Genomic DNA, 60,133 nt, shown 5'->3' with positions numbered 1-60,133 from the left:
GATGAGGATGTCACTGAAGGTAGTAATGGTGATTTTGGAGCTGATCCCCTCTTACTAACTCCTTCTAAATGTTGAATTTGAGGAATTTGATCACGATGAGACGGCTGGGAGACATGGTGATCTATTCGACATGAGATGACCAACCCTTCCCCCTCCCCTCCACTAATTCCTCAACCTGACATACGTAATGTGCAATGTATAATGCGTGAGAAGGGTATGAGTAAGAGGCATCTCAAACATGCATAGAAACATACAAAATCCTCATGAAGAAACATGAAAAGCAAGTATTATAGAGTTATACATGAGGAACAATCAGAAGTCACGAGTATTTGATAAACTTAACGAGCATGGTTCGTCAGATGGGTGACAAACTATTAGAAGTTTGCAAGCTCTGTGTCTAGTATTTATACAAGGTAATAATTGTGTGTTGGGTTATTGCTAAACTATCATTTAGTTTTGTCTAAATGATAGCTTAGTTTTGCCTAAATGATGTTATACTTGATCATCTAGTGTTTATTACACGATCGTCTAGGATTTCAATACTTGATCACTTAGCTAATTTTTATGTTGATTTGTTTGTTTCTACAGGATGACATTGAAAAGAAACAATGATGACCCCAGTGATGAAGATATGGGCAACAATGATATGGGTAATAATGGAGGGACCTGTCATGATTGTGGCCAGTATAAAGGGGAAGATCAAGAGGGGGGGCAAAATAGCTGATGGTGTGGCTGAATGTGGGGAACATCAAGCGGTTGATCAGGAATATCATGAAGTGGGATCGATGAGGTGATATTGGATGAACCCCTTCCATGAGCAACCCATACCTCATAATGATGTGTCAGTTGAGGAATCATCACAACTGTAGCATTTGCTGGACACAACGGTTGATGAACATAAATAACTGAACGTAGTTGTTGAGGGTCAAACTGTCAATGAAGGCATTGAAATGGAGAGCAGACTGGCCATAGCTGTCGAAAACCCAATGACTGAAGAACGAACCTTCGATGAAGGACAACTGCGACTGAATCTTGTGCATCTATGAATTTGTCGTGGCTCCTCCCCATCATAAGGTATGTGAATTGTCTGACGTCGATCAACACTTGGTACCTTCTGTGGTGGTAAAATTTTGAAGCCGTTAAAGTCCGATCGTTGCTTCTATTCTTGTGACCAACTGGGTAAATCAATTCTGCATACGTACCAAGTATACATTCAACAACAAACCACTTTGTGCACATAGTTTGAACACTTATATTCTGTAGTGCAACTGCAACAATTGCATGCCAACAAGAAATCTCTAAACAATTAAATTCCATGCAACTACACGTACGTGCATGAAGATCAACCCCCCCCCCCCCAAATGTCCATCATCTACATTTAATTACATGCATGTTAACCAGGGACGATACATTCTAAAATTTAATTCCCCAGTCTTCAGAATATCAACTACATAGTCAGAAACGATGTTTGTGCATGCAATTGCGTCTGATGAATGTAAAACCTACCCTGTAGTCATTTGCGTATATGCTCCTACAATTGTGTGATAGGAAGTTTCCAGGCATCCTTTAACACTTCATTAAGGCATTTTGCATGTTTTTGTGGTCATCTTGTCATACCCACAATGGATTTCATAGATTCTTGCCCATCGTTGTACTCCAATTTCTTCAAGATATCTCGTCACACTAGAATACTATTGGAGCTTGGCCCAATATATTTCAAACTCGAACACCTATATGCTTTGGCCGCAAGATAGAAATGTGAGATTATATTTGTTGGGAATGTCCTAAAACTCGCAATTTGTAAACATCAAACATATTCTATTCACGATAAAGGTATTATCGAGACTTCATTTAATAAAAGTGTTATTGAACTGCATTTATTTATTAATCAAATAAACAAACCCATTACTATAATATGAATACTTAAACTTTATGTAGAGACATAAAAGATGATCAAATTTTAAGTATATAGCCAAAATAGTCTATAAGTATATGGATAAGGGTTAGGTACCTTATCCTGGGAACACTATAGGATGCGACCCTCTTTGTATATTGATACAAACAATGTGATCAAAAAGTTGTTCATGTAGAGAAATATGAGTGGAAGCATCTTATGCAAAAGATGTTTGCATAAGACTGAACTGCGAAATAACTACTTTTTTTTTTTTTATAATGACCGTTTACTGTTAAAATTGACTATTTCAAATTGATGACCTAAGGTAACTCGATCTTAATCATAAGATAACTATGGACTCATATTTATTCAAAATTATCCTTTAATTTGCATAGGTAAGAGTGATTCATCATCACTACTCAATAAGCCTCCCATTTTAGGGGTAAGACCGAATAGATAGTTGAGAACATAGTCTTGCAAGACGGAATTCACTCATACTTGTCCTACGGTTAGCAGATAGGTTGTTCCCTTAAGTACTGACTTCTGGTCTTGAACAAAGGGGTCCCACTCTCTTATGGTAGAGAGGGATTTGGTTTATTGGTTGGATCATAAACCAATTGTTCAATAAAGGATTAATGGAGAATTAAGGAGTAAGATGTATTATAAGGGTAAAACGGTAGTTTTGACCTAGCTGTAAATATGAAGGACATGTGAAGAATCAACTTATTGATTATGGTTAAATCAAATGGTTAAAAATATGTCTACGATGAGGAGAGTGAAACTACTGAGTTATAGTGGTATGTCTTGGTAGTTAATGAATATTGCTCAATTCGATTTAAAGAGTTTAGCTAATTAATCTTAAATCGTTGGAGCTCATGATCCGTAGGCCCATTAGGTCCTTCTACTAGCTTATAAAAGGATTAAACCTTAGATTAGAACATTGAGTAAATTTGAAATGTGCAAATTTGAATTAGGGTTTGGATAATTATATTTGATATAATTAACGTTTATTTTTTGAAATTAAATGTATTTGGAGAGTTCAATATATGAATAGGGATTTGTGTTTGAATTGAATGTTTTGTTAATTGAATGTCTGATATTGAATTACTATTATTATTTATTTAATTAAATTTGTTGAATTAAGTATTTAATAAATTAATTTCAATTTTGCTTTGAAAATTAAATTTTAGAAATTGAATTTATTTTATATTTGATTTTATTTTAATTGAAAATTAAAATTAAATATAATTAAAATTGAAAAAATTGTTTTTCAATTAAATTAAAATTGGAAATTGCATTTTAAATCCATAGTAGATTATTCCCAAAAAAATGAAATCCATAGTGAATTTATCCAAAATTAAACACCTAGCCCACTAATTTAGTGCTATTTGAAGTGTCAGATAGTTAACTAATTAGTTTTTACATGTTTAATTTGATTAAACACCTAATTTTTCATCAAAATTAGGTGCATGCATTTGAAATTTTGAGATTTACTGAAAACTAACCCTCCATACCAATATAAATCCCTTTTCAATTGGAGTTCCACCACTCAATCAAAGGCTGAGATTAGTAGAGAAAATTTTCTTAGTGGTCTACCACAAGAATTGAATGTCAATTTCATGGAGATTGCAAGGAACAAGTGGAAATCATCAAAGGTATTCAAACTGAAACCCTATTGTTGGAAACTTTGAGTTTGCATGCTTGTTACTCAAATTAATTGAATTAGAGTGCTTAATGATTTTATCTGCTTCCATGTTATGCATGTTTACTCTATCAATATCCTTATTTTTTAATCGGGTCATCAAATTATTTCATATGTGATATATGCATAGGGCATGAAATTCCACAGGAAATACATATGAGATCGTTTTTCTGATTGAGATATGGCAGTCAATATAACGACTAATCCTGGAATTTCTCCGATCGAAGCCTTCAAATTAGTCATGGATCAGTTCCAAGTGCATCATTCTTACTGTCCATGATACTAAATGTGATTAGATAGATGTTGTTACCATCGATGTGCATTACTATTAACAACATACCTTTGTATTTCTCATGCAAGTGGGTCCCATCAATGATAATGACAAGATGAACGCAGTTCAAGAATTCCCTAATGCACGGTCTGAATTTAAAGTATTGTTCATCTTCTATTTCAACCTGAAAAAATAGTACCTGGATTTGTAAGTTTAAGTGCTTCGTCGTATGTGTTTAACAAAGGCATATGATCCTTCTGGCGACCCTCGTGCATATACCAATGCATATTCTCTTGCATAGTAAGCCCATTCGTAGCTAATATTCACCCTATAATCTATTTGGACGTCTTTAATTATACCCCTTGGGTGATATGATCGATTGATTTAATCGTATTTAAACTTGATTAAGTGTCCAATAACCAACTCTTAGCCTCTTGATGATCATCACTCCTTATTTCAAGTGTGCATGTATGTATGCTTGGATACTTCGTCACTTTAAAGGAATCACTTCCTACCAATTTGTTTGCACGAACCCGCCACTTATATGAAGGATCCAATTAAGGGTCATTGAGCGGAAGAGATGGATCGTCCCAATTCCCAAAATTTCACATAATATAATTTTACAAAATAAGAGAATAAAATTATGCAATTCACTAAATTATAGCATTGGATAATATACCAAGAAAAATAAAAAGGGTTGGAAAACCCTTACCTTTTGAAAAACGATTATTCAATTGGAAAAACCCTTGATCTCCAAATGGGCACCACAGTGTCCTCGGTATTCTCTGAATGAGAATCCATGAGGGCGCGAGGCTCTGGCTATTTTGGATTTGTGAGAGACAAAAAAGATTGAGAGATGATGAATCAAGCAGCAAAAACTATTTTTTTTTCTTAGGAAAAAGGAGATAGAAGACAGGTCATCCACTTCTATACGTTGTGGAGAGAATTAGGGGGAGGGAGTTATTTTTTTTATTTTAAAAAAATTGATTTTAATAAAAAAAAAACTTAATATATATATATATGATAACTACTTTATCATATAATATATATTAAACTATACGTTATATCAAGTATAACATATAACCTATAGTTTGATATTGTATTCCATACAATATAACCTATAATTTAATTCACTCAACAATGATATTTAGTATAAATCTCATTTATATTAAATTGAATTATATGAATCAAATTCACATAATTAATATTTGAATCATATTCAAATATTTAATTTCTCTCAATTAAAATACTTAATATTATAATGTATCAATTACATTATAGTAATTATATCATATATAATTAAAATTTAATTAATAATATCACATATAATTAATTCCCCAGTTAATTTGAACAATTCAAATTAATCGAAAAACTGATTTTCATTAAATCTTATTAAGTTACCGATGGGACCTTATAGACTTGTAGCTTAAAGCTTCAACGGTATGTGAATAATTAACTAAACTATTTAATTAAATTATTCACCATCCATTAACTGTCGGGCACTCCACTAAAGACCGACAACTACAATCTTCGTACTACAAATATATTTTTGTGTCAATTGGATATAACCAAATCAATAGTACAATGACCATTCACAAATTGCTCGTAAGTACAGATGGGCCAAAATTACCGTTTTGCCCCTATAGTTATGTCTAACTCCTTAAGTGCCACTGGCCCCTCTGATGAACAATAAATCATAGTATAACTATGACCAAACCCCTTTCGGGCCAGGAGAGGGTGTGGCGCCACATTATTCAAGCCCCATAATCAATCCTTGAGGGAGCAGTTTATCTACTTGCCTCAACATCAAGGAATGAGTGAATTCATTCTCGTGTAGCTGTGCTCCCAGCTCCCCAATCAGACGAATCCTCAAAATGGTAGGCTTGTTGAGTGTGCGATCTGGCCACTCTCACCCATACAAATCAAAGGATCACCTTCATAGGTAAGAGTTCACGACTTACTCAGGATTCAGGTCATGTCACTTATGGTCATCATGGTGAAATGTAAGTCTCTATTATGAACGATGTTATATAATGAGACTAGTCATTTCGTGGTCCGATCTTATACAAACTCCTCTGTATATAATATCCCTACTCACATGTCTCCACATGAATGATTATAATCGAATAATTTGTAGTACTTTACAATAATTGTAACATCTACAAAGTGGGTCATACTTGTAGTGTCACCAGGATAAGGTATCCAACCTTATTCATCTACTACAGACCATTTAGGTATCACTTAAACATGATCCACCTGTATATCTCTACATACATGTTTAAGCTACTAGATAACATTATATGTTAGTTTATTGGTTTGTGGTTAATGCAACTAATTTTGAAAGAAAACATCATATATTTTATTACATAAATAAAATGTTTGTACAATACAATTACAAACTATAGGACCTTATGAGATTTAGGGCATCAACCCCAACATTATATTCCTCCACTAAACACCACACAGTTAGTTATATCCCTTGGGCAATATGATCGATCGACTTGATTGTATTTAGATTTGATTGAGTGTCCAATAACCCAACTTTTAGCTTGTCAATGATCACCACCCCCTATTTCAAGTGCATATGTATGTATACTTAGATACTTCGTCACCTTGAAGGAATCACATCTTACCATTTTTTTTTTGTACAGACCCACCACTTATATTCCTTCATTTAACATTGCATGGTTAACAAGCTCTTTGTCGACTTCTTTACAAGGTAGTTAAAATTCTTTCTTATCACAAGCGTTGACAGTTTAACAAATAAATCATACTTGGAAAAGAAAACCTAACCAACTTTTATATCTTCGTCATTCAAACAGCCGTGAGGTAATGAGATAAGTTCATCATGTTGGGGTTGATACCCTAAATCTCGTACAGACCTATAGTTTGTAAACATTGTATGAACAAACTCTTATGTGATTAATAATATATGATATTTTATTCACTTTGTCTATAAAATATGTGATATTTTAGTTGCATTAACCATAAACCAATAAACTAACATCCAATGTTATCGTTGTAACTTAAACATGTATGTGGAGACATACAGATGGATCATGTTTAAGTGATAACCTAAATGGTCTGTAGTATATGGATTAGGTTGGGTGCCTTATCTTGGTGACACTACGAGTATGACCCACTTTGTAGGTGTTACAATTGTTGTAAAGTGCTATAAATGATCTGATCCTGATCATTTATGTATTAGACATGCGAACGAGGATATTCTATACAAAGGAGTTTGTATAAGACTGGACCATGGAATTTTTAGTCTCATTATATAACACCTTTCATAGTAGAGACTTACATTTCACCGGGATGACATAGGTAACATGACATGAATCCTAAGTAAGTTGTGAGCTACTGCCTATGAAAGCGGTCCTTTGATTTATATGAGTGAGAGTGGCCAGATCATGAACTTAACAAGTCTACCATTTTGGGGATTCGTCTGATTGGGGAGCTGGGAACACAACTACACAAGATGGACCTCACTTCTTCTTCGAAGTAGTGGTAAGTAGATAAATTGCTCCCTTAAGGACTGATTTCGGGTCTTGAACAATGTGACGTCACACTATCTTCTGGCCCGATGGAGGTTTAATCATAGTAGGACTATGATTTATTGTTCATTAGAGGAATCAGTGGTACTTAAGAAGTTAAATGTAACTACAAGGGCAAAACGGTAGTTTGGTTCAACTGTACTTACGAGCAATTTGTGAAGGGTTATTGTACTATTGATTGGTTATATCCAATGGACACAGAAATATATTTGTAGTGCAAAGAGTGCAGCTGTAAGTCTTTAGTGGAGTGCTCGACAGTTAACGGATGGTGGATAATGTAATTAAAGAGTTTAATTAATTATTCATGTACCATTGGAGCTTCAAGCTATAGGTCCATAAGGTCTCCTTAGTAGCTCAAAAGGATTTAGTTGAGAATCAATTTTTTGGTTTATTTGAATTGTTCAAATTAATAAGAGGGAATTTAATTCTATATGATATAATTAAATTGATTGAATAATATATGATATAATTAAATTGATTGAATAATATATGATATAATTAAATTGATTCAATTATATATGATATAATCGTTATAATGTATTTGATACATTATAGTTTGATTGGAGGATATAAATATTTAGATGAGATTCAAATATATTTTCTATGAATGTGATTCGTAGTTGTTAAATTTAATATAAATATGATTTATATTAAATGCCATAAAATAGAAAAAAATAAATTATAGTTTATATGGTATGTGATACAATATTAAAACTACAAGTTATATGTTATATTTGATATAACATATAGTTTAATATAAATATAATACTGTAAGTTAATTATCATATTTATTTATTATTATTTTGAATAATAACTTCCCCTTTTCTCTCCAACCACCTTAGTGGGGTGGTCATTGTCTTTGTGGCAAGTGGAATAAAAGAAAATTTGTTTTCTCTTCTTCTTCAACGAATTGACTGAACAATTGTTTTTACAGAAAAGTTCTATGTGTTTCAATCTTCTTCTTCCTCCAAACTCAAACAATCTTTCCTAACCAAAATAATCAAAGTTCACCACTCCTAGACTCTCACACTAAGAATATCAAAGGCTTATTGTGGTTGTATCTTTGTTTGGTTTGAGAATATCTTGAAGAAGGTCTTCAAGAGTTGATAAGTTCGTGACTGTTCGAGGGAATCACACGAAGAAAGGTTCTTCAAAGGTGATATCTCTTGAACCTTTTTCTTGTAAAAAGCATGTTGTAGTTTATTGTGAATGAATATCTTGTATATCTAATGTAAATTTAGATTTCAATAATTAATAGAATTTGGACGATCCGCTTCTGCTCAAGGATCTCCTTTAATACGAGTTCCTTCACATCATAAGATGGGCCATCAGATGCTCTAACAACTATGAATGGCATGAATATTTGGTTGTATTGGATTAGGGGCATCATCATTGGTGGGATCATAACAGGTGGGGTTGGAACACGAATGAAAGGTGTTAGGCAGGTTATGGACCTAGAGGCTATCCGTATCCATAGTCAGTATAAGTCTATGAGGTGCATCTCATTTGGACATTGTGACCCATCCAAGTTTCATTTCCATCATCTTCGAGTTACACGACTCGATGTTCTCATTGGTGAAGACATAGTGGGAATGTTATGTCTTATTGGATTTGGAGTGCCAAAGTTTTGACTAGTTGGAATGTTTGGGATGGTTGGAATGGTCGGATTGCCCTGATTGTACATGTTTTAGTATATGTTCCATGAATATCATGCGGTGTGACTGATACGAACAAAGGCATCGGGGATGCTTCACTGCCTTCCAAAAAAAAAAAACTAAAGTTTTCATCATCGACTATATTGGAGGAGCTTGGACCAATAGATAGTAACAACATTTCATGTGTATGTCAAATCTATCTGAATCGATATTCAGTCGTTGGTGTAGAAGACTCACTGCTTCACTACACGATAAATCGTGCCTAATCTTTAGACTTTTCATGTGACCACCAACATAGTTACTTCTAGTCTGGTCCCATTCCCTACCATATTATACAAAGATGTGAAGTAATGTCATTGATCTGCAATCCGCCAGTTATAATAATCAATCAAACCTTGAAATTACGAAAACAAAAATATGTGTGGTAAACGATCGCCTACAAAAGGGTATACGATCGTATATACAATGGTGCATGATCTAATATCTAATTATTCATGACCGTATATGTAGTGGTCCACGATCGTGTATCAAATGATATATGATCATATATACAGTGGTACACGATCACATATATAATGGTATAAGATTGCATAAATAATAGTGAACAAACTTCTACAAGACATATCGAATAACAAAGACTTCAAGGAAATTGGTAGAGCAATGGGGAAAATATTCGTTTTGACTGAATAAATGATCAACCAAATGTATGAGTAACGAAAATATATGGATAAGTTAGGTTTACGTGCAAGCATACACTGTCGAATAAGTAATAATATTGGAGTATTCCAAGCATCGAACCCACATGACTAACTGCTAATTTATTTTATTACAATTGTAACTAGATGTGACCAAAGGTAACAAGTGGCAAATTGGATAGTGAATAGTTGAGAATTTAGATTAAAAACAGTAAACAATTATAATCGAACATGAGTTAACAATGCTTCGACCTTTCAGACTCTATGTCAAAGGTGATGCGACCAACCCTCCTATGCTTATGCTCTTGGTCCCATATCCGCTATTCTTAAGGTAAATGACCCTCCTATGCCTAGACTCTTGGTCTCATATCTCTTTGTGACCTTCGTTTACACCCTCGCTTTCACAGCACCAGAGCTCCACTAGATTGTTAAGTTAAGTGGCTAATTTAATTTATCAATGGTAGCTTTAAATTCAACAAAGAAAATGCATAAAATCAAGTAGGTGTGAAGTGCAACATTAATTAAGCCAGGGCATCCACATTGCCAAACCCGTATAGAGATTTAGCTTATGATAATTGATGAAATAATGAACTTTATTAAATCAAGAATCATAACTACAAAATGGAGTTCAATTGAGAGAAGGAAAATAAAATAAGTGCAATAATTAAATGGAAAATAAAATTTGGAAAAATATAACTCAAATGAAGATTTAGGATGAATCCTCAAGCCTAAAGTCTTTCCCTAGGTAGATCCCCCCTCTTTCAAGATGAAATTGCCCCTCAATACCTACTTTCGTGAGATGAGACAATCTAGAGCCACTACGCCTCAGAGGAACTTCCATTCTTAAGACTATTGACTTGAAGCATCGAGACCTAATGAACTGCTGTAAAAATGGTAGAAACTGTGAAAGATGGTGATGATTTTGGCTATGGCGAGTTGATGCCGTCAAAATAAAGGCTTCCATCCCTTTTATAGGCCCCAAAATAGTTAAAAAGGACCAAATTCCGTGCTCTAAACATTTTTTAAAGAAAAAACATAGTTGTCCAACTGATTAAATCGTGAAAATTGCAACTGCTTTTGATTAGTTTGAATTCTGGGAATTTAGGGCTGTGCATCAGATAGAAAGTCAGCAAAAACAGTTAAAAAACTTGCCAAAATTCACCAGATTAGCACCAAATCAGCACATAACATCTTTTAAGCATAATTATCCCCCTAGTGAGCTCAGTTTAAATAGATTATGAGTAAAATTAAAGGGAAACACATGCATGAATTTGTTTTTTCATAGTAAAAGTGCACAAATAGAAGCTTAAAATCATGCATTTTATGGCATGAATCAATAAAAAATATTTACAGTATTTGTTTTTGGGTATGTAGAATGATCTTCTTTGAATATTGTTCGCACTAGTCCCACAAACTGAAGTTGAAAATGATATGTGTTCGATTGAAATTGATAGAGCAATAGGGAAAGTAATAGTGTTCGATTGAAACTAAGGAGTTGAATAGGATATTCCATTACTCGTCCCATAGTTAAGATCCAGTAGCATTGAATTGGGACAATGTTGGTTGAGAATAAATGGTTGCATTCAACTATAGGTTCGATCATTGGAAGAAAAGATCAAAGGATGAAGACGAGTAAATGAGTTAAGTAAGTTTCCAAACGAGGGTATTTGAGGAATTTCACATGGTAAAAAGGTTACAAGTAATTAAGTTTTTAGGAATGGGCCAGTCATAGAAAAGTTGTAGGTTATTGGGTCATTTTTTACGATTTTCCTAGATTATTCAGGTTGATCTTAATTTAGATCTGGTGTCTCACTGAGCTGGATAAAGTGAGCCAACCTCACGGTTTCTTAAATCCATGCCCATGTTTGGCCCATGTATTGGGTTAAGAGCTCTTTTGTTTTGTGTTTTTTCTTAGTTGCAAATATAGCAATCAAGTCAAAAGTATTATCGGATATAGTAAAATGTAAATAATTTTACAAATATAACTAAATCTAGATTCAACTCTTTGAGTTGCTATATTTGTAACTCTTTAAAAATGTTGGTATATAATTAATTATTAGCCTAAAAGTACGACCCTGTGTACAACAACTGCGGGGATGGGGGATCAAACCTTTGATCTCTGAGGAGGAAGACATGCCAACTAATTTCAAGGGATAACCCGTCTAACTCTACAATATCTGAGTCATACCTATAGAACAATATTTATCATGCTCCCTATTTACCACTTGGTTAATCCATGATGGTTATTTTTCACCTTTTAACTCTATTATATTATAATTCGAATATAAATATATAACTCTGAAACATTAATTATTTTACCTATCCAAACACAAGAGTAATCATTTCAGACAATTTTATTTAATATATTTAATGCTTATACCAATAAAACAATATGAGTCATCCAAGCAGGTTTTAAGGGTAGAAACTTCATTTTCCTTTTTTCTTTGTTAATTTATTTACTATAACTAGTTCATGACACTTTACAATGCACGTGAAATTTAAAGTTTATCTTAGTACATATAGAAAAAATTAAAAACGTTATATAAAATAGTTTTTTACTTTGTTTTACTCGTATAATTTTAATTTTAACTACTTAAAAAGAAAGGATAAAATTGGAATTTGTGAAAATCTTAAAGCCAAAATATATGACTTGTCGTTCAAACATATTTTTATCATTATATATTGGTGTTTCATATCTATGATCTAAAACATACTCATATATGAGATATATCATTTCAATCTGGCTAGTTGTAATCAAATGACATGATTGTTTGTTATATCTCCATTGTTGGATTGTGATTTTTTTTTTTAATCTATGGTCTACCACACACCCATAAACAAATAGATCTATCACTTCAAGTTAAAATAATTGTAAAAAGGAATGGACGTGACTGTTCGTTCAAACATGTCTCTGCCGTATATTGTGATGTTTCATATTTATGATTTAGGTAACACATGTATATAAAATAATATACTACTTCGAACGTAACCATCTCGACCCGAATAATTGTGAAAAACACAAAATATGAATTGTAAAAAATTATAAGAATAAAATGGAGATGTAAAGACTCTTTCTCTCCTAACCTATTTTCTATATACTATAGTATAGATTTTCCTTTCTTTCTTCTTATTTATGGTTTATTTAATTAGTCATATATTACAATTAATAAACTAAATGGAAATTTAGTGTATTAGAGCATAAATTTTGCACTGTCTTGTAGTTTTTTCTCCCTATCTTATTTTGGTTTCCTTAAACTTAGGGGAAAAAAAAAACAAACAAACAAAAACAAAGAAAACAGAAAACTAAGGTCACGGAGGATAATTTTGTTTCCCTCTTCTCATGTATTTTTTTTCCTATTGTATTTGTTTTATTCTTTTTTTTTTCTTTCTAAAACTACAGCATCGTATTTAGACTAAAAATATTATCTTAACAGTTTTTATTTATTTATTTTGGAAAACATCTTAAATATATATATTACATATTATTTAATGAATGATCAACATATTAGAAAAAACCATAAAATGTTAAAACCTATGATCTTTTGGATGAGAATATATATCTCAACTAGTTAAGTTGCAATCATATCAATTGTCATGTTACAAACTAAAATCACTAACACTGACATTAAAAGAAGATATACATTAAATTCGACTAATAGGCATTGTAATTAAGAATTCTTAAAACTTATTTAAGACCAACTCAATCATCTAACATACAACATATAATAATTTTATCTTCTTAGTCTTCTTTGTCAAATATCGTAGGTTGAGTCCTCACTAGGTTGTTAATGTAAGCTAGTGAAATAGTAAACCAATCAATATTGCAAATTTAGAGACTAAACAAACACATATCTAAAGATAAGAAACCAAACTTGGATATATCAGAGTACAAGTAAAACAAACATGGAGCGTGAAGAGTTGAATCTTTGACTTCAAGGAAACAAATACATACCAATTAGTGAAACTATACTCATGTTAACAAATAAACTTATAATTTAATATTGAGAAACCTACGGTTCCACTTTAGGTGTTGAATTCAAGTCACCCCACCTCTATTGTACTAAAAAAATTTGAAATTTTGTTGCTTTGATGAAATGAATATTGAAATGTACAGAATTAAAAGAAGGCTAAATTGCAAATTGATTGTTTCAAAGGATTGATTTGATCCATAGGAGACAGATAATGGTTTAGATTGAGTACAGAGATGCAATGAAAATGATCCGGGTGTGAATCAAATATAGGTAGATCTCGTTGTGAAAGACTGATCCCTAGAGTAACTTTTATCCATTGAGCGACGACCCTTCCACTCACATTGTTGGATCACTAAGGCTGACTTTCGTCCCTAACGATTCTTGTGGTTTCGAAGAATCAAACTACAGGAAAACTAGGAATGAAGAGCTTTCCCTTATTTTTCGTCCGTCTCCATAATGGAATGACTTTGACTATTGATTCATTCGTAAAAACAACATTCGCCAACTTTTGAATTGGCATTTTTTTTTTCAAAATCAAAAGAACGATTGGGTTCATGTGGTTTAAAGAAAGTTTTAAATTAGTTATATGATTTATAATTAGAATTTAGTCCTCATAGTTTGATATATATATATAGTCCATAAGTCTTCGGGATATAGACTATTTATGAGGGTTTTATCAAACTATAAAGACTATTTATGAGATTTTATACTAAATCCTAATTTTCTCCGAGCTATAGGGACAAATTTACAAATTTAACCTTTCAATTAAAAAGAAATGGAGTGGCAAAAGCTTGAACAAATCAACCTAGTTCATCACACAATCTTGAAAGCATGGATCGTCAACCTCATCTCAACGATAAGAGATATGTGTGATCAAAGCCACAAATTGATTATTGCCCATTCGTTCTCATTGTTCTTCTCGTCCATTCAATCTTTTTCTCCCTCCACAAATCATCATCATCCTCCCATTTCTTCCACATAAAAATACGCCCCCAATTCGCCAAATCGCTCCGTTCTCTGTTTTTTCACTCACCCACAAAACCCACTTCACTCTTCTTCTCTGCATCATCATCATCAATGGCGTCTGCGGCTTCCCGTGCCACTTTCCATCTCCTTCCCACCACATCCTCTTCCACTTCTTCAACCCGCTCTGCGCTTCTTCAATTTTCCCCATCCACCACTTCCTCTTCCTCAATTCGCCTCCGCAGCTCCGCCACTCAGCGCCTTGGCTTTGCTGCCGCAGACCCACTTTTCTCCCTCCATGTCGCTTCCAAGATTCGGTCGTTTGGGGGCAAGGCTTCGAGGGGTGTGGTGTCCATGGCCAAGAAGAGCGTTGGGGATTTGACTGCTGCTGACTTGAAGGGGAAGAAAGTGTTCGTCAGGGCTGATCTGAATGTGCCATTGGATGATAATCAGAATATTACTGATGACACTAGGATCAGGGCTGCTATTCCTACAATCAAGCATTTGACGGAGAAGGGAGCTAAAGTCATTCTCTCCAGTCATCTGGTGAGCGTACTTTTGGGATTTCTTTTTTACTGGTTAAACTTTTGTTTTGCTGTATCTGGAGTTGATTAGTAATTCTGGAAGACAGTAGCTATAAAATTGTTTGAAGTGATTGATGGGGTGTTGATTTTGTTGATTTCCCAAGTGATATATTCTCTTGGTTAATGGAATTTGTAGAGAAAAGGTTAAGGGATGTTAGCTGTGATGGTACATTGCATGTAGTGGCAATTGGGTTTTTGGGTTTTTTGATTAGCCATTCATGGAAACTTGAGATCAGGGTTTAAATTCTTCTTTTTACTAATAAAGAGTGTTGATCGTATACTGTTTATGCTGCACAAGCTTGTGAATCTGTTGTTAAACAATGGAAATTTTCAGGGACGACCAAAAGGTGTGACTCCAAAGTACAGCTTGGCACCTCTTGTGCCTAGGCTTTCTGAACTCCTTGGCATTCAGGTACCTTTTTCTTCTTATGATCTGAAAAGAAGGGTTTCTTTTACTGTTCTTTGATGCCTTCCTTTCCTGTATGTTGTTAATGATCGCCTAGTCTCGGGAGGCAACATTAAACATTTCTGTATGTCATTTCCAATCAGGTTGTGAAGGCTGATGACTGCATTGGTCCTGAGGTTGAGAAGTTGGTTGCTTCCCTGCCTGAGGGTGGAGTCCTTCTCCTTGAAAATGTGAGATTCTACAAGGAAGAAGAGAAAAACGAACCTGAGTTTGCAAAGAAGCTTGCTTCTCTAGCTGATCTTTATGTGAACGATGCATTTGGAACTGCACATAGAGCTCACGCTTCGACTGAGGGAGTCACCAAGTTTTTGAAGCCATCCGTAGCTGGTTTCCTCTTGCAAAAGGTTGGATCCTTTAATTGATACCTGATCCACTTGTTACTTGCAAAAAATACCATATATTATTAATCGTATCCTATTTCCGTTTTCACTGATCTTGTATATAACTGGTATCTGGTCTCAATTTGTTCACTACCTCCGAACTTCGGTTATTTACCCCAAATTATGGTTGGTTTGATGTTCATCATGTTATTTTATTTCTATGTCTAATGATTTTTAACCCTTTTGGTAATCGCTTTAGGAACTTGACTATCTAGTGGGGGCCGTTTCAAGCCCAAAGAGGCCATTTGCTGCTATTGTTGGTGGTTCAAAGGTCTCTTCGAAAATTGGAGTGATCGAGTCACTTCTAGAAAAGTGTGACATCTTACTCCTCGGTGGTGGAATGATCTTTACATTTTACAAGGCACAAGGACTTTCAGTTGGTTCATCTTTGGTGGAAGAGGATAAGCTAGAACTAGCAACCTCCCTCCTTGCGAAGGCCAAGGCGAAAGGAGTATCCCTTTTACTACCAACCGACGTCGTCATTGCAGACAAGTTCGCTCCAGATGCAAACAGCAAGGTTTGTTTGTAAATCTGGGTTCTTAGATCCATTTCTCAGACCAATGCAGTGCTGTAGAAACACAAGCTTCTGAAATTTTATTGATTGATTCAAACAGTGGCTTGGTTTTTTCTAGTCTTTTGGAAACTTAAAAAATGCATTATGGATCAGGGAAATAAAGAACTTAATTTTTACATTGCAGATTGTCCCAGCATCCGCCATCCCTGATGGATGGATGGGGCTGGACATTGGACCAGACTCTGTAAAGACATTCAATGATGCCTTGGACACTACCCAAACTATCATCTGGAATGGACCAATGGGAGTGTTCGAATTTGACAAGTTTGCAGTCGGCACAGAGGTGAGGAATAACTTCTCCATAGTGATACAAATGCATTTTACATTGATGTCATTTTCATACTGATATAGCCGGTAAGTATTCGTACTTGAGATATAAATATTGATTTGGAGTCAAAACCAAGGAGTAAGGACAGTATTACTCTTCTAATTTTTTTTTTTTATCGCAACACACCTTCCCCTATTATTGGAGCTGGGGGATGATATACCGACCTTTACATATTTGTTATAATGCTGGAACTCTATCTGAGATCTTGAATATTTGTGGTTTTCTGAGGTGCCTGATTTATTTGGTTCATCATAATATAGGCATAAAAACCAATGTAGTTCAACATTTGTGCAGTATGTATAGCAGACGTGTTTATGTGGTCAGTACTGAAATATCCCTTTGGTTGCAGTCGATTGCTAAGAAACTTGCAGAGCTTAGCGGAAAGGGGGTGACGACCATCATCGGAGGTGGAGACTCGGTTGCAGCTGTGGAGAAGGTGGGAGTTGCAAGCGTCATGAGCCACATTTCGACCGGTGGGGGTGCTAGTTTGGAGTTGTTGGAAGGCAAAGAACTTCCCGGTGTCCTTGCTCTTGATGAGGCCGTACCTGTCGCCGTGTAGGTGATGGATTATTTGATTTAATTTTTTTTTTCTCCCCATTGCAATTGAATGCTTAAATTGCAATGTGTAACAGAGAAATATATATTGTTGTAGAAGAAGATGAGTTTTTGTTGTAAAAGTGGTAACTTCAACTGTTGTTCCCTTTCTGTCTCTGCATTTGACTTTCCCTTGCTTACTGGGAACAGACTGTAGGGATAACAACTGCCTTAAGAGTTGTAATAAATTTGTGCATGAATGTCCATTTTCCTCCTTGCCATCTTCTTCTTCATTTTTCCCCCTTAGAGAAGAGGCAATTTCCAGTAATGCTTGGTAGGAACACTTCAAGTTTATTAATTTACGAGCTTGATACTATAAATTTATATCAATTCAGATTGAGCTATGCTCGTGTTGGCAAGTCTACGCATCAATAATTGATAAATGATTGTTAAATTTTAAAATGATCTTTTGTTTAGCCTCCAAACGTTTGATTTGGTTAAGTTTACTTTTAACATTAATATTTGTTACTGTTATTCTCATTATTAGTTTTTCTTTATGCCCCATATAAGTACCATGAATTAAAATGACAATAAATCCATCTATAATTAATCTCAACGTGTGTATAGCTAACTAATCAAGATATATTACTTTGATGAAGAGTTAGAAGCTCAAATCTCCTATCTCTTGAACTTTCAAAACATAATTAGAATTTTTTTAGTACAATTGGAAAACAACAAACCTCATAGTTACTAATACAATTGCATGCTAATTGAATTACGCTCAGTTTGGCATAACTATTTTGATTCTTATTTCTATTGATGACATGCAGAAATGCATGTTATCTTAGGCATTTTACTTAGAATTATGAAGAATATGCGACAATTATGCTAGAAATTCATGAGAAAATAAGCTTGCGTCATTCAGCATGATGAATCTCGACTAACCCGTTATTATGCGTTCAATGTTCTATTTTTGTAGCTAACGTAGGAAGTGGACGCAAATGCGGAAATCGGACCACCGCATAGACGACCGCATGCGGAGAAACTCTCCATCGCAAAGGTGAACGTGTTCAATCAACGCATGGATGTTGCGGTAATCAGCCACATGCATCCATCGCATGGGAGTTGCGCTCGTTAAGCGATTGCGGTCATCGTGTAGAGTTGCGGTATTAAGTGAATGCGGTCACTGAATGATTGCGGCTACACGATAACGCATGATAAAGGGATCAACGCAAGGTTGGTGGAATGAACGCATCAATGCATCTACTTTGGGAAAAGCAAAAGATGATGTTGACATTTCACCTACCACGTTGTTAGCAACAGAGGTTCAGAAAGGACTAAACGCGTCGAATGTCAGAATCAGAGCAGTCCATTAATGCTGTCAGCGATTCATACTCTATATAAAGAAGCCGATGAGCAGAATTCCAACTGGTCCGGGGATTACCCCTGCAACCCAGGGTTTTCCCCGCAATCCAAAAAAATGCGTGAGAAAACGCTTGAGAGTTCTTCACCTCCTTCATCCATTCTGAGTGACGACCAGAGCCTTCGACCGGAGCTAGATCTCGAGAGAGTCAGCTTCACCGCCCATCCATGGCACCACCGGCAGCCTTGACGCACATCCGCTGGAAGCAAGTCTTTGCTTCCAGCCGGTCATTTCATTTTCCTTTCTTTTCCTATATTGTATTGTATGAAATTTTGTGATTAAGGAATTAATACATTTTGTTTTCAATGCATTTTTATATTTCCTTCGATTCCATCTCCATCTTCTTTACTTAGCATCTCTAACTTTCATTACATCACTTAGTGAGACTGCTTGAGTATCGCATACTTAGTCATGTGGATTAGGGATATGAAGCATGTAGCAAACCACCGAGTGGTGTGCGTTGCGTGAGTGTGTGAGTAAATCTTTTTTGCTTAGTGTGAAGCTGTAGCAACGCCTGTCTATAGGCCAACGCAATGCTTGTCTATGAGTAAAATTAGCAACAACCAACTGCCCGGAAGGGTAAGTAGTTGGTCGCATTAAGCAATGTATGCATTGTTCACTAGAGATAGGAATAATCTTATGTCAACAAAGTTCATGCGGTTACCTTGTCCTATGAATGCATCATTCATCATTTAGGCATACTCGAGAGAGTAGTCTAAAATCCAAATCTAAGACTCGAGATAGCGGATTGGAACGCATAGGCAAGAATAGGGAACTTAGAGATAAGCTTCGTTTGCTGTCATACAGCGTATGCACCATACGGATAGGATATTGCATGCATCCAGGAAGTAGGATATGGTGGTTGTATGCGGTCATCTCGACACTTATACATAATCACCCATACATCCTAGAGTTAGGCTTAAGTGTGTGTAGCATGATTGCATGACTTGCGTTGACTAAGGTTGTCTTTGCGGTCACTCTTAAGAGTTGCAATGAAAACATCTCCACATTTTATCTATTTTCCCATTCATTTGTTTCATGTCATGAGTTGTCATGTCTCTACCTCTTATTCATATTCTCATTGCGTTGTCTGTTAGTTAGGAGTAGGAGTAGTGTTAGCTTAGCAACCTCCCATCCATTATTTTATTCAACCGCCGCATGCACATTACCGCATTCACCTAGCTACAAGTCCCTGTGTTCGACCTCGGATCACCCGAGAAATTTGCGTTCGCGTTATACTTGGCGTGAGCGCAAGAAAACTTGTGACAGGACGCATGGTCATTGCATACATTTATTAATGCATAGTCATTCCAACGCATGACCATCGACGCATGACTATCAACGCATACCTTAAGAACATGCATCGCATATTGCGTCCAAGGGATTTTAGTTGTCGAGTAATTGACATCTAATTTCCCGTCATCATCTATTTTAATTTAACAATTAATGACATAACTTTAAGTATGCATATTAATATGTAAAATAAATTAGAGGTATGTAAGATAGAATCTAATATAGTAAGGATCAAAATGATTGTATTTTTTAAAGTTTAAGGACCAAAGATAAATAATTTAAAAGTTTGTGGGTTAAAATATAACAAATTCGAAAAACTATGAGTTAAAATGAGATCTAACCGTATCGTTAATATCATTTTGATCTTTGCCTCATTGCCTATAGTTATGAATATGACACATTTTCACATTGGTAACCAACCAAAAACATATCAGTTAACAATACATCTTGGTGGGAATTTTTCCTCTTTTAAAAACTTGTGCAAAAAAACTCATTCTTCCATTTTAATTTGAAACAAGCAAATTATGGGTCTACTTCTAGGTAGTGACTTTTGATCTCATAGGCCAAAAGTTCAACCACATAAGGATGTCATCTATTTATTTATTTATTCAATAGACTATTGCAATTTATTTTATTTTATATTATTTTTTCTTGCAAATAATAGAAATTTGTAATTAGGTCATTGTTTTACAACCAATTACAAGCATAACTCAAATAACTCAAATAGTTTTTCCAAAATCAAAAGGTTAGAGCTTTAACTTTCTATACTCTCTATCATAATTGTTAAAATATTAGTTCATCGTTTTGATTGATAGAACTCCCAAAATTTAAGTATCCATTGTTAAAATTATGATGTTTGCATTAATAACTAATCATATTTGGATTGATATATATATTTGAAATAGAAACACTTTTTTTTTTTTGCTATACGGTGAGTAAATTACAAAAAGTTCTTATTACAATGAATAAATTATGAAAAATGAGCATAGCTCAACTGAAATAGTACTCGCATTTAATTCAATACCTTTGCAAAAAATAGACAAATAAATAAGGGGTTTCTTACAGATTTGGCAAATTTGTTAGCTTTAGGGCTTCAATCAAACCAAGTATTTTGATGATAACAAACTCAGATTTTTTATACTAATATTTTTAGTATTTTAGAGTCACCATCTAGTAGAGCTCGGAAAGACGATTCCAACGCAATTTGAATCGCTCAAATCGGAGTTCAAACGAGAAAGTTATAAGCAAAAGAAGATTGTAGAGGAAATCCAATGTGGCACACAAAAAGTCAATATTGATGACATGGTGGCTGACGTGGTAGATGACATGGCACTCCAACCGGTCACTTTTGCTGACGTGGCACATGATGTGACAGTAACGTGGCGACCGTGGACGAATGAGATAATGACAAGTGGCGGTCACCCAGCTTCACGCGCAGACGCGCGCGTGCGCCGCACGTGCCTATGGTTTCTTCACAAAATGCAACGCGTGACATTCAATCTCCTTCCCTGTGCGCGTGGTGCCCATATCATCCGGCAATTTTTTTATTTTCATTTTTATTTTCTTATTTTCCTTTAATTTCATGATCCAATTTTCTCCAAATTCTCACCAAATTTGAGCATTTTCAAATTTGACTTCCTTCCTAAATTGTCATCCTTCAAATCCTTTTTATTCTCCAAATCTCAATAATTTCAATCTTTCAAAATTCCTCTCTTAATTACAAATCCTTACCTTTTCTATTTTTATTCAATCTCCACCCTTCATTTACAATCATATCCAATGGCCAAAATTTATCCCCCTCGCCTATAAATTCAATTTGATTTTACTCTTCATTGATACCAAAAAAGGCTATCAAGTCTTAAGCTCTCAATTCTCTCTACTCTCAAATTCTTGTCCTCCTTGCTCCTAAATTGGCCTGTTATTTTTGTGAGTTTTTTTTAGTGCTAAACATGTGTATTTAGCTTTCAAGAGGTAATATTGTGAGGTTTTCTTTTAATTTTTGGGAATTATATTAAAATGTGGGTACACCTTGGGTTGTGAGAAAAAGAAATTAGTTTGATCTTGAACCAATAAAAAGAATCTTGGGTTTCTCTTTAGCCTAGTAAAAAGAGGGTCGTGTGTCGGTTTGGTCCTCACTTGCAAGAGGATTGAAATACCCAAGAAGGAGTCTTGGAGGGTGGAGTAGGCAATTTGCCGAACCACTATAATTCCCGGTGTTTTCTCTTCCTCTCTCTCTTTTATTTCTTGTTTTCAAATTTTTTTTGCTTCTTGTCTTAGTTATTTTTTTAATGTTTCCTAATTGCATGATTTATTTTTTAGTGTGTTATTTAAATTTATCCTTGATTAAATTGTCTTTAAATTTGAAGTTATCATAGCTTGCATGATTTAAGTTTTATCTTGCATAAACTTTCTTTAATCAAATTAGTGGGTTAACTTTATTGAGCATTGTTTGAAGATAAAATTATTTTTTAAAAATTGGTAGTCAACCCTATTCACCCCTCTAGTGTTGCCTTTAGATCCCACTATTGGTATTAGAGCGGGTAGCTCAATTTTCTTATTTAAAAAAGGTTTTGTAATTTTTTTTTGATTTTACATTCTGTTTTTTTTAATCTTATTAAATCTGAAATTTTTCTAATTTTCGCAAAAAATTTGAAAAATTGAGTTTTAAAAGCTGTTTTCATTAGAAACTTTTTTCTTGAAAATTGGTTATTAAAACCTTATTTTTTTTCTCTACTTCTTAATCTTTGAAATCTTTTTGATTAAAATCTAAATTTTGGAAAAGTATTTCTCTTTATAAAAATCTTTAAAAAAAGAAAAAAATATATATTATATTCTCTTATTTTTTTGAAAAACTTAATTGTTCTGGCAACTACTGAAATAAATGGGCATAGTGAAGGTCAATCTACCACTAAGCCACCTTTGTTTGATGGAAATAATTATGCATGGTGGAAAACTAGGATGAAAATTTATTTGATTTCTATTAACTATAATCTATGGAAAATTGTTTTTAATGGTCCTTTAATTCCTACTAAGATAGTTGATAATAAAGATATTCCTAATGAAGAAAAAGAGTTTAATGATGAAGATAAAAAGAAGTTTTCTATTAATGCTAAAGCCATGAACTGTGTTTTGTGCTTTATGTCCTGATGAGTTTAATCAAGTCTCTGCATGTAATTCTGCTAAAAAAATTTGGGATACGCTTGAAGTAACTCATGAAGGAACTAATCAAGTTAAAGAGTCAAAGATTAGCATGTTAGTTCATAATTATGAATTGTTTAAAATGGATGCAAATGAAACTATATCTGAAATGTTTACTAGGTTCACGAATATTGTTAATGCTTTGAAGGGATTAGGAAAATCTTATACCACCTTTGAAAATGTGAGAAAAATTCTTAGATCATTGCCTAAGAGTTGGGAAGTTAAGGTGACGGCGATCCAAGAAGCAAAAGACCTCTCAAAACTTCCATTGGAGGAGCTCGTTGGATCTCATGACACATGAGATAATCATGAAGGCCAATGTGGAAGAATATGTCAAAAAGAAGAAGAGCCTAGCATTAAAGTCCACTCAAGTTCAAGAGGACTCTGAAATTGAAGCTGAACTAAATGATGAGGAGTTCGCTTACTTGACCAAGAAGTTTAAAAAGCATTTTAGGAAAAGGAACTTCTCAAAGAAAGTCAACAATCAAGAAGGCAAAGGAGAAAAGAGCAACAAAGATACAATCATCTGTTATGAATGTAAAAAGTCCAGATACGTGAAGTGGGACTGTCCTCAAAGAAAAGCCATTTCAAAGAAGAGCAGGAAGACCATGAAAGCTATTTGGGATGAAAGCGATGAAAGTGAGGAAGAAGTAGCAAATCTGTGCATTACGACTTTTGGAGACGACGACGGCGACGATGATGAGGTAAGTCCTGAAAACCTTACTTTTGATGAGCTCATTGATGCATATAATGAAGTTAAAATTGAATTTGAAAAACTAGGTTACAAATATATGTCTCTTAGGAAGAAAAATGCTAAATTAGCTCTTGAAAATAATAATTTATTAATTGAGCTAGATAATCTAAAAGAGAAAAATGAGACATTAGGAAAAGATCTAGATTTATCGAAATCAAATTTGCATGCTTTAAAAGAAGAGTATAAATTATTAGAAAATAAAAATGAAGATATTTCAGCTACTCGTTTAAAGTTGGGAAAAAGAATTTAGATATCATGATGAGTAAGCAACAATGTATATTTGATAAAAATGGATTAGGTTATAAACCTCACCAAAAATAAAAGAAATTTACAAACTACTTTGTCAAAGAAGGTTCTATTATTTGTCATGCATGTGGAAAACATGGTTATAAAGCTTATGCATACAATTTAAGAAAAATCAATATTATGAATGAAAAGAGATGGATTCCTAAATTTTTGTTAGCTAACCCCCAAGGACCCAAACAAATTTGGGTACCTAAGGTTACATCTTGAGAATTATTTCTCTCAGGTATGTTTGAGATCCATAAAGAATAAGTGATACTTGGACAGTGGATTTTCAAAACATATGATTGGGGACCACACAAAATTCACATACCTAGAAAAGAAAGATGGAGGATACATTTCCTTCGGTGACAATAAAAGGGGTAAGAATGTTGGCAAAGGTAATATTAGTAACGGTTCGAATTTTCTTATTGAAAATGTTTTGTTGGTTGATGGTTTAAAGCATGATTTATTAAGTATTAGTCAATTATGTGATAAAGGATATAGAGTATTTTTTTGTGATAAAAATTGTACAATAGAAAATGCATGTGATGAAAAAGTTCTGTTTGTAGGAAATAGAGATAAAAATATTTATACTATTGATCCATTAGATTGTCCTATAGTAGAAAATAAATGTTTATCTGCCTTGCATGATGATTCGTAGTTATGACATAAAAGGTTAGGTCATGCTAGCATGCATTTAATTTCAAATATTTCTAAGAAATCCTTGTTAGAGGTCTTCCAAAATTAAACTTTGAAAAAGATAAAGTTTGTGATGCTTGTCAAATGGGTAAACAAACTAAGTCTTCTTTCAAACCAAAGAAAATGGTTTCTACTTCTAGACCTTTGCAATTATTACATATGGACCTTTTTGGACCTACTAGAGTTGCAAGTCTAAGTGGAAAACATTATGCTTTTGTTATAGTTGATGAATTTTCGAGATTTACTTGGGTTTTATTTTTATCTCATAAGGATGAAGCTTTAAAATCTTTTATTAGTTTTTAAAAAAGAATTCAAAATGAAAAAGATTTTAGGATTTCGAAAATTAGAAGTGATCATGGAGGAGAATTTGAAAATGCTTTTTTTGAAAATTTTTGTGAAGAAAATGGAATTTCTCATGATTTTTTCTCTCCAAAAACACCTCAACAAAATGGTGTTGTAGAAAGAAAAAATCGATCTTTACAAGAATTAGCTACCTCCATGCTTAATGAATATGATTTACCAAAATCTTTTTGGGCTGAAGCTGTTAATACTGCATCTTATGTAATGAATCGTGTTTTAATAAGACTTGTTTTAGATAAAACTCCTTATGAGCTTTTTAATAATAAAACTCCAAATATTAGCTATTTCAAAGTCTTTGGCCGCAAATGTTTTATTTTGAAAGACAAAGGGAAACTTGGAAAGTTTGAGTCAAAAACGGACATTGGCATATTCTTAGGATAGTCTACATGTAGTAAAACATATAGAGTTTTTAATAAAATAACTCATGTACTTGAAGAGTCAATGAATGTTGTTTTTTATGAAACACATGTTGCCACTAATAAAGTTTCTGTTAGTGATGAATTAGAAATACCTGCTGAATATCTTAGTATTAAAGATAGGGAAGCAGTATCAAATGAATCTCAGAAAGAGCCAGAAAAATCCCTCCCTCGGGATTAGAGATTCTCCACTCACCATCCTCAGGAGTTAATAACAGGTGATGTATCTCAAGGGGTAAGAACTCGCTCTTCTTTAAATGCTTTAAATAATGTTGCTTTCGTGTCTCAAATTGAACCAAAATCCTTTAAAGATGCTGAATCTGATGAGTTCTGGTTAATTGCTATGCAAGAAGAATTAAATCAATTTGAAAGAAATAATGTGTGGGAACTAGTCCCGCGTCCTAGTGATCATCTTGTTATAGGTACTAAATGGATATTTAGAAATAAAATGGATGAATCTGATAATATTGTTAGAAATAAAGCTAGACTAGTTGCTCAAGGCTATAGTCAAGAAAAAGGAATAGATTATGAGGAAACATTTGCTCCTGTTGCTAGATTAGAATCTATTCGCATGCTGCTTACATTTGCATCTCATAAGAATTTTACTTTATTTCAAATGGATGTAAAAAGTGCTTTCTTAAATGGTTTCATAATGGAGGAAGTGTATGTTGAACAACCTCCTGGTTTTGAAAGATTTGATAATCCAAATCATGTTTTTAAATTAAATAAAGCACTTTATGGTCTTAAACAAGCTCCTAGAGCTTGGTATGACCGTTTGAGTAAATTTTTGCTAGAAAATGGTTTTAAAATGGGACTTATTGATACTACTCTTTTTATCAAAATTAAAGATAATGATATTTTATTAGTGCAAATCTATGTTGATGATATTATATTTGGTGCTACTAACTCTTCTCTTTGTGAAGAATTTTCTAAGTGTATGCATAGTGAGTTTGAAATGAGCATGATGGGAGAACTTAAATTCTTCCTTGGGCTTCAAATTAAACAACTTGAAGATGGAATCTTCATAAATCAAGAGAAGTACACAAGGGATCTACTCAAAAGGTTTAAGTTCGATAATGCAAAAGTAGCAAAGACCCCGATGAGTACCACTACAAAGCTTGATAAGGATGAAAAAGGTAAAAACGTAGATATTAAAGCTTATAGAGGTATGATCGGATCCTTGCTTTACTTAACTGCGAGTAGGCCTGATATTATGTTTAGTGTATGCATGTGTGCTAGATTTCAATCATGTCCTAAAGAATCGCACTTGCATGCTGTAAAAAGAATTTTTAAATATTTGCTTGGTACCGTTGATTTAGGCTTATGGTATCCTAAAAATGCATCTTTAGATTTGATTGCATATTCTGATGCTGATTTTGCTGGTAGTCTAACTGATAGAAAAAGTACTAGTGGAACATGTCATTTTCTAGGTAGTTCTTTAGTATCTTGGTATAGTAAAAAGCAAAATTCTGTTGCATTATCTACCACTGAGGCTGAATATATTGCTGTTGCTAGTTGTTGTTCTCAAGTTTTATGGATGAAACAAACGTTGCGTGATTTTGGTTTAAATTTTGAACAAGTACCAATCTTTTATGATAATACTAGTTCAATTAATTTAACTAAAAATCCCATTCAACATTCTAGAACAAAGCATATAGATATTAGACATCATTTTCTTCGAGAGCATGTGCAAAATAAGAATATTGTCATTAATTATGTTAATACTGAGAACCAGGTAGCAGATATTCTTACAAAGGCATTAAATGAAGAAGCCTTTTGTAAAAATAGACTTGCACTTGGTATTATTAGAATTGCCTAATTATGTTTGATAGGGGGAGCATTATTCATATTTCTATGAATTTATGTGTTATAATTTATTGAGGGGGAGCATTATTTGTATGATTAAGGGGGAGAAAAATCACTTGTATATCTTTTTGTTGATAACAAAAGGGGGAAAGTATTTTTGGTATTATGGTGGTTTGTCATCATAAAAAAGGGGGAGATTGTTAGCTTTAGGGCTTCAATCAAACCAAGTATTTTGATGATAACAAACTCAGATTTTTTGTACTAACATTTTCAATGTTTCAGAGTCACTATCTTGTAGAGCTCGGAAAGACGATTCCAACGCAATTTGAATTGCTCAAATCGGAGTTCAAACGAGAAAGTTATAAGCAAAAGAAGATTGGAGAGGAAATCCAACGTGGCAGTGACACGTGGCACCTTGCTGACGTGGCATCCGACGTGACGTGGCACACAAATGGTCAATATTGATGATGTGTGAGTGATGTGGCAACCGTGGACGAATGAGATAATGACAAGTGGCGGTCACCCAGCTTCACGCGCGCGCGCGTGCGCCGCACGTGCCTGCGGTTTCTTCACAGAATGCAGCGCATGACGTTAATCTCCTCCCCTGTGCGCGTGGTGCTCATATCATCCGGCTATTTTTTATTTTCATTTTTATTTTTCTTTAATTTCCTGATCCAATTTTCTCCAAATTCTCACCAAATTTCAGCCTTTTCAAATTTGATTTCCTTCCTAAATTTTCATCCTTCAAATCCTTTTTATTCTCCAAATCTCAATAATTCCAATCTTTCAAAATTCCTTTTCAAATCCTTTCCTTTTCTATTTTTATTCAATCTCCACCCTTCATTTGCAATCATATCCAATGGCCAAAATTTATCCCCCTCGCCTATAAATTCGACTTGATTTTACTCTTCATTGACACACCAAAAGCTATCAAGTCTTAAGCTCTCAATTCTCTCTACTCTCAAATTCTTGTCCTCCTTGCTCCTAAATTGGCCTAGAGTTATTTTTGTGAGTTTTTTTTAGTGCTAAACTTGTGTATTTAGCCTTCAAGAGGTAATATTGTGAGGTTTTCTTTTAATTTGTGGGAATTATATTAAGGTGTGGGTACACCTTGGGTTGTGAGAAAAAGAAATTGGTTTGATCCTGAACCAGTAAAAAGAATCTTGGGTTTCTCTTTAGCCTAGGAAAAAGAGGGTCGTGTGTCGGTTTGGTCCTCACCTGCAAGAGGATCACTTAGTGAAATACCAAGAAGGAGTCTTGGAGAGTGGAGTAGGCAATTTGCCGAACCACTATAATTCCCGGTGTTTTCTCTTCCTCTCTCTCTTTTATTTCTTGTTTTCAAATTTTTTTTGCTTCTTGTCTTAGTTATTTTTTTAATCTTTCCTAATTGCATGATTTAATTTTTAGTGTGTTATTTAAATTTATCCTTGATTAAATTGTCTTTAAATTTGAAGTTATCATAGCTTGCATGATTTAAGTTTTGTCTTGCATAAATTTTCTTTAATCAAATTAGTGGGTTAACTTTATTGAGCATTGTTTGAAGATAAAATCATTTTTTAAAAATTGGTTGTGAGAAAAAGAAATTGGTGAATAGGGTAAAAATCGTGGTTTGTAAACAGTTTAACATGTTCTATTTGCAATATTAAATATGTGAATTGCACTCGTAAAAGCTAAATCTAATAAACTAACAAACTCCTAGCTATAACATGAATACTTGAACTATATGTGAATACATAAAAGTGGATCAAGTTTGAGTATATAACCAAAACTGTCTATAAGTATGGGGATAGGGTTGGGTACCTTATCCTAGGGACACTATGGATGCAACTCACTTTGTAATTATTACAATAGTTGTGAAGTGTTACAAACGAAGTGATCCTAAATCATTCGTATAGAGACATGCGGGTGGCGGCATCCTATGTAATGATTTTGCATAAGACCGGACCACAAAATAGTCATTTTTACTTTATAACACCGTTTACTGATAAGACTGACTATTGTAAATCGATGACCTAGGTAACTCGATCTTAATCTTGAGCCTAACTGTCACACCCCGCTCCAGATTACCCTCTTAACCTGGATGGAGTGGTGACTGCAGCAGTTACCAACCCTTGTGCTGACACTTACTGCTTATCTAACTTGTTAAATTTGCTCAAACCCTGAATACGTACATTTCATTAATATACTAAACTAATTAACTTAGAACTTAACACATTTACATTACAAGGTTTCATAGCACTGTTTTACATGAATATTACAACTTAGTGAGCCCCATCTAGAATACTATTCTCTATCTGACAGACACATGTATACTAACTAATACGGGTCTTCAATTAAGCTTCCTTCAACCTGACTCTTTGAGTGGCAGGGAAGTCTTAAAACATTTGAAAACATGAGCTAGAAGCCCAGTGATTAACTAGCATTTAAAGCATAACGTTCATACATAAATTTGATATTAAAACTGAAAGCTTTAACTGAAAACATAAACTTGACAACTATTATTCATGTCGTCATCAACATCATATAGCACTATTTTATGCTTTGTTGGACTATGCCTTAGTCTGTCAGTCTAGAGTGACACTCTTGCTCATTCTTTATTATCCTTTACTGCATTACTATTTAACTAGGAATGAACCCTTTTGTTCTCTTCCTAAAAACATAATTTGCAACCTTAGTCGAGAGAGAACCTTTACTCAATTCCTCGACGTCAATCCAAAGTTAGTGTGGAGTGATCTCTACACTATCAATAACAAATTTTCTTACATTCATGTGATTCTAGTTTAAGTACCGTCATACCTTAGGTATTACTGCTCAGATACCTTCTCCGTGTACTTCAATATCGAGCTGCTCGGATACCTTCTCCATGTCCTTCAGTATCGAGCTATTCAAATTCTAGGACAAAGCTTCAGTACCTTCTCATCTAGTCCTTCAGTATTGAGCTATTCAAACCTAGGACTAAGCTTCAGTACCTTCTCATCTAGTCCTTTAGTACCGAGTTATTCAAATCTAAGACCGAGCTTCAGTACCTTCTCATCCAGTTCTTTAGTACTGAGCTACTCACACTGAACTTTCTTATTCTTATCTCTCAATGACTTAGTTGCCCAAAAGTTTTCTATACTAACGTATCCTTTATTGAAAAGCATAGCATAGACATAACATTAATGTGAGATGCGTTGCCTGGTAACTATTTGAGAATAGTTGTCATAAATAGCTTTCAGTAAACATACATTGTTGGACATTCATAAGCATTAATAATTTACTTAAAACATTTAAAGCATTTAGAGTCACTCATAGCTCGTCGAGGCTCCTAACGATTTATATGCCTCTCCTAGCTCCTCTTGGCCTGAAAGGACATAATCCCCGGTAGATTCCTTTAAGTTCTCAGCAAAATGCTTCAGGTAGCTCACTTACTAATGGAACTTTCACCAATCTTCACTTCGAGCCCTGATTAATCTGAGAATTTGTCCCTTCTGCAAATTTTTCACTTTTTGTTCTTCTCCCCGTGAGATCTTTCTCCGATAAAACAACCTCAAAATATAGGTTCTTCCAGCTTTCAAATGGCACCGATCTCACTTAATTTGCTCAAGTCGTTTGCGAAAAACTAGCTTCTGAAGTTCCTCTTCCTTTTATACTTCCTGTCGCCTCCCCTGTTCAATGGTCAAACCGCCACCTCATCCAACACTTAGTGCTTCCGGCCCAATTCCAATTAGTGAGTTTCTTCAATTAATTTATTTTTCCTTTTCTTCCTTCATAACCCACGTTAGGCTTTCGTCTCATAATATAAATTTAGTGTGCATCGAGTTTCAATGCCTATGTGTATCGTCTAGCACCCAACGTCTATCGTCTAGTGCCCAACGTCTATCGTCTAGCACCCAATGTCCATCGTCTAGTGCCCAATGTCTATCGTCTAGCACCTAACGTCCATCGTATAGTGCCCAATGTCTATCGTCTAGCACCCAACGTCCATCGTCTAGTGCCAAATGTCTATCATCTAGCGCTTATCGTGCAGCTCATCACCTAGCGCATTGTTCAGCTCCGCGCAATTACTACATGATTGCCTATCTCATCGTGTAGTGTCATTCACTTACTAGACAATCGCATACCCAATCGTATAGTGCCGCTCATCTACTACACGATTGTCCAGCGTCTTTGCTCGCACACACTTAAGGCTGCCGCAAGCATTATCAACGCACTATGCCTTTCAACCCATGCGTTCATCCTTAGTTGACACATAGTTTATCCTTGCCTTCAACACTTAACCTCTACAAGCCTTGGTTGCTACATACGCAACCCCATGCATCCACACTTCTCCATCAACGCATGCCTACACTTTGCTTCCATACTTAGCCAATTTTCACTTGTTATATTATCTAAAACTCACCCTTGACTAAGTATTTCTAACACTTAGAATTTTCTTCCTCCATCTGTCTATTTTCTTTATCTCCTTTCATAATTTTACTAACACGTTTGTTACTCACTTATGTAGGAAAAATGGAGTACGGGGTTGACACTAACTATAGGCTTCTGTTTATTCGTGATTATCCTTTGATCAGTATGGATGAGAGTGGCTCAACATCGCCGACTCAAGAGACCTCCCATTTCAGGAGTAAGGCTGTGTAGGTAGTTGGGGACATAGTCCTACAAGATGAAATTCTCTCATACCCATTTCTAGGGTTAGTAGATAGATTGTTCTCTTAAGCACTGACTCCAAGTCTTGAACAAGGGCCCCATCCTCTTTTAAGGTATGAGAGAAACTTGGTTTAGTGGTTGTACCACAATCCAATTGTTCGTTAGAGGATCAATGGGACTTAAGGAGTAAGATGTACTTTCAAGGGTAAAACTACAATTTTGACCCAACTGTAATTACGAACAACTTATGAAAGATCGACTTACTAACCATGGTTGAATCAAGTGGACGAAATATAATCATGGTTAAAACAAGTGGATAAAAATATATCTACAGTGAAAAGAATGCAACTGCTGGTTTTAGTGGAGTGTCCCGATAGATAACAAATGTTGGTTAATTGGGTTAATAAGATTAGCCGATTAATCTCAAATCATTGAATCTCATGATCTGTAGGTCCATTAGGTCCCCTATTAGCTCATATTGGACTAGATAACATTATAATGAGAGCTTATGAAACGTTCAAATTCAGATTTGAAATTTTTTGTTATAAAGTGTAAATATTTTTAAATAATTTTTTATATTTAAAAGGATCACTTAAACAAATTGGAGAATTGGAAATATTTAAATATGATTTAAATATTGTATACATGAATCCTATTCATGTATGGGATAGGTGTTTCATTAATTTAATATTTGATATTAAATAAATTAATTAAAATTTTTAATTAATTATTCAAAATTATTTTTATTTAAAATTAAAATTTGAATTCATGAAACTCCATTTTGGAACCAAAATTCATTTTAAATTGTTTTTATGAAAATCATTTTAAAATGAAAATTTGATTAAAAATGGAAAGTGGGAAAATCTCACATTTTCCATTAACAATTACACCTAATCCCACTTGTTCAACCTTGCTATGGTGTCAATTTTTGTGTGTTTGATTTGCATGAAAGAGTTATATATATATATATATATATATATATACAAGGTTTTATTTGATTTTTGTTAGACGATGAAAATCTGGAAATTATTGAAGAAATTGGTTCTTTAAAATTCCTCACCAAAAGGACTCTCCAATAAAAAAAACAAAATCCCTCTCAATTCCTTTTCAATTTGGGTCCCACAATTCGTTCCAAGGTCGAAGAATAGCAGAGAAGATACTAGTAGTCCACGAATGGTTCGTGATCAAAATTCAACAAGGAGTTGCTGTAGTTTGGAGTTTCTTCAAATGTTGCACTTCTAAACCCTAATTCTATTTTTGAACTTGCATGCTTGTTAACTAAAATTAATTAAATTAGAGTGCTTAAGATCCAAATTGCTTATGCTTAATACCAACAATTAGTATCAAAGCAAGATTTAAGCTCTCAATTTACGTTAATTTTAGCTTAGTGGGTGTTATTCATGAGATGTATGAAATGAGTGCTGATATGAATATATTATAGTTTTGGCATCTATATTTACCTTCAATTATGTTGCAACTGTTGTAATTGGCTCCTTATTTATGGGTCTTAATGTGTGGTTAAGGGTTTGTAAATTTATTAGAGTCAATAGAGTGAAAACTAGGTTGTAATTGAAGAAGAAACGAAGCAAACAACAATATTTTTTCTAGCAGCAGATAGCTATTGTCAAGCAACGTCGTGACGCTATTCTTCCTTCAGCCCATAAACGCGAAGCAGCGCCGCGATGCCATCTTTCAGCCCAGACGCTATAGGTGTACATAGATCAGGTTGGAAGAATTTTATGGACCAACCCGAAAATTCGGGTTGGCTTTAAATGAACCTATCGATTTATTTTTTAAGGGTCAACCCAACCCAAAATTTTCGGGTTGGGTCGGGTTGGATCACCGGTTTTGATTTTTTCTTTTAGGCGAGGGACGAGGGTTTCACACTCACAGGTTTTTTTGTTTGTTTGTTTTAATATAAAGTGTTTACTGTTTAGGGGTAAAGGGAAGTGACAATCGTGAAGTGGATTAGGGAGGTGAAGAAACGTTTAGGTGAGGGGTGAGGGACAAGGGACGAGGGTTTCCGTTTCACACTCGCAGGTTTTTTTTAATATATATATACAAACACACACGAGTAACCCGAGACCCGGCCCGAAATTTAATTAATTAATTTTTTTTAAAAAAATACTTTTTAACCCGACCCAATCCAAAATAAATTCTAACGCAACACAATCCTTACGAGTTGGGTTGGATAGTCCGGGTTGGTCGGGTTATCGAGTTTTTTGAACACCCCTACCAGACGCATGCACTCTTGAGGGATCCGATCCGGCTGAACTGATTCAACCGTTCTCAATTCGCACGTGAAGGATGTGGGTAGGGATTTTGCTATTTCTACAAAATTGGAAAGAAAAAAAAACCAACTTATACTTGCAATTTCCTTAATTAAATTTATTATCCATTGCAATTTTCTAATGCGAATATAATTCTAAGTGATTAAAATACTACGAAAATTTCTTTCTAACTATGAATAATATGAATATAACTCAAGTTATTAAAACATTATATTATAGGTTCAAATCATCGCACAACATAAATAAATATCGAGTCAAAAAGCACGTGCCAGGTGGCTATTGGAAGAGTTTGAAAATTTTGATTTGTCTTTTACTTAGCAAGAATACGCACGTGCGTATCATGTGGGGGTTGTTTCCGATCCCACCCACCCACTTCTACCAACCAACCGCCAAACAGCCGGTCCCCGTCGCACCGGAAAACGACCACCCTAGCGTTCCCTTTACGCCGCGGGCCCATAAAAAATAACAAAATAATAATTTTTTTAATCTATAAACAAATCGCTATTATCCGACGTGGCTTCCTTTCCTCGGCTCCGGTGACCACCACCGACGATACGCCGCCGTATCGCCACCTACTACATCAATAGTAACGCCATCAGGCTATTAAAATAATAACGAATTCCGCAGACTTTTGAAAATCTGTCATTTCGCATCCGTTTTTCTGCTAGGGTTTTTGCGTTTTGAAGCTTCTCCTTTTTCGTTTTTTTGTCGCCATTTCTTCTTCGATCAGCGAAGAAGCTATACGATCATGGCCTTCTCATCCTCCTTCGCTCGATCTGCCATTTCCTCTTCTCTGATCGAAGCTTCTCGTTCTGACTTGTCGCCGTCTAACTGCCGGAAGGTTGGTTTTCTTTGATAGTGGTTAGGTTAATTGCATCGTGAAAAAGGGTAACTGGTCCAGTTCTGATGAATATAGTTGCAGTTAATATCGATTAATAGTTGTGTTTTTCTGTCTGGACCTTTACGTTGATTGGAGTTAAATTTTTTTGTTCTCATTTCTCTTGCGCGTGTTGTGTTTGTTGGCTTGTATCTGCAGGCTTCATGCGTCGGGAGCTCTTTAAAGCTTCAATCTGGTGTTTTTGGAACTGCTGTCTCGAATGGGGCGTCTTCTTTACAGTTAAGGTGAAGCCCGGGCTTTATTGAACGTATTCTCCAAATACCGTTTTAAGTACTATCATCTGAATGGATTTCATATGTATTGGATGGCAGGTCATCTAAAAGTCGAACTGTCCAACCCATCAAAGCTACGGCCACCGAGGCGCCTCCGACGATCCAAAGTAAATTTTTTATTTTCTCTGTTTTTTTTTTCACCCTCGAAGAAAAGTTGACTTGTTTCAGGTTGTCAGTTTCTGATTAATTGATTATTGTTCCATATTTCTCCCTTGCTGGGCCATGTTCAGAAACTCCGAGCAGTGGGAAGACCAAGATAGGAATCAATGGTAAGATTTTTCAGCGCAGCTGTGTGACTATTTCTTTTGTAGGGCTAGGAGTTAATTGTTGTGGTTCTTAATCCTTGTAGTCTAGAGAGCTCTCTGGACTCTGAATAGTAATAGTGTGAGGAAGCGATTAACAATGTATATAAATAATACCGTCAAGCTATAGGTATGTTGTCACTTAATAACGTATAATGTAGTGGGAGAAAATAGACAAAGAAGAATATAATCTTAGTGAACAACATTTCTGCATATGAAAATGAAGCAAAAAGTATTAGAATGTGAAAAAGCAGGAACCATTGATCTCATTGAAGTGCTTGATTGAGCGAGGTTATGTGCCAACAGTGCACCAGAAGCCTGAATGACCTCTTTCAAAACTAGGGTTCAACCAATGTAATACAATTTCTAGAAGTCTTATCTTTAATTGTTTCATCATGTCAAGAAGTCTTCATATTCCACGTCCACAGATTGATTATTCACCCTTTTCAGGAAAGGTGTCTATTATTGTTACTTTTATGTAGTTTGATTCTGGAAGATCATCCCTTTTCCGTAGGTTATCTAGTTTTCTTCCCGTATTGGAATACCTTTTCCCCTCATTTATAGATATATTTCTTTTGCCTGTTCCTTTCAAGTAATGTTCATGGGACAAATAGATATTTTTGTGATGACTCACTATACAGGTTTTGGTCGAATTGGAAGACTGGTATTGCGAATTGCAACCTCCAGAGATGATATCGATGTTGTAGCAGTTAATGATCCATTTGTTGACGCCAAGTACATGGTATGCATAAGTTTAGTCAATGATCCATTTGGGTTCCAAGTATTTAGCATGCAAGTTTAGTTAACGATCCATTTGGATTCTCTTATCCAGGCTTACATGTTCAAATACGATTCTACCCATGGTGTTTTTAACGGAACCATCAAGGTTCTCAGTGATTCAACCTTGGAAATTAATGGGAAGCAGATCAAAGTTGTAAGCAAAAGGTAGTAACTGAACATTTGCTTCTCTAAAATATTTTTAAATTAAAAATTAGTACTGTGAGTAGTTTAACCTGTAAAATTCTAATGATGTCGATTTGTATGCTTTTGGTTGATTCTATAGTAACTAAACTCCACTAGAGACTGACTTATGTAATTTTTAATACTCAGGGACCCTGCAGATATCCCTTGGGGTGATTATGGGGCCGAATATGTTGTTGAGTCCTCTGGAGTTTTCACTACTAAAGAGAAGGCTTCAGCACACCTGAAGGTTGCTGTTGATTGTTGATACATCAAACTCTCTTCCTTTTTAATTTCTTGCTTACCCTTCTATTTTGATGTCTTTGAACTCCAAGTTATCAATTTGTAATTTTGTACTGCAGGGTGGTGCTAAGAAAGTTGTAATCTCAGCTCCATCAGCTGATGCACCTATGTTTGTAGTTGGTGTTAACGAAAAAACTTATAAGCCGACAATGGATATTGTTTCCAATGCAAGTTGTACAACCAATTGTCTTGCACCTCTCGCAAAGGTATGAATGAAACCCATGTTGAGTATTTTGGAGTGTTGTTTCTTGAATACGTATTCAGTGTGGATTTTATATTAGACATACGTATAATTTTCACTCCATCTAAAAAATACAGGGACATAGGTCTCTGTGCTGTCATACAGTCCGCCTGACTCAAATTGTACACTATGTCTATGTCATGTAGGTTGTTCATGAGGAATTTGGCATTGTTGAAGGTCTAATGACTACAGTGCATGCAACAACAGGTTTTTCATTCACTCGCTCTCTCGCTCTCACAACTTATTTCATGTGTGCCAATTGTATTGACCATTTCTTTTTTTACTTCAGCAACACAAAAGACTGTCGATGGCCCTTCAATGAAGGATTGGAGAGGAGGCCGTGGGGCTGCACAAAATATAATTCCTAGCTCTACTGGTGCTGCCAAGGTATGTGGCTTAAACAATTGATAGATCTTTATGGCTTTTCTAATCAATTGAAAAGGATAAAGTTTTTCTTTTTTTAATTTTTAATAACTGCAGGCTGTTGGCAAAGTTCTTCCGGAGCTAAATGGAAAGCTTACTGGAATGGCTTTCCGCGTCCCAACTCCCAATGTATCTGTTGTGGACTTAACTTGCCGACTTCAAAAGAGTGCTTCTTATGAAGATGTGAAGGCAGCAGTAAAGTATGTCTTGTACCCAGCCGGTGTTTCTTCTCGTTAAGTTTTTCCCTATACAACTTTAGTTTTTAGTATCTTTTGATAACCATTGGGCAACATTTTCAATACTTTTTATAGATATGCATCCGAAGGTCCATTGAAAGGCATTCTTGGATATACCGATGAGGATGTTGTCTCTACAGATTTTCTTGGGGATTCGAGGTACCACTTTTTCCAACATGTTCTAATTTAACTTATGTGGCTATACTGTACCATATGTGGAAAGTAAAATAAATAATTTACCAAATGTAGTTAGTAATTGAATTATGGTTAATAATCACTTTTGATCCCAATTTTTTTTAAAAAAAATAACAATTTAGGGTGTGTTTGGATTAACTTTTTAAGTGTTTAATTTTAAAAATAAGTGATCTAGAAAAAATTGAAGTGTCTGGCAATCACTCAAAATAACTTTGGAAACACGTTTAAAGTGTACTTTAAACAATTTTTATCGAGAGAGTTTAAATAATAATGTATTGTTTGAAAAATACTTTTTTCTTTAGTTAATCCAAACGAGCTTTAATCCTTGAACTTTAGTTGGTATCGATTTAGTCCCTGTATTTTTAAATTTGTAACAATTTGTCCCTAAACTTTAGTAAGTATCAATTTAGCCCCTATCATAAAAAATCTTTTTAAAGTTAAGGGTTAACTTCTATCATATCTATCATATGATGACTTAATCTTTATAGTTTAAAAAAGAATTGTTTTTCGATCAATTTAACGATCTACACGTGTAAGAAATTTCATTTCATTGAATCTTAATAGTATATGTCGCAATAAGAATTAATTCGTTACAAATTTTAAAGTATAAGGGCTAAATTGTTACTTATAAGTTCAAGGACTAAATTGTTACGAAATTGAGAGTACACTACAAAGACTAAATCATCACGAATACTAGAGTTCAGAGACTCAATTGTTATTTTAATGAAACTTCATGGACCAAAAGTGATTTTTTTAACTTTGAATTATTCTTAATTGGGGGCCTGAATAACGTGATTTACTTGTTATAGATCAAGTATTTTTGATGCAAAGGCTGGAATAGGTCTCAGTGCCTCATTCGTGAAGCTGGTGACTTGGTACGACAATGAATGGGGATACAGGTACTCTCCTTCAACTTCACACATTTTCGTATTTTGATGTATTATGATGCTCTTCAATTAAAACCATTCTGGCAATGGCTTGTGAACAACTGTTGTTCGTCGTTTCAGCAACCGAGTACTGGACCTTATTGAGCACATGGCAATGGTTTCAGCCTTCAATTAAATGACAGTGTCTTGTCATCGGCAAAGCCCCGAGCAGTTCTTGTGATTTTTGATCGTAAGTAGTTGGTTGAAGTGAGATAGGTTTCTATTTTTTTTTTTCTTGGAATGGAATCATTCGGTTGCTTGTGTAGAACAGTAGAAGCTAGTTTAAAATAAGGAATATTTGACATGTAAACGAGTTCATTCTTCCAGTTTAACATATCTGGACCCGGCAGATTCAATACAAGTAATTGTGGAAGAACCTTTCGGTCGTTTATCTTCTATGCATGTGTTTCAACTTTCAATGCATCACTATTTTGTTCACATTGAGTTGATTAATTATAGGTTAAATATCCTTGAACCAATATTACCATTGATCTTCTTAAAGATTTCTGATGAATATTGGAGTAGAAATGGTTTAGAATTTTGAATAAAAATTGAAACTTGAAATGATGTAGTGGTGACTTAGAACGAAAATTTATATCATCATATCATTTTAGGTCATCTCAATGTGGTTCCAATATTCATCTGAAATTTTAATGGTTTTCCACTAATAAATGACAAAGTAATATGATATTTGAGAATTATCAGCATAAATCAGGACCACTTTCAGTGTCAAGTCTGCCATCGGAATGATGTCGCTGTTCTTTGGATCTTTTGCCACAATCGTCATCTAAACTGGACTGACTCAATTGCTGGGATTTTCCGGATTTTCTTAAAGGGCACACATTAAATACGTTCATTGAGATCACGATTTCAGTTGGTGAATTAGGTTCAACAACTCCTCTATGTCAATATAAAACAATACAAAGCTTCGATAAATATATGTCTAAAACAAGATAACTGACAAAGTGCTGCTTGCTTGCTGCATTCCTACGTGCTCCACCTTGTTCACTAACTTAAGAATCTAATGCAATTTCGAGGACTTGTTTTTGGAAATTTTGATGAAATTGTACGTGCCATAATATTATTTTCTTTAGAGTGAGACTTAATTCTTTGTAGGACTAAAAAAATGTATCTACTAAAATTTGTATGAATCTCATTCGAACTTCTTATGTATTCAGATTTTATACAACCTTTTAAAAGATGTTTTTGTCATCATATGGATATTTCATACTTTTAAGTAAAACTTAACAAGAAAAGGATTTAATTATCTACTTTTAGAAAATAGAGAACAAGAAATATAGTAATTATCAGTGAATACATATTCATTTTAACAAGGACAGAAAATTGATAATCAAACAAAAGTTAATTTTATGGGGCCAGAATGTAATGATATAAACAGAAACTTCCGAAAATGTAACCACTCTTTCTACCTTGGTTTTACCCCAACAATGCTCCAACCATTATATAATGATATATATATATATATATATATATCATTATTTTTCCGTAAAATAAATTTTATCCCCAAAACATACCTCTTACCAGATTTCCTTCTAATAAACATCAATGACCAAACAATCATCATATACCAAAGTTGAAAAAAGCATAAAAGATTTTGTTATACTTATAGGAAAGCACGTAAGATCCTACAAAGAAGTTCCTAAAACCAAGTATTTCAACATTATTCAAAGCAACCTCTAACTTTCCCAACACTCTAATTCAGAAAATGCATGTCAAATCACCCCTTCCATTAATTAATCCAACCCTTTCCATGCCATTGTTTACTGAATCCACTTTTCTCTTATTATATTCATCGCATCCAACTTAGTCGGCAACACTTCACCATCGTCTTTTCCCTTCTTTATAACGATCTCTCTGGTTTAAGTAACAGAAAATCACTTCCTTTTGGCCAGACTTTTAGTTGGGATCAGCATAAAAATGGCAGATAATCCTAGAACGGATTCCTTCAGAACCGAGCTTTTGTCCCCGGAGGGTGTGGCTGCCGGAACAGATGGAATGGTGACAAAGGTGCCCTCGTGGCGACTCAATATGGATGAGTTTCGCTTGCCTACCACAAACAAGAGGTCTCATCATGGCATTATTTATTACTGGAAGTCATGGAGTAAGCTTTTCAAAATGATCTTATGAATTCTAATTCCTGAATAGAGTAGTTCTTCTGCACTAAACTTTTGAGTTTTGGAGGTGAAACTAAAGAGTAAGGAGCATTTTATCTTGATCATAGACAGGCAGAGGAAGGTTGCTAAGTACTATGAAAGGCAGGAAAGTCTTCTCAAAGGATTCAATGAAGTTGACTCCTACAATGAACTCGGTATCGTGCCCGGAACTTTAACAGAGGTTTGTCACTTTTTCTTTCTCTAACACCCGCCAGCTTCTTATCAGACAGATTCACCTAGTTTCTAATACATCAGGATGAAAAGAAGCAAGAGGCAAACAGTGAGAGACAGGCAATATATGCATCCAATATAGCCAACATGTTGATCTTCATTGCCAAAGTGTATGCTTCAGTTGAGAGCAGATCACTAGCGGTTATAGCTTCAACACTAGATTCCCTGTTGGATCTTTTATCAGGGTTCATATTATGGTTTACAGCTAATGCTATGAGAAAGCCCAATCAGTACCGTTATCCTATCGGAAAGAATCGAATGCAACCAGTGGCAAGTCATCTTTCCTAACCAAACTTAGCTATTTAATTAGTCAGAAAAGTCTTGTTGAATGAAGAATGGAAATGCTGGTCTAAGAAAATAAAGGATGGTCCAAATGGAGAATTAACACCTAGTATTATCCAAGATCAATGCCAAAAACTCTTTTATGTTGTCATACAAATAATAAACAAGTTCAGCAAAAAATAAGTCAAGTCATGTTAGAAAACGTACAGAAGAAAGCAAAATAGCATGGACTAACCTTTCAAATTTATGACAGGGAATTGTCGTGTTTGCATCAGTCATGGCAACTCTTGGAATACAAATTTTGCTTGAATCAGCTCGAGAACTTATTTCAAAGGTAAACTAGTTTGATTATTAATTGGATACAAAAGAACACACCAGTAATTTCTCCATACAATATGATTGTCGCAGGTTCAACCAGACAGAGATCCGGATAAAGTAAAATGGATGGTTGGAATAATGGCATCCGTGACAGTAGTGAAACTTTGCCTTACAATATATTGTCGTAGATTCACAAATGAAATTATCAGAGCCTACGCCCAAGACCATTTCTTTGATGTAATTACGAATTCAATCGGTCTTGCGACTGCCCTTTTGGCCATCAAATTCTACTGGTGGCTTGATCCTCTTGGTGCTATCCTAGTAAGTTGGCCACACACGGTATTCATATCTGTTTCTACTCACTAACCATACTCCCACACTAATAAGCAATAACATCTACATTTGCATATTATATATAGATAGCATTGTACACTATCAGCAACTGGTCGAAGACTGTGATGGAAAATGTATGGTCACTAATTGGGAGGACAGCCCCACCAGACTACTTGGCTAAGCTAACATATCTAGTATGGAATCATCACGAGGAAATCAAACATATAGATACAGTGAGAGCGTATACCTTTGGATGCAACTATTTTGTGGAGGTGGACATAGTGTTGCCTGGGGAAACATCTCTAAGTCAAGCACATGACATTGGAGAAACACTTCAAGATAAACTTGAACAGCTTGATGAGGTTGATCGAGCTTTCGTTCATGTGGACTTTGAGTTCACTCATAAGCCAGAGCACAAACCTAAAGCTTCATAGAATGGCGAATAGTGAATATGTATGCTGCATGAATTCCTGAAAGAGAGTGGTTTGAATTGTGGTTATCTGACTATTGAATTGTTTGTATTATACATATTCTGTACACAATTTTCAGCTTTCCAATAAATAGGATCTCCACTATGATTAACATTTCACTGAAAATCTTACAAAAATTAGTGATAAGTCAATTCCACCTGTCTTGTGACAAAATTTGACTGAACGTCCTGCAGAAACTTGTCGCAACAAAATAACATCCTTGATTGTGGATTTAAAACTAAAGCATCCAAGAAACTTTTATCATTTCAAATGGACAAGCCTTTCAGTGTCCGACAACATTAGGAGAATTAATACAACAATAGAAATGAAAAGAATTACGCTCAACAACAAGCATTAACTCTCATCATAAGCCAGATAAACATCCCAAGTCTGTTTCTATATAACTGAAGATCTAGAGAACTCGTAAACAATCCATTAAACAATCATGGAAGCAGCATCCTTCTTGGGGGGAAATACTACATTCTTGTTTCCAGGAAATGCATTGCGAGAGATGTCTACCAGGGCCTTGAAACTGTAAGGCTCGTGCATTGAGAGCTCTGATAATACTTTTCTATTTAGTTGAACGTTCTCCTTCATCAGCCCATGCATAAAATTGCCATAGTTCACCTTATATGGTAGGGAAAGAGACAAAAGAATTGTTAGTATCTCTACATGGAAAATTGTCCAAATATATAGAAGATAAATATTTGAGTAACTTGGCAAAGAATTCAATATTTATTGGAAATAAGACGCAATTCACATCGATGTAGAAAGTGAGAATCCTAAACCTAAAACACAAGCATACAGTAATTATTTGACCTAAAGCAGCTTTGATTCCTCCTTTGCAAAACCAAACCATTCAAACAAGTGCTAAAATTCATGAATCACGTGAAATTTATGCAACTTATCCAGGCAGGTCAGGTTGGCTTAAAATTACAAACATATTGTAGGAAGAATGGAAGGGACAAGTTTAAATGCTAAAATTAAAGGATGTGGGAATATCAAAGGTGAAAATTAGAAATGCTCAAAACGATCTCAATTATTGTTTTTTTTTTTTGGGGGGGGGGGGGGGGGGGGGGGGGGGGGGGGGGGGGGGGGAGGTGGGGATGGAAAGGGATCTGAGCTTAGTTGAAGAAAAGAAAAACAAATACAAGGGCATAAAAAAAATGAAAGACAAAAAAATCAAACCAAGGTCAAAATTATAAAAGAGCCTACTAAATCACGTCAACTAGGAGAAATTAAACATAACCCCCAATCCAGATACCTTAAAGAGCCAAAAAAAAAAAGGAAAAAAGAAAAAGAGGAAGACAGACAGACAACATGTCACAACATCTCGCCTTTCTCACAAAAAAGGCAGAAACAAGCCCACACCCTCAATCATGTTTTTTTTTTTCTTTTTGTAAATGGAAACAAACATTTTTCATCGATGAAATAAAAAGAGACTAATGGTCGAATTACAATATGGTAAAGCTATAAAGGAAACATAAAATCCAAAAGACTAGGGATCAGCAAGCGCACCCGGATATCTCGACTAGGTTGACACATCCACAACGCCCTCATCACATCCCAAAAAAGAAATCTACTAAAAATGCATTACAAGATGACATTATTCTGATAGACCTCCCATATTTAGAAGATATGAAAGAAAGGCCAAAAGGAAGAGTAGGGAGAAGGGCACAAATGTAACTATGAAAAAGAATCAAATTAGTTAGAGAGGGGACTACCAAATCTATAACAAATTCGGTTAGTAGTGGGGAATTCTGTTAGTAGGGAGAGAGGTGACAATTTGCTATAAAAATAGGAATGTAGAGGCAGGGAGGTATCTTTTCATTGTTCTTGAGAGTTTAAGCTTGTTGAGCTTGTATTCAGGAGGGGGGTCTCGACCTTCCTAGGCTATTTTGAGCCAAAACAGTAAATATATAATTGAGACACTACCAATTTGGTATCAGAGCTGTTCGGTTTGTGGGAAAGGGGTATGGTGAAAAAGATGGAGGCAAGACTATCAGCTGTGGAGGAACAACTCACCTTACTTCAAGTTGGAATGAAAAACAGGATGGATCAAAGATTTGGAGAAATGCAACAGATCACGGATAGCATGATGACAGCAAAAATCGAAGCATTAGGAGAGTCGATGGAGCAGAAGATGATCCGGGCATTGGAGGTTTGGTCGAAGAGATCAGAAACAACCAAGGAGATGGAATCAGGATCATCAGAAAGGACAGTGACTGATAAGGGCAAGCAGCCGGCGAGAGAGGAAAGGGGCGAAAGAAGGAGGTGCCCTTGTTTGATATGAGACTGAGAAAGCTGGAAATACCGATATTCAAATGAGAACCAGGTGAGGATCCGATGGAATGGTTTCATAGAGCTGAAAGATATTTTGTTGTGAACAGGTTATCGGAGAAAGATAAAATCGAGGCTGCAATCTTGTGTTTGGAAGGAGAGGCTTTGGAATGGCATCAATGGGAGGAAGAAAGGACGCTGATGGATACATGGGCCAAATTTAAAGAACAGCTCCTACTACGATTCTTACCAGTCAAAGAAGAAGACCGGAGGGCACAGTTTCTCACCTTGAAACAGGACGGCAGTGTGCGAGCTTGCCAACGGCGATTCGAGCAACTCTCAGGGCCGTTGAAAGACCTATCCGATGAGACGTTAGAAAGCAAGTTCGTTAGTGAGCTTAAGGAAGACATTCAAATCGAAATGAGGATGTTCAAGTTGATTGGGCTGAAAGAGAATATGAGAATGGCCCAAATAATAGAAGATACGGAGGAGGCCCGAAGAAAGAAATGGGGCAATCCGAATCCGGCAAAATCAACAAGCGTGTCTTTAAACTCGGGACCCAACTCACAGGTTAAACCGGCTCCAATTCAAATCAAAACATGCATGCATCTGCCCGAACGATCTCACTCAACCCGACCCGCCCATCAGGTACGTCTTCAAACTCTGTTACTTTAAAAGATGTCAATTGAAAACCGTTCACGGCTGGAGCTTTCAAGCGATTATCCGACAATGAGATGCAAATCTGAAGGGATAAGGGACTCTCCTACCATTGTGAGGAGAAGTATACACTAGGGCATCGATGTAAAAAGGAGCTAAGTATTTTGCTTTACCACGATGAGGAGGAAGGAGATGATATCCTGGAAACAAAGGACAAACCAGTGGAGGCCGAGATGCCCATGACGACTACCTTAGAATCTATGGTGGTGGAAGATAGCGAACAAGAAGCAGCAGAGCTATCCCTAAACTCTCTCGCAAGGATCGATTCACCTCGTACGATTAAAGTCAGGGGAGCTATAGGAGATAGAGACGTGATTGTTCTCATTGACAGTGGTGCCTCACACAACTTCATTGATAACGAACTAGTATGAGCCCTGAAACTACCACAGACACCAACAACGAGTTATGGGATAATGCTCGGAACAGGGACATCAGTGAGGACGACGGGCATTTACAAGGGGGTAATTCTTAACCTTCCAAACTTAACCATTATCAATGACTTCTTCCCTTTGCCCCTGGGTAGTGCTGATGTGGTGTTAGGAGTGCAATGGCTGATGACTTTAGGACGAGTCAAATGCGATTGGGGAACGTCCGAGATGGAATTTCAAGTAGGTGATTGGAGAGTACACTTGCAAGGGGACCGTAGCCTGATGAAAGCACAGATTTCACTAAAGTCAATGATGAAATTGGTAAAAGGAGGGGCCAAGGTATCCTTCTCGAGCTAAACTCGCTCATGACTTCTGAAAAAGATGGAGCAGCACAGTCAATAGTAGAGCTACAACCGGAAATACAAGAGATTTTAGAGAGATACCAAGCCGTTTTCAGTTCAGTAGAAGGGTTACCACCAATGAGGCATCATGAACACCACATCGAACTCAAGCCAGAGGCAGGGCCAGTGAAAGTTAGGCCGTATAGATACCCACAATTCCAGAAGGACGAGATTGAGAAGCTGGTAGAAGAGATGCTCACTGCAGGGATCATTCAGCCCAGTGTAAGTCCTTTCTCAAGCCCGGTGTTATTAGTGAAGAAGAAGGATGGTAGCTGGCAGTTTTGTGTCGATTATAGGGCATTAAATCAAGTCACAGTACCAAACAACTTCCCTATTCCAATGGTTGAGGAGCTCCTTGATGAATTGGTTAGTGCACGGGTATTCGCGAAGATTGACTTGAAGTTAGGACACCATCAAATTCGAGTGGCTCCTTCAGACATACACAAAACCGCATTTCGCACTCATGAAGGCCACTACGAGTTCTTAGTCATGTCATTCGGTTTGAGAAACGCTCCATCCACATTTCAATTGGTAATGAATGATCTCTTGCATCCCTACTTAAGAAAATTTGTGTTAGTGTTCTTCGATGATATCTTAATCTACAGCTCTTCTTTATGTGACCATGTGCATCATCTATCTGTGGTGTTACAAGCTTTGGAGGACAACAAGTTCGTGGCCAATTTTAAGAAGTGTACGTTTGGGGCAAAGCAAATAGATTGTCTGGGGCATATCATATCAGAAGGAGTAGCAGCAGACCCTTCAAAGGTGGAAGCTATGCTCCAATGGCCAACACCAACAACAGTCAAGCAACTCAGGGGATTCCTTGGGTTAATGGGCTATTACCGCAAGTCTGTACCTCAATATGGCTTGTTGGCTTTCCCTCTAACACAGCAGCTCAAGAAGGATAGGTTACGGTGGAACGAGGACACTCAAAAGGCCTTCGAGGTTTTGAAGCAACACATGGCCCAACTACCCACCCTCAAGCTCCCTGATTTCAATCAAACATTCATAATTGAAACAGATGCCTCCGGGGTAGGAGTTGGGGCAGTCCTGATGCAAGAAGGAAGGCCGGTGGCATACTTCAGCAAGGCACTCCCACCCACACATCGACTCAAGATTGCCTACGAAAGGGAACTAATTGCCATAGTCATGGTTGTACAAAAGTGGCATCCCTATCTTTTGGGAAGAAAATTTATTGTAAGAATAGATCAGAAAAGTCTCAAGTTCCTATTAGAACAGTGGATCATAGCAGGTGAATATCAGAAATGGGTTGCAAAATTAATAGGATACGAGTTCGAGATTGAGTATAAGAAAGGGAGGGAAAACTCGGTAGCAGATGCTTTGTCTAGGCTGCCTACCACGCTGGAAATGACCATGATCAATGTATTGCACGCCCTCAATCAGGAGGTATTCACGAGTCAAGTTGAGCAAGATCAGGAACTAAGAACAATCAGGGATAACATACGAGCAGAGCAACCACACCCCAGGGATATACACGGCAAGGAGAGCTTCTATTGTATAAGCAGCGTATTGTACTTCCACCTCAGTCACCTACAATTCCATTACTCTACAAGAATTCCGCAACAGCCCAATTGGGGGGCACAATGGTGTAGTAAAAATGTACCAACGGTTAAAAAAAGAATTCTTCTGGACAGGGATGAAGGCAAGGGTAAGGGCTTTTGTAGGAGATTGCTCTGTCTGCCAACAAGCCAAGTATTTGGCCTTAGCCCCTACTGGACTACTCCAACCTCTGCCAATACCCGAGCTCACTTGGCAAGATATCAGCATGGACTTTGTGGAGGGATTGCCGAAATCCGAGGGATACAACTCAATCTTGGTAGTGGTTGATAGCTATCCAAATATGCACACTTCATTGCTCTTCGCCACCCCTATACAGCAACAACAGTGGCCACTTTGTTCATGAAGGAAATTGTGTGTTTACATGGAGTGCCTAGAAGCATCATTTCTGACAGAGATAAAGTATTTACTAGCCTATTTTGGGAAGAATTTGTTAAATTGATAGGAACACAATTCAAGAGGAGTTCATCCTATCACCCACAAACAGATGGGCAAACAGAAGTGGTCAACAGAGGCTTAGAAGCTTATCTAAGGTGCTTTACCATGGAGACTCCTTCACAATGGCACAAATGGCTGGCATGGGCTGAATATAATTACAACACATCCTACCACACAGCCATCAAATGTTCACCTTACGAGGTATTGTATGGTAGACCAACACCTACACTCATCTGTTACACACGAGGGAATGCCACAGTAGGAGAAGTAGACGTCCTACTTAAAAACAGGGACGAGATGCTCAAACAATTGAAGAAAACACTAGAAGCAACACAACAAAGAATGAAGGCCCTAGCAGATTCAAAAAGAAGAGAGATAAACTTTGAAGTATCGAATTGGGTTTACATAAAGCTCAAGCCTTATCGCCAAGGATCACTATTGGTGCACAGGCACCCAAAACTAGCACCACGCTACATTGGACCCTTTCAGATAATTCAAAAGGTCAGACTTGTGGCATATAAGCTTGATCTACCTCACAATGTCTCCATACATCCAGTAATACACGTTTCACAATTGAGAAAGGCCGAAGGAACCATACTACCACGATTCTCTTGACGAACAGTGGGACCTTTTGGAAAACAACCAAAACCATTGTCGGTCTTGGGGGTTAGGAAGATTGGTTCAACGATATCATCATCAAATGATTTTGATGTACCCATACAGTGGGAAGATCTACCAGTAAAAGATGCAACTTGGGAAGGAGGAGCACAATTAGCTGAACAATTCCCTGATTTTCACCTTGAGGACAAGGTGGTGCTTTGGGGGGAGGGTAATGACAAACCTCCCATATTTAGAAGATATGAAAGAAAGGCCAAAAGGAAGAGTAGGGAGAAGGGCACAAATGTAACTATGGAAAAGAATCAAATTAGTTAGAGAGGGGACCATCAAATCTATAACAAATTCGGTTAGTAGTGGGGAATTCTGTTAGTAAGGAGAGAGGTGACAATTTGCTATAAAAATAGGAATGTAGAGGCAGGGAGGTATCTTTTCATTGTTCTTGAGAGTTTAAGCTTGTTGAGCTTGTATTCAAGAGGGGGGTCTCGACCTTCCTAGGCTATTTTGAGCCAAAACAGTAAATATATAATTGAGTCACTACCATATTCTCAACAATATGAGAATAAGATCCAAACTAGACCATAACAACGTTGTGCCAATCAACGACAATTAAGAATAGATAAACACATTCCAAATTAAGCTAATGTCTTGAATAGAGTAGTCCGTAAATAATCTAGATAAAGAACACCAAGAGGAAGCTTTGACACATGCAGTCTCATAGCGCTCCAACCAAGGAAGGACCTTGCTCTGAAAAATTCTTTGGTTCCTTTCAAACCAAAATATCTGAGAGGATTGCTTTGACTCCATTTACCCAGAGAAGGTGAAGAATAGCTATAAAACAAGGCCCCACTAAAATCTGCATAACATTCTCCTTGAAAGGATTACACCAAACCCACTGCACATTAAAGAGAGAAAGAAATTTCCTCCAGAAATTCTTGGAGAAACAGCAATGCAAGAAAAGATGCTGGCAGTCTTCACCACTTGCCAAGCACAGAGGCATGTTGATGGTAATAGTGAATGTCCAGGAAACTTTAATTGCAATCTTTGAGAACAATTAAGAGCTCCAAATAACATCATCCAAATTGTAATATTTACTCTTCTAGGACAGCTTGATTTCCACAAGGCTTTAAACAACTTTGTATCATCCATAGGTGAAGAAACAATCTCTCCTCCACGCCAAATGTAACTAAACGACTTCAACCACCTATTCTAGATCACCACCCCCAAGAAGGTGGTGAAGGTCCTCTTGCTGCCTGCATATGATGCACCATTGCAAACCAACACAAAGGAAGAATGAGGTTGAACACAATCTATAGTGTTCGCCCTACCATGTAAAACTTGCCACAATTTTTTTTGGCCTTCTTTGGTATTTAACTCTTCCAAATAGTGGCAAAAACTGAGGCAGCCTAGGGGAGTGAAGAGAAAGACAAAATGTGAAAAGGTGATTCACAGGAGAAGCCTTTCAAAGAATCAAAAGACCAAAACCTAGAATCCTTTCTCCCTAAGAACACATGTTGAGCTTGCGGAAGGGAAAATTTAAAGAAGAACCACCACATCAACGACCTCTCCCGATCAAAAAGAGGATGAGCAAAGCCCAAGGAAAGGAGAAGGCAAAATTGAAGCCACCAAATGATGCTTCTTTTGAGATGGGTGGTATAAACAAAGAAACAACTCACAAAAAGGTTGTCACAAACTCAACAATCTTCCCAAAAATAAACTTTCAAATCTTCCCCAAGAAAGCATCTAATGAACCGAAAGAAAAAAGGGGAATCCATATGCAACAGATTGCCAAAGGTTTTTACTAGGTCCCTTAGAATTTTTGCTCATAATAACTTTGTACCGTGCTCCATGAAGAACAACCACAACCACTTAGCTAATAGCACCTCGTTACATAATCTCAAGCTCCCAGCCTTTAATCCTCCTAATTCCAATGGCTTCACCACCAACTCCCGCTTAACCAAATGAAACCCTCCACCTTCTCCTCATTGACCCCTCCCCACAAGAAGCTCCTCAACACTCTCTCAAGACACTTACTATCATCAAAATTCTGAACAAAGACAAGAAGAAGTTGGAATCCCACTTCATAGCCCCCATCCTATATATATATATTTTTTCATTTTAGTATATTTTTTCAGGAATAAAATAAAACAAGAAAAGAAAGTAAGAATGAAAGCAAAGTAAGATTGTGATAGTCTAGAAGTAATTCTAAAAAGGTACAGCAACACATCGTGATCACATAAACAATTGAGGTAGTCTAATGAGGAACATTCAAATAAAATAGACATACCCCATGAAGGCGTGTGCCAGCATTGATGCGTTGTATCCAAAGGGAGCGCATGTCCCGCTTCTTATTGCGACGATCCCTGTAGGAATACTGGAGACCCTTCTCCACTCGCTCTCTAGCAATCCTTATGCAATTCTTGGCCCTTCCTCTGTAGCCCTTGGCTAGCTTAAATATTTTGTCCTTGTTCATCTTTTTTCCTTGCTATGATCTACAACTACATACACATCACAATTAGTAATTGATCAATCATACATGAACGTTTGATGATCCAGTCAAAACAACATCATTACAACTATAAAGTCAAAAACCAGATATACTCAACAAATAATGACAATAAGAAACAACAGGACACTCATTGTCTTCTTTCCAACTATAATCTACAATTATAAATATGGTTGAGGTTGTTCGGTCAATCAAAATAATTCCTACAGGCTAGGGATTAAAAGATAATTTGATAATACCATAGATTACTTTTCCTGATTGTAGATTAATAAAGAAGGGAAATGCTGGAAATTTCAATGGTCGCAGAAACAAGACAATCTTCGGCAGAGAGCAGGGAGACATACAGATTACCAAAGCCTCAATTGACAGATATATGCGACAAATCAAAAGACAGAGGGTAGCACACGGCAGTTTGCAAAGTCTTAATTAGAGTTTTTCGAGTGAGAAGAAAGATATAGATAGAAACTGGGAGAATACTAGTAGCCGAAAGAGTATAAGATCCCTGCAAACCTGCTAGGATGAGCTTTCGGCGGTACGAGCGGAAGAAAGATGGCGGCGGCAGAACTGAACGGGACAGAGGCGGCGGCGACACTGAGCTGTTGAAAGGGAACAGGGGACGGCGTGAAGAAGGAGAAGGAGAAGGCGGGGCACGTGAGAGTGAGGGGAAGAAGGAGTTTAGGTTTTCCATTTTTTTTTCCTGTTTTTTTTTCCTTTTTTAAATTAAAAAGAAAAAAAAATGGCAAGCTTTTTATCGATTTTAAACATTAAACTTTAAGTAATCTTTAACTTTTATGAAATTAGAAGCAGGCCAACAAGAGCGTAGCTCAATTGACATAGTGATGTCGTCATTTTCTTTAAGATTGTGAGTGTAGAAAAGTCTCGGTAAAATATGTTTTGTTCTATCTCCTTTAATATATCATCATTTGCTATAGTAGTTTCTCTACATGTAAACAAATAATCTTTTGAGATATTCTGAAAATGCAAGTCTTGCATCAATTGCACTAAGATATGATATTTAAGGACCAAGAAGTTCTTTATTATCTTCCCAATGTCGAAATATATTTTTCATTATATCCAATGAACAGACTTCCATTGGAATATTTAATGGATGTGTTTTGTCTGTATAAAATCTTTTCAAAATTTTTCTTGTATAAGTTGATTTTGAAAGCTCTTCAGAAGTTTCAATTATATTCGAGTCATCAACATATACAGTTACAATAGCAAGTCCTTATTATGATTTGTTTATAAAAATACATGGGCATATTGGATTATTTTGATATCTTTCTTTCAATAAATATCCACTCAGACGATTGTAATACATTTGTCCTAATTGTTTCAATCCATATAGTGATATCTGTAACTTTATTGAATACCATTACCGGGAATTTGATGTATATGTTTCAGGTATCTTAAGTCCTTATGGGATTCTCATATAAACATCATTATCAAGAGATTCATATAGATATGTTGTGACTACATCCATAAGATGCATATTTAGACTTTAATACACAGTCAAGCCAATTAAATATCTTAATGTAATTGCATCTACTCCCGGAGAATACGTCTCCTAAAAATCAATACCAGGTATTTATGAAAAACTTTGCACAACTAGTCTTGCTTTATATATTGTGACCTCATTATTTTCATTTATTTTTCTTACAAATACTCATTTGTATTCCATGGTTTTAACACCTCGTGGTGTTCAGACTACTGGTAAAAAAACTTGACATTTTGAGAGTGGGTTTAATTATGCCTCGATTGCGTCTTTCCATTGAAGCCAATATTTTCCATGTCGACATTCCTCGACAGACTTTGGTTCAGGGTCCTCATTTTCAGATATAATATCGAGAGCAACATTATAAGCAAACATGTTATCAATAATTACATTAGTTTGATTCCATCATTTTCTTGTCATGACATAGTTTATTGAAATTTCATTATATCTCAAGGTATTTCACCTCCTCACTAGTCATGTCGAAGATTTCTTTATGGGTATTTATATCATCAACCAAGTCTTTTCCACTATTAATTATTTTTCGTTTTCGAGAATTTTTATCTTTGGAACCCATTAGTTTACTACGCTTATGGCGTGTTCCAGACTCATTAGTGACAACTTGTTGCGTCGGGATATCAATTTTTTATGGAACATTTACAACTGGTTTATGTGACTTAGTTATTTTCTTTGCATTTATAAATGCATCTGGTAATTGATATTTTGCGAATGAATTATTTTCTGAACTTCAAGTTCACATTGATCTGTACGAGGATCTAAATGAGACAATAACGATGCATTCCATGTAATTTCTTTTTCCAACTTCTTAATTCCTCCCCTTAATGTAGGAAATTTGTCTCATTGAGATGACAATTAGCAAATTAAATACATCACCCATCAGGGGCTCAAGATATTTAATAATTGATGGGGAATCATATCCAAATATATTCTTAACCTTTTGAGGACTCATCTGAGTATATTGTGGTGGAGCAATTAGAACATATATTGCACATCTAAAAATTCTCATATGGAAAATATTTGGCTCATCCAGAAGCTAAACGAGTACTTATAATAAGTTGCTGGCCTAATGCGTACAAGTGACGCTGCATGCAAAATAGCATGTCCTCATACAAATGAAGGAAACTTAGCTCTCATAAGTAATTCTATTGCAATTAATTGCAAACGTTTTATAAATGATTACGCTAAACAATATCATGTATGAACATGAGCTACAAGATGTTCAACACTTATCCCAATCAACATACAATAATTATCAAAAGCTTGGGATGTAAATTCACCAGCATTATCAAGACGAATGATCTTAATTGTATAATCAGGAAATTGTGCTCTTAACTTAATTATTTGAGTAAGTAATCTTGCAAATGCAAGATTTCGACTTGATAATAAGCACATGTGTGACCATGCTGGATGCATCTATTAATACCATAAAATATCTAAATGGTCCATTTGGTGGGTTAATGGGTCCACATATATCACCATGAATTTGTTCAAAAAATGCAGGTGATCTAGTCCCCACTTTAGCTGATGATGGTTTAATTATCATTTTTCCTTAAAAGTAAACATCACATGATAATTAATTAGATTGAAGAATCTTATGGTTTTTCAATGGGTGTCCATTTGAATTCTCTATAATTCTCCTCATCATCACAGATCTTGGATGACCCAATCGGTCGTGCCAAATTGTAAATATGTCTGGATTCATGAACTTCAAGTTCATTGTTGCATATGTTTCAATTACTTGTATATGAGTGTAATACAATATAGAAGATAAAACAGACAACTCTTCCAATATACGTTTTTCATTTTAGACAGTGGATATGATATATAGATATTCCACATTATTCTTACTATCAATCTCAATATGATAACCACTGCAACGTATATCTTTAAAACTTAGAAGATTTCTCTTTAATTGACTAGAGAGCAATACATTGTCAATTGTAAATTTTGTTCCTTTAAGCAAAATAATATTTGCTTTTTCAAAACCTTCGATCAAGTCTGCAAAATCTGATATTGTATTACTTTTACTTCCAGCATTGTCAATTTGGAAAAATTATTTTTTATTTGTAAATATTGTGTGTAGTTGCACTGTCTACCAGACATAGATCTTCTTTGCTCATTTTTTAAAACCCAACATATGAAAATGATCAATGTTTCTTCATTAAAAGAAAATAATTACAATAAGAAAAACAACAATTAAAACATGCAAAAGTGACTAAAACAAACATGAAGATAAATAAAAGAAAACAACAACATTAAATCTAGATATTCTCAAAGTCAAAAGAAACATTTGATGTGTCACCAACTGTGCCAATTTTCTCTTCAAGAGATTCAAAGAAGTCTGTCACATCCAAATTTGTCGTGTGAGATGAGTCAAATATGTCATTATCCTGGTATGCAAAATTTGCTTCCACATTTTTCTCTTTTTCCTTTAGGGAGACTTGATAGAGGTCAACTAAGTGTTTTGACGTACGACAGGTGCGTGACCAATGGCCAGTCATTCCTCATTGGAGGCATTTATGTTCAACACTCTTTTAACTTTTATCTTATGAAGTTTTTCCTTTGTGCCATCATTTTGTGTAGTTCTTTTGAAATTTAAATGATTAGAATAACCACTACGAAAATAATAATTATTTCTTCCTCTGCCACGGTCACACCTTGACCGCGACCGCAACCACGACCTCGACCACGATTATTATTAGAATTCACAGCATTTACTTCAGGGAATGGTGTTGTTCCGGTTGGTTGAGATTCATGATTTTTCATCTATAACTCATTATTTTGTTTGGCCACAATAAGACATGAAATTAATTCAGAATACTGTTTAAAATCATTCTCTCGACATTGCTAATGCAGGAGCATATTTGAGACATGAAATGTATAAAATGTCTTCTCTAACATATCAGCATCAATAATTTATCTCCACATAACAACAATTTTGAACTGACTTTAAATAATGCGAAGTTTTAATTACTTACCGATTTGAAAACTTGTTGCCTCAAGTGCATCCATTTACAACAAGTTTTAGAAAGAATAGTTGTTTTTTTTATGACCATACCTCTCTTTCAAATTTTTCCACAAGATACGAGAATCTTTTATTGTAAGATACTCAATTTTCAATCCCTCGTGGGGATGATGACAAAAAAAAAAAATCATAGCTTTTGTTTTTTTCTGACTGGATGTCGTATTTTATTCTTTATTTGTTTCTCCCAAGTTCATAGTGTCCAGGTGAATTTCGGCATCGAGCACCCATGACAAATAATTATTGCCATTAATGTCAATGGTTGCGAATTATAATTTTGTAAGGTTTTTCATGACAATACTATCATAAAATATTATATTTATATTATAAATTTAATATGTACTAAATATGAAAAATTGAAGGATCTCATATCTAAGAGTTCCATGAGTGCGTTCAGATCGCTCCGATCTCACTGTGACCGAAATTCATATTATACGTTCAATACATACAGTTATGCAAACAAATCTTAATTAACGGCATGCTAAGACAAAGATATAATAAGATGAGAATTCCATACCAGTTGAAGACCGTCTTCGAAACTATCGCATAGCATAAATGCTTATCGTTTAGGAGGAGCTACATGATCGTGTAGGATTTACTGAACGATCGTTTAGGAAAAGGTATACGATCGTTTAGCAAAACCGGCACACTATATAATCGTTTAGAGAAGCTATCCGATCGTGTAGGAAATAACGTGCAATCGATTAGGCGCGAGGTAGACGATCGTTTAGGCAGAGAGTGCTATCATATAGGCTCTCGAAAACACTTAAGCGATCGTTTTGCTTTCTACCATCGCGCGCTCTCTTTCTTTCTTTCTTTCTTTTTTGGACGACGATTGAACGTTCACTTAAAAAATGAAACGATTTCATTTTTTTATTTCATCGGTTACAATAACCGACTCATTCCTACTAACTCACGTCCAAACACGATTTTTGGGTTAATTATCATATAATCAATCAATTAATTAATTAATAAATATAATCATATTATATTTTTATCCTATAGTTTGATATCACATATCTACTATAGTATTTTCTCCTCTACTCGACTTTATCCAAGCTACCCAGGGGACCTAATGGACCTGTGGCTTGAAGCTCCAACGGTCCGTGAATAGCTGACTAAACTATTTAGCCACGAGATCCACCATCCGTTAACTATCAGACATTCTACTAAAAACCAACAGTTGAACTCTTCTTATCACAGATATATTTCTATATCCATCGGATATGACCAATCACGAGTACGATGACCCTTCACAGATGCTCGTAAGTACAACTGGACCAAATTACCGTTTTGCCCTTGTAGTTACATCTCACTCCTTAAGTACCACTAATTCCTCTAATGAACAATACAACATGGTCCAACTATGTGTGAACACCTCTCAGGCTAAGAGAATGTGTGTGGCGCCACATCGTTCAAGCCCCGAAATCAGCCCTTAAGGGAACTATCTATCTACTTATCCCTACCTCGGGGAATGAGTGAATTCCATCTTATGTAGCTGAGTTCCCAGCTCCCAAATCAGACGAATCCTCAAAATGGTAGATTTGAATCGGTGACCTGGCCACTCGTACTCATACAAATCAAATGATCGCCCTCAATGGCAGGAGTTCCCAACTCACTCAGGATTAAGGTCATGTTACCTATGGTCATCATAGTGAAGTGAAGTCTCTGTCATGAACGGTGTTATATAACGAGACGTTGACACTTCGTGGTCAGGTCTTATACAAACTCTATGTATAGGACGCCCCCGCTCGCATGTCCCCAACATGAATGATCAGGATCAGACCATCCGTGACAAGTCACAACACTTGTGATCATTCCACAAAGCGGGCCGCATCCATAGCGTTACCAAGATAAAGTTTCCCTCCTATATCCATATACTACAGACCATTTTGGTTATCACTTGAGACATGATCCACTTATATGTCACCACATACATGTTTGAGTCACATACAAATAACCAGGGATTTTATGTTTATTGGTTTGTGGTAAAGCAAATAAAACAAGTAACCTAGCAAAAAACTAGATGTGAAGTAAATATCATATATTATACAACACAAGCGTTCGTACATACTGTTTACAAACTACATGACACGAGACTTTAGGGCATCAACCCTAACAAAAATAGCATTTAATTTATTAATTATAACAAAGAGAGAAAAATCGACATATCTTTAGGACCTATCTTTAGCGGAAAAAACGATAGGAGCTCCTGTTGATAAAGTGTTATGAAATTGAAGAGCACAACGGGAATACAAATATGAAAAAATATAATATAATAATAAATAAAAACTAAAATTATAAAATTGAACAATAGGAAATTTTAGTGGAATTTGATGTGGATTTCTCACCAATGGGTATATCATTTTAATATCCACCAAAGGCCACTATTTATAGGCAAAGACACAAGTAGGATGTGGACTTACATGGACACCAAACATGAATTACTACAAAGCACATGAACGATATGAATGGTGATGATGACCTTTGGAACACTAAACAATGAACATCTATTTTTTTTTTAATTATAATATTCATAGTAGACTTTAAAATTTTAAAAAATGTTAATATTTTTAACACTCTAATAAATTATCAATCGAAATATCATTAAAAAAAATTTCTCTTGTATGTCAAATGGATTATGGTGCATTGACGCAAATTCAATGAAATAGATAGAGAAAAATAACATTATAGCCGTTTTAATTATGGTCCTATTTGGTAATTTTGTTTTTATTATTTTTTCTTTAAATTAAGTTTATCGATATATTACTTACGCCTTTAAATTTATTCCTTTATTATCTATTTTTTATTAATGATTTAAAAAATCAAGTCAAAATTGAAAACTAAAAACATAAACTCCGTTTGATAATTATTTTATTTTTTGTTTTTGTTTTTAAAAATTAAACCTATTTCATCCTCATTTCTTACGTAGTTTGTATCTTTCATAAGTACAATGGTTGAATTCTTAGCCAAATTCCAAATTCCAAAAACAATTTTTTTAAAACTACTTTTTTTTTTTTTAGTTATCAAAATTTGGTTTGATTTTTTATACCATTGGTGAAAAAGTAGATAACAAATGAAAAAATTTGGAAATAGAAGTAGTTCAATAGGCTTTATTTTAAAAATAAAATGGTTACCAAACGAGGCCTTAGCTTTTAAAAACTTGTTTTTTTTTTGTTTTTTGTTTTTTGTTTTTTGTTTTTTGAATTTGACTAAGAATTTGATCATTGTACTTAAAAGAAAAATACAAATCATTGTGAGAAATTGTGAGAAAATATGCTTAATTTTTTAAAAAAAAACAAAAAACAAAAAACAAAACGGTCACCAAGTTGGGCTTAAATTTATGAATTTTTGCAAAATTATTTAAAGACTAATTTGTGCATTGGTCAATCTTCTTTTTTGC

The 60,133-nt window shown here is 35.4% G+C and overlaps 4 protein-coding genes across 5 annotated transcripts; 3 read left to right on the top strand and 1 right to left on the bottom strand.

Moving 5' to 3' along the window:
* The first annotated feature begins 14,688 nt into the window (after window positions 1-14,688).
* On the top strand, window positions 14,689-17,848 carry LOC120088434 (phosphoglycerate kinase, chloroplastic). The gene is made up of 6 exons (XM_039045725.2): window positions 14,689-15,254; window positions 15,627-15,704; window positions 15,842-16,102; window positions 16,338-16,655; window positions 16,837-16,995; window positions 17,390-17,848. Exons 1-6 carry the CDS (start codon window positions 14,823-14,825, stop codon window positions 17,597-17,599), a joined length of 1,458 nt encoding a protein of 485 aa, XP_038901653.1. The 5' UTR covers window positions 14,689-14,822; the 3' UTR covers window positions 17,600-17,848.
* A 17,503-nt stretch (window positions 17,849-35,351) lies between these two features.
* Window positions 35,352-39,880, top strand: LOC150033154 (glyceraldehyde-3-phosphate dehydrogenase GAPCP2, chloroplastic-like). Its single transcript, XM_090305529.1, has 14 exons — window positions 35,352-35,569; window positions 35,765-35,850; window positions 35,938-36,005; window positions 36,129-36,167; window positions 36,842-36,942; window positions 37,033-37,145; window positions 37,311-37,410; window positions 37,523-37,669; window positions 37,851-37,911; window positions 37,994-38,091; window positions 38,185-38,327; window positions 38,439-38,522; window positions 39,368-39,457; window positions 39,566-39,880. Exons 1-14 carry the CDS (start codon window positions 35,477-35,479, stop codon window positions 39,618-39,620), a joined length of 1,278 nt encoding a protein of 425 aa, XP_090161655.1. The 5' UTR covers window positions 35,352-35,476; the 3' UTR covers window positions 39,621-39,880.
* A 1,239-nt stretch (window positions 39,881-41,119) lies between these two features.
* Window positions 41,120-43,411, top strand: LOC150033153 (metal tolerance protein 9-like). Its single transcript, XM_090306216.1, has 6 exons — window positions 41,120-41,606; window positions 41,727-41,839; window positions 41,914-42,159; window positions 42,425-42,505; window positions 42,580-42,810; window positions 42,909-43,411. Exons 1-6 carry the CDS (start codon window positions 41,423-41,425, stop codon window positions 43,254-43,256), a joined length of 1,203 nt encoding a protein of 400 aa, XP_090162342.1. The 5' UTR covers window positions 41,120-41,422; the 3' UTR covers window positions 43,257-43,411.
* A 112-nt stretch (window positions 43,412-43,523) lies between these two features.
* LOC120088420 (uncharacterized) lies at window positions 43,524-52,873 on the bottom strand. 2 transcript variants are annotated; one of them, XM_039045697.2, is made up of 3 exons: window positions 52,706-52,873; window positions 51,977-52,187; window positions 43,524-43,919 (listed from the first exon to the last, which is right to left on the bottom strand). In XM_039045697.2, the coding sequence occupies exons 2-3, from the start codon at window positions 52,160-52,162 to the stop codon at window positions 43,728-43,730; spliced, it is 378 nt and encodes a 125-aa protein (XP_038901625.1). In that variant the 5' UTR covers window positions 52,163-52,187; window positions 52,706-52,873; the 3' UTR covers window positions 43,524-43,727. The 2 variants fall into 2 exon arrangements, with proteins under 2 accessions (XP_038901625.1, XP_038901626.1); XM_039045698.2 differs by having other exon boundaries at window positions 51,977-52,181.
* Window positions 52,874-60,133: the final 7,260 nt, after the last annotated feature.

The sequence above is a fragment of the Benincasa hispida genome, chromosome 10 (assembly GCF_027475165.1).
Source record: "Benincasa hispida cultivar pf3 chromosome 10, pf3_genome.v1.1, whole genome shotgun sequence".
Classification (NCBI taxonomy): domain Eukaryota; kingdom Viridiplantae; phylum Streptophyta; class Magnoliopsida; order Cucurbitales; family Cucurbitaceae; genus Benincasa; species Benincasa hispida.
The sequence above is the reverse complement of the archived record's forward strand: the minus strand, read 5'-3'. Positions and strand labels throughout refer to the sequence as shown.

Excerpts from the sequence above, each read along its gene's own strand:
- LOC120088434 (XM_039045725.2), top strand. The coding sequence starts at position 14,823 with ATGGCGTCTGCGGCTTCCCGTGCCACTTTCCATCTCCTTCCCACCACA. Across the intron at positions 15,705-15,841 it reads CTGAACTCCTTGGCATTCAG|GTTGTGAAGGCTGATGACTG; the intron begins GTACCTTTTTCT and ends ATTTCCAATCAG. Across the intron at positions 16,103-16,337 it reads CTGGTTTCCTCTTGCAAAAG|GAACTTGACTATCTAGTGGG; the intron begins GTTGGATCCTTT and ends TAATCGCTTTAG.
- LOC150033154 (XM_090305529.1), top strand. The coding sequence starts at position 35,477 with ATGGCCTTCTCATCCTCCTTCGCTCGATCTGCCATTTCCTCTTCTCTG. Across the intron at positions 38,092-38,184 it reads GCTCTACTGGTGCTGCCAAG|GCTGTTGGCAAAGTTCTTCC; the intron begins GTATGTGGCTTA and ends TAATAACTGCAG. Across the intron at positions 38,523-39,367 it reads GATTTTCTTGGGGATTCGAG|ATCAAGTATTTTTGATGCAA; the intron begins GTACCACTTTTT and ends TACTTGTTATAG.
- LOC150033153 (XM_090306216.1), top strand. The coding sequence starts at position 41,423 with ATGGCAGATAATCCTAGAACGGATTCCTTCAGAACCGAGCTTTTGTCC. Across the intron at positions 41,607-41,726 it reads TTATTACTGGAAGTCATGGA|ACAGGCAGAGGAAGGTTGCT; the intron begins GTAAGCTTTTCA and ends TCTTGATCATAG. Across the intron at positions 42,160-42,424 it reads AGAATCGAATGCAACCAGTG|GGAATTGTCGTGTTTGCATC; the intron begins GCAAGTCATCTT and ends AATTTATGACAG.
- LOC120088420 (XM_039045697.2), bottom strand. The coding sequence starts at position 52,162 with ATGAACAAGGACAAAATATTTAAGCTAGCCAAGGGCTACAGAGGAAGG. Across the intron at positions 43,920-51,976 it reads CTGGCACACGCCTTCATGGG|GTGAACTATGGCAATTTTAT; the intron begins GTATGTCTATTT and ends CTACCATATAAG.